The sequence below is a fragment of the Alosa alosa genome, chromosome 22, assembly GCF_017589495.1.
Source record: "Alosa alosa isolate M-15738 ecotype Scorff River chromosome 22, AALO_Geno_1.1, whole genome shotgun sequence".
Lineage (NCBI taxonomy): Eukaryota > Metazoa > Chordata > Actinopteri > Clupeiformes > Clupeidae > Alosa > Alosa alosa.
The window spans coordinates 23,642,133-23,714,221 of NC_063210.1; the positions used below are offsets into that span (position 1 = coordinate 23,642,133).

Genomic DNA, 72,089 nt, shown 5'->3' on the forward strand with positions numbered 1-72,089 from the left:
CTACACGCATCATTCTGTGTATCCCATATCAATTTCGTCCACAAAAGTATTGTGTTGTGTTACAGGCATTCCGTCCACGCAATAGTAACTTAACAACTTATGAAATGCATTCAGTGACATATGCTTTCATTGTGTGGTTCTGAAACGCATTCTACCAAGAGAGATATTTGAAAACTTCTTGTTGTTCTCTGTGGGTGTTTTTATTACTCAGTCCCAACCTCTCTGCACCCATGATTGATTTTGCCAATAGAGTACTGACAGCATTTGTAAAAAACTTTGGAGACTTATATGGTGAAGGGGAAATTGTTTTTACTATACATCAGGTGATACATCTAACTGATGTATACTGACAATTTGGTGCCCTTGACCGTGTCTCTTCGTTTCCCTATGAAAATTTTCTTGGAAAAATAAAAAAAATGTTGAGAAAGCCTCATCAACCATTACAACAAGTGGTCAAGAGACTGTCAGAGGTGCCTGATGCCTTGACTTCACCTCCAAGTGCGCAGCCCCTTTTGTTGTGTTTGTTTGTTGACTCACACCAGGATGGTCCATTGCCTCTGCAATTCAGCAATGCCAAACAGTACAGAAAGGCATTAACAAAAGACTTCTGTCTGTCAACAGACTGGGGACAACTGTATAGCGATAGGACAGGAGATTGCACTGGTCCAAAACATTGTGAAATCATCTGGTTCAGTTTTTATAGTCTACAGAACATTTAGCTACAGAGATTCACATTTCACTTATCCCTGCCCATCCGCTCACATAGGCTGTTTTCAGGTACACACACTAAAAGACAGTCTTGAAGTTGGGCACCTTGAGGATGTTCGAAGAAAATGTGTGCTTTTGCCAGACCAAGACTATTATGTTGCCATCCCTCTTCTTCACCAATCCTAATTCCTAACCCTCAACAACCCCCAATTCATAATCCTGAAAAAATCCTTAAAAAGAAAAAAAAACATATAGCCTATAAATATGCATCTATCTACAGTATGTATCTATCTATCTATCTGACAAAATGATGTGAATGCTCTGAGTAGTTAGAGTGCTTCAGCCGAGTAGCGTTGTCTACTCTTCCTGCGAAGTGCTTTATTTTTCTTTCATTTTTTTTGTCTTTTATGTAAAGGTAACTCTGGGGAGGGGGCATCTGCCTCGAGTCCGGCAAGCCTTTGAAGATAGTTAGGCTTAGGTAGCTAATAAGTTATGTTATGATTAGTTACAGGCAGTTTACCTATCACTTAACATAGTGATCACTTGCAGCATATACACCAATAGTGACTTTGGTGTGTAGATTAAGACAGATAGATAGATGCTTGTAATATAGGAAATTCTGGAAATATATTTCTAAGGGTTATTTTTCATACATTCAAAACTCATCAGAACTATTCTTCTATTTCAAGTGTTTCATTCATTCAGAAATATTATTCTTTTTTAAGTGTTTCATTCATTCACCTTATTATCAGATGGCACAGATGTGGAAGGTGGTGGAGTTCACGGACAAAGACGCTGCCGTAGTGCTATCCAGCTGGCTCGAGGAGGTTGGGGAAAGCTGAAGGTGTTACTGGCCTGGCTCCTATGACCACTGGCGGCTCCAAAAATCCGTTTTAAACCACCTTCCACCAGGTCAAAACTGGGATGTTTTTGATGACGTGAGGGTCTTGGTAGGCTGTGGTAAGGAAACATACTGCATTAAAACATTTCTTTAAGATTCAACTTGTTACATTGCACTAACACATGTCATTCACTTTCAGCAACATATGGTAAGGCCAAAGACTATTTGGATAAGTGTTTGCAACCTGACTGTGCAACTACAGACAGAAGGGGCACATTTATGTTGACCACTACAACATGACTCATTATGTCTATAACTCTATAAAACACTTTCATAAAGGAAGTACACCATCCAGCACATACACATGGAAACCGATATTTTAGGTACTTGGCCACAAACTCAAAACTCTCTGAAGCTCTGTTCTAGAATCTTTGCTCTGAACGCTGCGTTGCTAGGCAACATCAAATAAACTAAATGAGAGTCTTTTCGAGGTATTAAAAGTGTACGTGTGATTACGAATGGATGTGTGTGGTTTGCAATTAGAATAAACAAGAAATAACATTTCCAATAATTTCCCATGATAAATTACATAATATTTGCACCTTCCTTACTTGTGAAGCTCACACCGTAGGCTATTTCAAGTACACTAGTGAAATGTAATACAACGTTGCCACCTAGCGTTTAGATGTAGGCTATTTAACATTAACGTGACATTTCGTCAACTCCATGCTTTTAGGAAAACAATCTTTTTATCATAGTTCCCTCTTCAATGAGCGATTACCAGCTCGTTTCTGTAACAGAGATATCTGTTTATTGTCCCTACTTAGTACTTTACAACAAAACAACAAAGTAAAACCTAAATGCCCGTAAACATATGCATTTGCATACTTGTAACATTTTTAATAATACTCTCCCATCATGATATTTAACAATAATGAAAAAATTAATTTGAATACCGTCAATGTGAAAATAACTGTACTACGTCAGCAATAAATAGCTAATGTTGTCCTTACCATTTCAGTTCGTAAGTCCATACTATCCCATGGCTGAGCAAGGATTTCATGATTGGGCAATGTTGCCTGGAGACATTGAGCATACTTGGAAGGCATTGTGCTAGATGCACAACTGCAAATGTGGTGATAGTTACCAAATATGGGTGGGTGGTTTGCCAAATGCTGGAAACTTTTGGAATGTTTTCTTTTTTTTTAGCTTATGCACCCTCACATTGGAGTCCCGAGTTCAAATACAAAATTTGGTATCGATATGTGACAGTGTTCCAGAGATATGGATCTACTTCCTGTTCGAAGCTTCCCGCCCGATTTCATTTGGCTGTGACGGGCAAACGCTTTCGACAATCAAAAATCCTTCTGGTAACTTTTGTGAGGCTTGGTCCAACGATAATGTACGTCAAGTTTTGTGGCGTTCGAACCAAGTTTGTGACCTGTGAAAATTTAGTTTCGCTTTCTGTTCAATCCAATATGACGGACGAACGACACACCCACCTGACGTCATCTTCGCGAGCATCTTACACCGGTACTGACCGGACGTTTTAAAGTTGGAACGGTGTCTCTGTCTCAAATGGCCTAGGCGCTAGAGCTGACAAAAAATTAGGGAGACGGGAAAAATAATAAAACTTAAGAACAATAAGTGTGCTGCTTTGCAAGCACACTTAATAACAAATATTGATAACATTTTAGGATCAGCGCCATAGGATTCCCACGGTAGCCAGCGTCTGTGACGACACCTGAGCTTATAAAAATGGCGCCCATAGAGTCATAGAACGTACTTCAACATATCCAACGTATTTTCCAGCCAGTAATCCATCTAGTTAGGCCTACTTAAATTGTCTGGTATAAAGTTGTCAATCAAATTATCTAATCAACATGCATTCTCCACTAGTTACCATTTGTTGATGTTACCAGAGTTACCAGAACAGCGACAGTGGTCCGCTAGCCTCTTGCTATCTGGGCAGTGCCATTCATAGACAGTAAAAAAAATGGACGAACAGACTCCGTCGTTTTCAATGGGAGGGCACAGAGTCAAATTGAATGATTTTTCAGTTGGTCCCCCAAGTACTGCGCAGACTCGCACTTAACTTCATGACGTTAGCATCGAACTAAATATCATATGATAGATAGGCCAAAGATTGTTAAGGCGGAGCGATAGGCTACACAGAAATTCTTCTCACACTTCCTTTGCCTTCAAAGTCATCAAAGTTAAACATTTATTTAAGTATTATTATTAATATCATCCTCACAAGTGATATCAAGTCGTGTTAATGTTGAAACTACCACACATGATCATCTTCAAAAACAGTCATGGTTAAACAAACAAAAAAGTTATAGCCTACTTAAAGTTATAGCCACTGCTACCTAGCACTAGAAGCTAATCTTCACTTTTCTGACCTATGGTCAATCCATCGAAAACCTCAAATAATTATCGTGCCATTTTTCATTAGCTTTACTTGCCTCTATCCAATGCTTTACCTTAACATACATAGCTTTGTTCATGTTGTTCATACAGTTTCCGTGCTGGCCGGACTGAGCCAGAGACTTTCTAATGTAGAGACACAGCATTCAAAAAATACTCCATAGAATTGCGTGGGGCTTAGTTTGTCACGCCAATATGGCCGTTGTCTACGCATATCCCACCCCTTCCTCGGCAAAACGTTGACATGTAAATAGATTGAGCCAATCATATGGTGTGTTGTGAAGATATCGTGCCAATCATGTGTTGTGATCTCGCCGCTGGACCAAGATTGGTGTCGTGAAGCCTTGCGCACGCGCATTTTTGCCGAAATGGATGCCTGACGAGTGCCCAAAAAGCGTTGTCAAATGGCCGCCGAGTGGAGGGACTTGCCTATAAGGACTTTGACTGAGCTTCTTATCCAAACAATACGGTTATCTCCCTACGGTGCGTTAGCTTCCCCTACAACCGGACTCGCTAACTATACTTCTTACGGGAACCTCAACATTACATACGAGGTAGCTGAGCCTGTTTTGCCTTCTATATTGTTTATGTAGATAATACAGAAGCTACAATGTCGGCACAGGATATATGCTATATGAAGTTATGGCATTTAAAATAAATCCTAAAATGAATGGGCTTCTATGGGGGTTAGTAGAGAAGTGGTCCCTCCAGCCTCCATTGATTCTTCTACTTCCGGGAATTCGCCCCTTGGTGCCATGTAATATCAAGTGGACATTAGCAAAGATTAGCTAACTATGCTAGCTATCGAAAAGGCTGAGGGCGGGCGCTTGTCTGAGCTTGTGCGGCTGGTGCTACTGTAAACATGTAGGCTTATTTGCGTTTTCATGGGCGGGGATAGGGATCAGTCGATTGCCTCTACTTTCAACTTTAGCTTTTGCAGTGGGTCAATCCCCTGCTCTTGGAAGTCAGCGATTGTCCTTCCACTATTAAAGGTGATCCCACTATCCTACATAACTATTAGCCTATCTCCAGACTGTCTGCTAAAGAATTTGAATCCCTTGTAAATGAACAGCTTAAACAGTTTTTATTTGATAATGATATTTTACTGTAAGTTACAGTGGTGCAACCTTTTTGAAACAAGCCCACAGAGCTGTGTAGAAGATGAACAGGTGCCAGCGAAAGAGTAGTCTTCATGGTACAATTACCCATGTGACCGTGACCTTTGACCCCATGACTTAGAGTAGCCTACCTAATAGCTGATGTTTATGACAGTATGAATGATGAATGGAATACACAGGTTTTGGCTGATTTTATTTTGTCACAGCAGTAGTGGAGTCAAACAGAAAATGCATTTGGTAAGCTATATGTTGCATTGAATTAAAAAGCCATTCACAACAATGCCTTCAAAATGGACATAACAGACCCACTATATCTAAACTTGACTATTAGTCATTAAACATTTCTAAAAGGCAGTACTTCAGTAATACATGTGGAAGATTACACTTAATAGCATTATACTTGCTGTTAGGGGAAAAATTAAGGTAAATAGATACAAACCCAGAAAAAATGAGATACAAACTCAACTATTTTAAAGGCACTAAGGGTGACAGCCTGTGCTGCTGACAGCTTAGGAATAGTGTTGCCACTATTTACATTCCAAAGCTTTTAGTAATATATATATTTTTTACAAAGTTTTAAAACATTTGCAGGTTAAAAGACTCAAAGTAAAAGTATAACAGACTAAATACACCAGCTCCCTACGATCACCTAAATTCAGATCTTCAGAGGCAGTGATTGTGTTGAGAAGGAGAGAACAGAAGCCATCAGTGGTAGAGGAAGGATAGTGGAGAGGGCCGGACGTCAATCAGCTGGTGGATCAGCCGGTGGATTACCAAATAGACCAGGCGCAATTTCACCAAAATCAATGACGATCTCTTTGGAAGCTGGCAGAAAAACCCTGACACACAAACACACATGATACACATGCACACACACACACACACACAAATGGAAAAAAAGGGAAAATATTTTGTTTAAGAAAAAGTTTAAGTGAACTTTTCTCTTGTGATGCTTTGAATGAAATTCACCCAAACTTGAGTGAAACAAGAAGGGGGATCAAATTCACAGCGTTAACTATAACCTCCCCCAACAAGCACAGTTCAGTGAGTTTATCCCCATCTATCAGTCTTGGCACTTCTAGTAGAGCAGTTAACCCCATCTTTGCTCATTCTCCAGTCCTACTCACTCCTCTCCTTCCTTCAGCTTAGAAACCCATCTCCCACTAACATAATAACCCTTTTGTCATCTCGTGAAAATACTTTCCCTACACCTTTTAGGAAAATCTCTCCTCATGTTGATGAATACATGCTAGAGTTTGATGGAATCTGAATGGCCGTCAGCTTTTTATTTTAAAAGTGATCCCCAATGATATCGTTCTTCATATTGTTATTGTTATAATTTAGGTGTGGATGTTGTCGTCCATATTAGCCACAACAATACTTTTTTGCCGTTATAGTTGTAGGTATGGTTCTTGGTATGAACACACACACTACTGCATCACACAGTCCATCTCTCTCTCTCTCACACACACACACACACACACACTACTGCATCACACAGTCCATCTCTCTCACACACACAAACACACACACACACACATACACACACACATACACACTGTATGTTTGACTGGTGAGTACACACTGCAACACACTCACACATGAACACAGACAAAGAGCATACCTGTGTTCAAATAGCTACACAAAGCACAGTGTATAGTAAGGCTGCACACACACACACACACACACGGCCATATTTGTGAATGAACAATGCAGCAATGCCACATTTTTTTTTTGTCTGGCTGAGAGTTAACCTTAGAACAACCAGCTAGATGTACATGAAGCATGTCTGGCCCCCTCTCTTTCCCTCATGTCAATGGCAGAGTAGGTGCCAGATGAGGAGCTCTGGAGACTCACCTGTATGGGATTTCCGCCAAATCAAGCATTTTTTTGGAGGCTTTTGTAGTGTTCTCGCCTTTGTACTTGTCTGACAAATAAATCACATCCTTTATACCTGTAGGTAACAGAGGGAGGGAGAGAGGAATGGAGAAAGAAAGTCAACTACCTGTATGACAGGCTGAGCAGGAGCTGACCTGACATGTCCCTACACATAAAACATCAATAATACAATAATATAGTTAGAGAACCAACTGTCCCCCTACAAGCTCCTCCAACCCCAGCACGAATATTAGATTAACCAAACGTGACAGCCCAACGAATCCTTGCGATACTGGGTAGGAGGAGCTGGTAGGGGGACGGTTGGGAAGCTTTTAGCTTACCGCCCTTAGCTAATCCACTGTTTGTGATTTGGGGCTATAGCGTATACTGGGACAAGCTCTGTAGTGGTTGATCAATGAAAAATACTGTCTCGGCTTACAGTATTTGAGTAATGCAGAAAAAGACCCTGGGGTCAAATTTAGCTGGAGTTACACTTTAAAAGAGAAAAAAAAAGAGTGATTTTTCACATAGATCTCCGTTTCTCGAGGTCACCGAGTACTGTCGATACGGAAAAAAAAAACGTTTTACCTAGTTCAAGTTGAATTCCAACAGCTAAAGCGGCCAGGCAGCTACAGCGCTACACTCTGGGGGCGTGAACATGGGAGTGGGACTTATTCTCTCCAGTTATATAAAACCTCCATGCTTCAAGGTGTGAGTGAGGCTGTGAGATGAAAATAGATGGATGGAGTAAAGTATGGAATGAGGGAGAGAGAGAGAGATAGAATGAAGACAAACATGCACTCCTAAAAGTAATGTGTTGTCCCTATCTGCACACAGAGAGAAAAATGTTTGCAAATGAGGAGCGCACTTTGAGGGGCTGCATGTAGGGAAACAGGGAAGCTCTGCCTATCACTACAGCATGGGCGTAGGTTTAGGGTGGGACCCTAGGGACTAGTCCTTGTCAATATTTTGAGATGACAAAATTGCCCCCACCAATATTTTAGCGAACTCCTTTGTGCTATTTGGACTATTCCGACAGCCAGGACGACAGTAAAAGAAACACTGTCAATTAATTGGCTGAAACCAAAGGGAGTTTATCTGACACTGTATAGGCTAAGTTATCAGGGATGTCTACCAATACATACTGGTAACCCAAAAAAGGCCAGTGTAAAACATTTTAATATTCCCTTTAAAGCTGCAGTTGGCAAGATTTTTTTGATCATATTCACTGAAACCGACACTGTGCTCCGACAGAACAACATAAATCAGCCGGTTTTAGAAAAAAACCTGCACTTCTACCTCCACCTAGAGTCTGTTATTTGTTTTGCAAAAATCCACAGCTCCTGGTTCTTCTGGTCCAATCAGAGCAGGGCTATGTGATATCTGACTGTCAATCACAGTCTGGTGCAGTCTGGTGCGCACTGACGAGCACAAACTCGATGAGGGGGTGCTCGGTGGTAGTGGGGGAGGGGCATGAGAGTTGTAAACATTCAACATTTTGGCTAAGTTCCCTCAATCTGTCAGACTTGCCAACTGCAGCTTTAACTTTCAGCATGCATATTTTGCACGGAGAGTCACATTTTGCACAGAATAGAAGTCACAATGTCACTGACTGTTAATTGGGCTACCAATCTTGCAGTTGCAATGGATCCAAGACATTTTCCTATTTCTATATTCTGTTCATGTAGGCTAATGTATTTGTGAATGTAGCCTGCACAATGCTAAGAACTAAAAGATGAACTATGGTGCATTTCCATTAGCCGCGTGAGACCATCCTGATCTTGCGAGCTTCAGATTTCCAGTCGCAGATCAGTCTGGCATTACCCTGGAAATCCAGAGTTCTCACGAGAGCACAATTTGAATTGTGCCCGCAAGATACTCTGGCCACGAGCAATGATCCAAATTTCTTCTATCTCTCGAGCGAGAGGGACCAATCAAATCGGTGTAGGCGGGACAAAGGCGAGCTACACTGATGACTGACACTGATGAATTGTTGTGATTGGTCGTAGCGCTATCCAACTGCGTGCAGTGAGAGTTTCAAATGCATGCTTGGTGCCGCCCCTCGAATTGGGCCATTTTCATTACTCATGGCCAGACCCTTAATCTGAAAGATTCCAGGGTCTGGTTTACCAGGCTAGTCTGGCATCTCTCCGATAGAGAAAATTTGGAGCAGTTCACCAAACGAACATCCAATCAGCGTTGGTTTTGAGGCGGGTTTAGTTGTGACGAAACGAGAAGCTACTGTTCAATCTAAACAACATGGCGACGTCCACGGATGAGATGAGGATAGCTATCGCTGATGTTTTATCCGAATATTCGAGTATTCCTGGGGAAGCTACAGTAGGAAGCTAGGAGTCTCCACGGCCAAATACGAAGCAATCCATCTGGCGGAGTCAGGTTACATTTCCATACTCATAGAAATGAACATTGCGAGACACTTACAGTACGCTCCAGAATTATTAGTATAGTATATTATATAGTATATACTTTTTTGATCCCGTGAGGGAAATTTGGTCTCTGCATTTAACTCAATCGGTCAATTAGTGAAACACAAACAGCACACAGTGAACACACAGTGAGGTGAAGCACACACTAATCCCGGTGCAGTGAGCTGCCTGCTACAACGGCGGCGCTCGGGGAGCAGTGAGGGGTTAGGTGCCTTGCTCAAGGGCACTTCAGCCGCGGCCCACTGGTCGGTGCTCGAACCGGCAACCCTCCGGTTACAAGTCCAGAGTGCTAACCAGTGGGCCTCTGGCACCTCTGCTAAAGTTGACTAAAAACCGGTTTAAAAATTCTGTCGGTTATTTATTGTAATCTCACAATGAAAAAATAGAAAAATCCAACCTTGAACGGAAGCAAATTTATTTTGAGTAAAAGGAACATCTCATAAAGAAATAAATATTTTTAACAAAAACACGTTGCTCACAATTATTGGCACTCCTGCTTGTAATACCTTCATAAGCCTCCCTTTGCCAATGAAACAGCTTGTAATATTCTCCTATGACACCCCATAAAGTTGAAGAATACAAAGCAAGGGATTTAAGACCATTTATCTATACACAATTTCCCCAGATCGTCCAGATTCCTAGGTCCACACTTGTGCATTTTCCTCTTTGACTCACCCCACTGTTTTTCTATGTAGTTTAGAACAGGGGACTGAGATGGAAATGTCCGAAGCTTGATTTTTTGTTCAGCAAACCATATTTGTTTAGATCTGGACGTTTGTTTTGGTACCTTAGTTTGGTACCCAAGGCCGTAGCCATGATGTCAACATTGGGGGGGACCAAATTTGTGGTGCGGTGTGAATTTCAATAACAGAATTTCAATAAATTTGCTGCCATGCAAAAATATTATTAAAATCACAAACAAGTCATTAGTTAAGTCAGTCAATTAGGATATACCAAACTTTTGACGGACATAGGCACGGATGGATTATGAACCCCTGGGCATAGATGCAAAAAACCCACCCCAGTTAAGATAGGGGGCCCGGGGGCATACTTCCCCGGAAGACTTAAATAAAATGACCCTTTATATTATGACGACTTGTGAGTTTTGTGGAAATAGAAGAGAAGGGCGGAGAAGCAACTTCACACAGTCTTAGTCTTCAGGGCCCCCTGAGCTCTTGGGCCCAGAAGGTCCATTTAATCATCCATCCCTGGATATAGACCTGTGGTATGACTCCATTTGTCTCCAAAATGTATATTTTAAAAGAAAATACAAACTAGAGTATCTTTGATAACCTCTATATTACACTGAATGCTTACTCATAGGTTTGGACCTATAGCCCAATCATATTTTGTATTTTGATTTTATTATTCTGGCGGCTAATCACACAATTTTAAGGTAGTTTGAACGGGATGGGATTCAAGATAGGCTAGCCTACTAAGTCAGGTCCCTCTTCTGTCTGACTTACCTCAAGTTACCTTATGCATTATAGGCTGGTTTCTGATAGAAATTACGTTTTGTGTTAACATGTAGAAACACAGCCTTTATTTGGTGAATGGAGGTGGAAATTCCTTTCTTTGGTTATTGTCCGCGACTGTAGGCTATCACCGCCATTGTAAAAGTTTTTTCAACTTTTGTGCTGTCGCCACATTTGAGTGCTACGTTTTGCCTGCATGGATGCATCTAAATGTAACATGCAAGATGCAACAACCATTTCTAAGAGGCTTATAAACCGGTTCATTTCTGACATTACTACTAGCATATGAATGCATTATTTATGTTGTAAGACGTGAAAGAAATGAATGACACAGGCTCATGGCACAAATTCAAATACAAGGACACTACGTTTCACTTTCGCTATCATTGCGAGAAAATAGGCTACAATATGGAAAATGCTTCAAAGTTCCCTTTGAGTCTGATTCTGAATTGCTTCAAAAATGAATGGGGTTTCCTTAGACAGTGCTACACCTTTCCAACAAGTTTTGTGAGAATTGTACTGGTATCTTTTGCGATATTGTTGACAGCCTGCACCGCAGCAGGGTGCAGGAAGCTTTTGATAGCGCACGCATCAAACGCAAAACCTCCAGGACTCACAGTGTAGGCTACTCTCTCTGAAACCATCAACAGGTCACTAATTTGTGCGTTATTTACGTTTGATTGCATTTCAGATGGCGGGACTTGTTGGTTTCCTGTAATAGCCTATAGCCTTTTTTTTCTTTCTTTATTTTTCTATGTCCGAATATTGGGGGGGACATTTTGGTCACGTCCCCCCCAAAGTCTATGGTGACTACGGCCCTGGTTCCCAAGGCCTTTGGGAATAAAAACAGCCCCATAAGTGGTTCTTATGGATTTTTTCCTATCTTACCATCCTCCATACTGTACATGGGTAAGATAACCATGGGTCTTTGTCCAAGCATGTTCGTCACATTTCCAGATGATTAGAACCTTTTAATTATTGTTTTAACTGTAAATATAGGAATTTTCAACAAAGTACCTAGTTTTCATAGACATTCTCTGACTTATGTCAACACACTTTCTTTTTATTTAAATTTAGTATATTCTCTTTTCGATGTTGAAAAATGACTAGAGGATTTAGCCTCTGTGTGACTTTATTTTTATACCATAGTGAAAAAGAAAGTCATGAACTACTGCGGAAAGTTCACAGACACTCTGATTAACTTAAATAAATTGAAATTAGATATGAAAATGCTTCTGTTAGGTTTTGTATATAAGATTTTTTCAGGGGTGCCAATAATTGTGAGCAACATGCTTTCCTTAAAAATATTTATTTCTTTATAAGATTTTCCTTTTACTGAAAATAAATTTGCATCCCTTCAAGGTTGTATTTTTCCTATTTTTTTTTTTTTTTACAATAAATCACCGACAGATTATTTTTTATACTGGGTTTTTAGTCATCTTTAGCAGAGGTGCCAATAATTCTGGAGTACTGTATCTCTTCTATGATCTCACCCCAGAAAGATTTTCTTTGACTTGTTAGTTTTTTTGAACGTTTATTTTGATCTAATGACTAGTATCTAGTGTGTCTCCTGGATAACATAGGTACACCTGGTCATTTGAGACCTAAGTGCGTGGCCCCTGGTTGAATTGACATGGAATGAATCAGTTACTGATATATAGACACTTTACAAACGGATAACCCCGTCACTGTAACCAAAATTTATTTATTTGGTTATTTGCAAAGCTTATGTCAGTGAACTAGCATGTTGCTAACTCCCCACAGTAGGCTGCTTGAAACACTGACTATCAATACACAGGACGAGTTGACCAATCACAGTTCTTGTGGTCTGCGTTGCCTCGACGCAAAGTTACAATTTTTTGGAGGTGCACGTTGAGCTACGATGGAGGGGTCGGAAAGGGGTTTGCGACGACGCAGAGGGGTCTGCGGGGGTACGCCGTCGATTCAACGCAGAAGCAGAAAATAGCATTTACGGCTTCCACACACAGTTGCGTTCCGTCAACGCATGCCAGTGGGTGTTCCCGACGGTAGCTATGCAAATTACTTAAGGTATAACCGTAAATACGGTTAAGGTATAACCGTAAATTTCTCAACGCAAGCGACGGGAGCAACGCGACGCAATAGACCCACAATTCAGTTCAGCAACGGATGACGTAAGCCCATGTAAAGTGAACGGGATGCATCTCCAGCACTGCAACGCACGCAAGCCGTAAGTGAGGCCAGTACAGATTGAGTTTTTTCCTGTCCTTCATCCTTGCCTCATTTGCTCCACCCTTCCTCACCTGATTGGATGATGATCTTGGTACACTCATTGCAGGGGAACAGGGACACATAAATGGTGCAGCCCTTCACATCTGCCGAGGTTTTGTTCATGATGGCGTTCAGCTCAGCATGGCACACTGCAACCAAGGATGGAGAGGAACAGCCATCAGAGAAGGCAACAATTACATACACATCACTGAGTTACGTGTTGGAATGGTAGCTTTCTGATGAGCAGAGATGGAAACAACGGCGTTACTAACAGCGTTAGTTCAGTAATCTATCCAATTACTGTTTCCATCGTTACGACCCGTTAACATTACTGACAATAAAATGTGGCGGGTTACTAGCGTTACTATGTAGTTACTTCATTGAAGCTGCTTTCATCCAACCAGGCTCTCTCAGACACAGGAGCTGCAAAGTGTTTTGCAGTGGGCGAGACAACTGCAAAAGTGATGATGATTGGCTAAGGTGTAAGGAGTAAAATTTCATGGAAAGCCAACCAGAGGCAGAGTTGGGTCAATTTACCCATGTTTTCCTTTTAAAATGTTGTTCAGTAATGCACGGATCAGCACCTTTCAGGCGTTATTGACGTTATTAAAGGAACCATATATAAGAAATGTATTTCAATTAATCACAAAATGGCCCTAATATGTCACTAGACATTATGTTAGCCCTTATGTTGCAGCCCTTAACTGATGTTGTGTTTTGTCATGTCATGTTGTGTTTTGTCCTGATGCGCCACCCTCCACTTATCTACTAATCACAAAGTCATTAGTTTTTCAGCATCCGGGTTGGCCACCTCGAGTCAGGATGGAGGGGGAGGTGATACACAGCTCTAAAGTAATTTCAAAGTGATTGCAGTTCCAGTTTTGGCCACAATCTTACATATGTTTCCTTTAAGTTTGATGTACAAATTCAAATGTTGTCTTCCAGAACATTGTAATGCTGTTAGCCAATTCTAGGATTAGTACCAGTCACCCCTGTGGAAATACAGGTGTCTTTCATAGAAGTGCAATGTGTTTTGTTTGCCTTATCCTTTCTAATGTAAGTTGTATGTCCTGTCTGTGTTGTCTGTGTCTTGAATGGATCCTGAGTCTGGTAATAATGGTGATGATGATGATGATGATGAAAAAGTTTGAATTAAGATACGCTACCCACCATACAGATATTTATTTCCAAGTGGGTCCTCACTCTCTCGAGCCCAAGGCAGCGATCCATTGGGGCAGCCATTCGGCATCCTATTGTAGCCGATGCCCACAATCTTCTTATCCGGGTTCACAATGCAGGCCCCGACCTTGGACAGAAATAATGTCAACATGTCAGATGAGGTCAAGAAAAGGGATATTTCTGCAAGACAAAAAGCAGGGGCCACAAAGATGGTACTGTGAACTGAAGAATGTCATTGAACATCCCGGCTCGCCAGCAGAGGAGGCAACAACTATTTCAACGTAATATACCCATTTAGAAATCATTTGGATGGTTAAATGACCTGTTCCGGTGAAAATGGTGACTTTCCCCGCTGCCCCTAGCATCCCCAGGTGGAAAACCAACCTTGCAACATTGAGACTACCGTCCCGGAAAGAGAAGTGAGAAACAAGAAACTCGTTTTAAATCGTGTTTCTTACCTTGTAACATCCACATAGTTCTGCCAAACTTATGCTAACCATTTCGCTAGCTTGTAAACAAATCCATCGTTACCTTTTTCCACAGTTTGAAATAGCATAATGCACGATTTCTCCAGCAGAAGGGGAAATATAGCTAATCCTGCCTAGTTTTCCTTTAAGGTTGTCACGGGACGGGACCTTAGGGACTGTTCGTTATTTATAAATTTATTTTATAAATGAATTATTATTTTATACATTTATAAATTATATTATTTCTACCAATTGACCTTGTTCCTGCCCATCTCTAGCTTTGCTGTCTCCATCCTTTCTGTTTTCGTTGTTTGCAAAAAAAATATATAGTAGGCCCTGTTTATTGGTAACCAGCAACAAGTGCAATTTGTTAATCGCTGTCATTCTCTCTCCTGCCAACAAAAATGTGTTATGTTCCAAGTAGCAGTGCGTAATTCTGCTTCATAAAGTTGAACAAATACATTGGTCATATAAATAGTCAGTTTATGGTCTACAGTGTAGAGTTGGTAAGTTATGGTAGGCCAACTTGGAGTGAATATACAGGGGGAATTCTTTGTCTACTCGTAGCTGAGTGGCAGGTGCGCACGTAGACATAGCCTACGGCCGAACACTGCAAGCGCCAATGAATCGTGCTCTCACGACAACCACGTTGTTAACTTAAATAGGCCTAGATGCACTCTGAGTTCGCATTCAAGCAAGCAAAACGATGATTTGAATACATCTGTTTCACTGGAAGGGCAAGGGGTAACAACAGGACAACACAGAGACAGGCCAGAATGCAGGACTAATGTTATGAGAGTATTACAGTAAAATGGGATATTCTACGGCAGGGGACCCCAACCTTTTATGTACCATGGACCGGTTTGATTCCCATTTTTTTCAACGGACCGGGGTTGTCGGGGGTTCCATGTTCCAAATGTGTTGTGCATGCATTACTTGAAAAGAACTAGCTCCAGTTAACAGTGAAGGTAACAAACTCTTAAAAATGTGAAAAACGTGAACTTGAAGAAGTGAAAATTGAACAATATGAACTATGAAAATTTAACAACTTGAAGCTACATCTATCAAGTGTGAACATGCTTAACAAAATATGGGAACAAATGGAACTAAACGTGCATTACGAATATAATCAGTGGGAGCCCTGTGCTTGTTTCCCTGCAACAAGAAGGTTCCATCAGGGGGTGATGGAAGACAGTGACACCCTCAGTGTGTTTGAAATGTCCAGTCGATTGCGCAATTTGGTCTTAGTTGCAGTCATTGCAGAAAACCCGGCCTCGCATAGATACGTGGTGGGAAATGGTAGCAACCTTTTCAGCGCTTTTACGCTATCTCGGGATATTCTGCTTTGGTTTTGATCCAAAAACCCGCCAGAGAGGTTTCCTCATACACACTCTTAAGACCACCGTCATTTGCAATTTCGATCAACTGCTCTTCCTCCTGCGCTGACAAGTTATGACTATTCTGGATATTGACAAATGGGTTGGGGACCCACTCATTGGTTTGCCGTGGATCTTTGGAGGATGGGAAGTAGCCTAACGCTCAAACTCATTTGAAAGCGCAACAAGGTGATTGCGCACCAGCTGCAAGAGAAAGGGCCCTGCCTCAGTCTCTCCCAAAACCCCCACTACTGTTTGGAACATATCAAATACACCCCGTCCCCATTCGTCCCCACAAATCAAGCTTGGCTTTAAATGCAGCGACTTTATCTGCCAGTTTAAAGACAGTTGTCATTCTCCCCTGGAGTGACAGGTTGAGGTAATTAAGCAACCCGAATATGCCACACAGGTAAGCGAGTTTTGGCACCCAGTCCTCATCACTAAAATGTGCAGCGGTGACTTTTTTCTGTAAGAAATCTCTGCAGCGGCTCTCGAACACTCTGACCAGTGACCTGCTAAAGATGCTTGTTTTTTGTTGCTCATTCTAGCAGTTTAGCTAACTTTGTGTGACACTACCATACCAAGAACTGATCAAATGAAGTGAGCTGACCTGAGGCTGCGCAGCGCTGAAGGCAATATGTAAAGTGTTGAAGGCAGGACAGACAGACGTAAGAAATAAGACCTTGCAAAATGCAAACATGCGTGCAATCAAACAACTGCATATAGGCCTATGCCATGTAAAAACGCGACATTATTGCGAATTAAATAGAGTTTAGTTTGCATGCATTTTTTTAAACTCATGTCGTAGGCTACGGCCCGGTTAGGAATGTCCCACGGCCCGGTGGTTGGGGACCGCTGTTCTACGGGAAAATATTAAAACGGCAAGACAGCGGGGAAAAGTTAAAATGATAAACCCGGAAAACGTTGGCATGTTAGGTATTTTTCGGTCCCTGTGATTATTTGTGAAATTGTGCAAACGGCCTTTTCAAGTCATTTGAGAAGAAAAGAGTGTAGCAAGCTCCCAAATTGACGCTCGTCTGAGAAATTGAGTTTTGGATCATGTTCAGCTTCGGCAGCTTTACAACATAGACAGCTTTACAATGACTGAGGAAGCCTAGAGACGAGTCCATAGCAACAAGTTCATGTGTTGAATTTTTTATTACCCAGTGTGCTTTGTTGAATGGTCTCAGTGTTTTATTGTTTTATTTCATGTGAATACTTACTAGGAGTAACTTATTTCAATTAGGCTAATGCAGTTGCAGGAAGTGTGCATTTAGTTTCCATGCTTATTGTGTTTCCACAACAATGTTAGTGAGTAAATCTACTGAAATGGCCACCATCTTGGTGAAGTGGGATGTGTAAGATCAGAAAGCAGAGGTTGATGTTAGAACAGTAGTTGAAGTCGATGTATTTTCGTAGCACTTAAAGCGTGGGCGGAAGATATCAACAATTGGCCGGGGAGGGACATGCCTTTTTTGAAAATGCTACTGAAGGGTCGTTGTAATTTTTTTTGCAGGCAGGGTAGGGTCTTGCTACTTTTGATTGAAGCACTTAAAATCCTTCCGGTGGCCCCGTTTATAAATAACGAAAAGTCCCTTAGAGACTCAAGAGTCCCATCATGACATTCTAAAGTGCATCGTCACTCGTCAAAAGTCTATTCAAATTTAGTAGGATGTCCAGTTCAGATTGAGAGGGGTTTCGTTATCAAACGTGGAGCGCATGGCGCAACAAGGTGTTCCTAGGTTTTTTAATCAGTCATATGGGTGTGTTTGGGGCGTAACATCATTTTAAACCGATGAATAAAAAATAAGTGTGCAAAATACCGAATTCAACTTTGCGCTGCATTTGGAAAACGAGTTTTACGCAATGCGCCAGTGTGCAAAATACCGAATTCAACTTTGCGCGGGTGGAAAACGAGTTTTACGCAATGCGCCAGTGTGCAAAATACCGAATTCAACTTTGCGCGGGTGGAAAACGAGTTTTACGCAAAATACCGCGCAAAATACCGAATTCAACTTTGCGCGGGTGGAAAACGAGTTTTACGCAATGCGCCAGGCGTGCAAAATACCGACTTCAACTTTGCGCGGGTGGAAAACGAGTTTTTTACGCGAATGCCGCAAAATACCGAATTCAACTTTGCGCGGGTGGAAAACGAGTTTTACGCAATGCGCCAGTGTGCAAAATACCGAATTCAACTTTGCGCGGGTGGAAAACGAGTTTTACGCAATGCGCCAGTGTGCAAAATGCAGCCCCAAGACTTAGAGACTCCAATAAAAAGTCTTCAGCCCCATGCTAAAGTTGACTAAAAAGAGGAATTAAAAAATCTTAGTAAATTAATAATGTATCGTAAATAAATAAATGTTCTTCATTAAAATACAGGGTGCATAAGTATTCATACCCCTTTGTTAAATTCCCTTAGAAGCAGGCAGATTTTTATTTTTAAAGGCCAGTTATTTCATGGATCCAGGGTACTATACATCCTGAAAAAGTTCCCTTGGCCTTTGGAATTAAAATAATCCCACATCATCACATACCCTTCAACATACCTAGAGATTGGGATGGTTTTAGTTCAGATAGCCTAATAGCTGGTTTGATTTGCATTGAGAGATGATCTTATGGAAAGTACCCCATGCCAATCGTGAGATATGGTAAAGGGTATGTGATGACGTGGGGTTATTTTAATTCCAAAGGCTAATATAGTAATATTATATTATTACTAAGGAGATGGCAAAGAACAGACAGACAAAATTGAAAACTGAATCAGACCATGATTGGAAAAATATGTGTTTTAGTCCTAAACACTAACATAACACTAACCAAAGCATCCATATACACAGACACACACCACACACACACCACACACGCATGCACGCACGCAGAGAAATAATTGTGCAGTTTGAAAGGGGTGCAATAAAATCACCGACAACCAAAACCTAATCAATGTTGAAATGTAAACTATATGCAACATTTTAAGGTAAAGTAACTTAGTTTCTGACCATGGCAACGTGTCATCATAAAGATGCATTTTTAAAATATTGTGAACATACTCTGTCAATATGTATACTACTTCTAGTCTACTTTAGTTACTTATTTATTTCATTTCTCATCCTTTGTGGTAGTCATTTAGCCCTAGTGAAAAATACAGTACTGGTATATATATACAGTATATATCATATTTTTATTTGAATATGAGCGCTAAATTACTATATTCAGAACCTGTATAAAGAACCTGACAGAACCATGATGAGCCTTGCAGGCCCATTCCCTTTTCATGACATAAAGAGTAGAATGGTGGGGGAATTATTTGGACTTATAGGCAGTGATACCTTAGTGTTAGGGTCCGGGCTCCATTTTGCAGCGAGGACGGCCACAGCCATGAAATACGTATCGTTGTCCATCTTATTCTATATTTGTCAGGAAAGAGAGAAAAAAACAATACAGGAGTATTAGCATAAAAGCCAGCTGAACTTAGCCCCACCTACAACATTTGAGATCAGGAAGTTTGGTCCGGAATGGTTACATTGAGGAGCAACTATGCCCGAATCAGACCTTTTGGGATCCATCAAATTGAATGAGCGGGCTTTGTACAATGATGGACAGGTGAGCAACCGTGCCTATCTATCACGTAATCTGAGCATGATTCGGTTGATTTTGTTTGCAACTAAAATGCTGTCTCCAGAAGCTAGACTGATGGCTTCTAAGACCCCGTTTACACATAGGAAAAATGCATATATTTCCATGTGGTTTGCCCTTTGATTTACACGGAAACAAAGGTTTTTATCACTGAAAACAATTATTTCTGAAAACTCTGGCCAAAGTGGAAATGTGGGAAAACTTTTGCATGTAATCAGGAGAAAGCAGCGTTTCAGCATTGTGACATGTTGTTCCCTCGTTTGTTCGAAATCTCTGTTTGCTCGAGAGGTTTGCGACACCCTTCCCCAGCTGTTTTTAGCATTGGTATGAACGGAATTATTTTAAAAAACGGAGGGGAAATATCCATTTTTTCACACAGTGAAACACCTCAAAAGTTTCGGCCAGAGAAATTTTGCCTCGGGGGGAAGGACGGCCAAACCGCTTACCCTAGATGCACACAGTTGCATTGCGTTACTGAAGGCCAGTGGGTTTTCCCAAAGGTCAGGGGTGTGTACTATGTAAATGCCTTGAAGTATAACCGTAATTTGATTGGCTGGTGCCTTGAGTTGCTGCCTACTGGTGCAGCAAAAGTTGAACATTTCTCAACTTTTTATGGAGCCGATGGGAGCAACACAACGGAACCACAATTTACTTCGGCAACGTATGGCATAAACCCATATAAAGTTATGGCTTCTACACACAGTTGCGGTCCGTCAACGCATGCCAGTGGGTGTTCCCGATGGTAGCTATGCAAATGACTTACAGTACTGTATAACCATAATTTAATTGGTTGGTGCCGTCCGTCGATTGGCTTGATTTGGCCGCTGCCGTCGGTCGGTGCAGCATCAGCTGAACTTCTCAACGCGAGCGACGGGAGAAACGCAACGCAACGGACCCACAATTCAGTTTGGCAACGGAGCCAAATGTAAGCCCATGTAAGGTGAATAGAATGCGTCTCCAGCACTGCAACGCACGCAACTGTGTGTAGAAACTGTGTGTTACAGTGCTCGCAGACGTTTGCATTGAATGCAGTGCTGGAGACGCAACACAGAGTTTACTAAAAAGAAAGGTTTTAAACAACACTTTAGCAGCTGGTTTTTCCGCTTGCACCATTTTGCCAAAACCTCTTTTTTAGTAAACTCTGTACACAAACAATGTTCATGTGTAGAGACCCTGGTGAGCAAAGTTTCATGTTGAGTCGAGACTTCTTAGTTTTTAAAAAAATCCCATTCATAGTGTTTAGCACTCCCATTCAAAAGGCCCGAAAACGACAATACAGTCAATCCTAAAAGTACCGTTTCCGTCCAAATTATACTTTTAAACGAAAGTTTGACTCACAAAAAGACCCTAGGTTGCATTTTGGCAAGTTACACTTTAAGTGTTTTCATGATTGCCTGTAGGCAGTGTGTCGTGTGTGTTATTTCTTCCAAGGATAGGTATACACGGAGTAGAGAGATGAGAAGGGGGGGGGCAAGAGCAGAGGGGAGTGGGAGGAATGAGAGGATTGAGGGAGTGGGGGTCAAGTGTGTATGTGTACATGAATTACATGTATTATGTAGGTTGGTATAAGAAAGAAAAGTATTGATGTACTGGAGCGGCTTTTGTATATTCTTGCTGAGAATATTAACCATCTTTATTTAAGCCAGCCCAGGAAATTTCATTTAGTATTAACCAATATCAACTGAGATTTCCTGGGCTGGCTTAAACAGACACAGAGCATAAATGGATAAGACACACATACAAACAATAAGCATGTTATGTAAACCTTGATAGGCAGGACACACATACAGTGGGCATCGCTTTCAAATGACCACTTCATTCGCGTATTACGCGGCGTGAAGCTGCGTGAAGCTTTAGTACCACTTTCAGCCACTGTGCGTCGCTCTGCCACTGTACATCGCTCTGCCTGCCGTCCCTTACATAATTGTTGCCGAGAGTAATCCCAGCCTACGAATTCAATAACAAAATAAATCATGCATAATTAAACATTACCTCGATTTAGGCTACTTGGGTATGGCTTAAGGCTTGACTACACGGTGGTAACGAAAATCGAAATCGAAATTTGCTGTCTACATTATTGTCAGTGTTGGGGTTAACGCAACTACGCAAATCAAAACAGGTGGTGTGATAATTGAGCCAGTAGAGAAATAACTGTTTTAACTAACTGACTGACTGTTTTAACTAACTAACTGAATTAATCTGTAGCCTTGGGTAGGCTTCTGCAGAAAACAATGTTGTTGCCGATTTAATACTATCTGGCGACGTTTTTAACAGGCTACGCAATAGAGGCTTAGACAACTATGACCCACGCTTTGGTTTCAGAAATTAATTTGCCCTACTTCTTGACTGCAATGTAGTCAATTGACTGCTTGACATGTCATTTTTATTTTTCTGTACAATAAACAATTACATCTGCTTTATGCCGCAGAATTACATTCATATTTGGCTGACTGCAGACGCGCCACTTCCCTCCCCATATTCCAAGATTAAGATAGTATGAAGTGCTTTTTGTATAGGCTACTATCATAAAAAAATAGTTTAAACGAATAGCTATTTGCAATTTGACAAAACACTGGTCCTCATTTTGCGAATGCGAGGACGATATGAGCCTGTTGCATTTAATTAGATGTCCGAGTCATGCATAATGTTTGAAAACCACTGGCTCGTAATCACAATAATTTAACACACGACAGTTGGATAACCTACTTCATCATGTCCCCATGCCTACATTTTTGTGAGTAGCATAGAGATCGTTAAAAACAATAAAGTATGGCTCTCCGTTTGGGACATCGAAAACTTATATTTTTAATAGACTACCGTCGAAGATGCTGACTTGCAAAAGGGTCTCCACTATCATCAGTCATGCCCCTTGATCAAAGTGGGGAATGAAATAAAAGTTTGAGAACCACTGGCTTAACAAGTTACCTACAGTCCAGAACATAGAATCTGTTGCAATATTCTGATGATCGGGCGATGATATCGCAAATGTTTGTTTTCCAAAGTAAGAATTTCACTTCACCATGCACCTTCGACAATACCTGGCCTACCTGGTATCATTACAAACATTATTCGGTGTCCTAAAACTGGCATATGTTATGGCATTGTGTCATGTAAGTTCGTTGCAAAATCTAGAGAAATGTGTGAGGTGGTCAGCGGGGGACAATTGAGACACACATTGGATTGTGTTATTACTTGAACATTCCACACTATCCACAGCTGTGGTAGGCCTATCAGGGGCAGGAGGATTACTGTCAGCACAGGCTTTATATAAAATTCTTCAACAGAAGGCCTCGAATGTTGTCTTCTTTGTGGGAGCTTTGCTTCGGCTTCTGTAATTTCGCTTCATTGAAAATGAGGGCTTCCCTCAATGACCCTCCGAGAATAAATAAAGGTTGAATGAATGAATGAATGAATGCAGGCTTGCCCAAAATAAAGGCATGTGGTTTTCGCGAGCCTACAGTAAATAACAGACCCGCCAGAATGTGCGTTATGATGCTTTTTTACGAGCAAGATGTTTTTTGGTACCCTACGCACACTGCATGTTCTTAAATAACAATGATCATCAGTAATATTCGACCATTAATTTGGGTAAATGGGCAAGCGTGACCACCTTGATTGGCTGATTGGCTGGTGATTGTAACGCTGGCATGATTCCAAACACCTCCCTTACGATGATGAGTGACAGGTGACAGGTCTCAGAATGCGTCACTACACAAGGACGGAAGATGATGAATAACTGGGGCCGTAGGCTATTCACAAAGGCTTTTATCTTGCTACTAGGAGTAGGCTACTCCCTAAATCGCACTTAAAGATTTTAGATTGGAGTTTTCTCTTAAAAGTTATTCACAAAGCCTTTCAGACAACTCCTAAACTAGGAGTGAGTCTTCGTGGCTATGACAGTTTTCTGACGATTGTAACGCTGGAATTCCAAACACCTCTCTTCGATGATGACTGACAGGTGACAGGTCGGAGAATGCGCAGTGCTACACAAGTAGTGCGGAAGGACCTGGAAGATGATTAATAACTGAATAAAAAGGCCTAGCCTAAATGAATAAAGAGTAAGGCAAAACAAATAGCTTAGTAGCCTAATGAAACATAGGCCTATGGATTGATGCAGTAGCCTACCTTTGCAACATTATTAAATGAATCTGTCACCATATCCCTAGGCTACGTTTGCAAAGAGGAGAACATTTTAATTTGATTCACAATGAAACGTTACATTTCATTTACATGTTAACAATGAGTAGTTTTGGTTGTTGTTGGTGGCGCTATTGCATCCCTTTTATGAATGCAAAATTGTTCCCTCATGATTGGAAGCTCCTGTTAAGCATAGGCTATTTCAAAACATCACAAACGTAAAATGCCACAAAAAAAGCTGTTTATGAATAGGTCTTAGTGAGTTAGGAGTCCTCTCGACTTAAGCTGTCCCAGACTTAGGTGCTACTTTTAGGTCTAAAATGCTTTGTGAATTACTTTTTGTGAAAAAATTAGGAGTCCTAAAGTTAGGAGTGACACCTTTCCATTATTTTTTAGGAGTTGCTCCTAAATTCGCCAGTTAGAGCTACTTTTTTAGCCTTAAAATTCTTTGTGAATACAGCCCCTGAATAAAAATGCCTAGCCTAAATGAATCAAGGCAAAACAAATAGCCTAGTAGCCTAATGAAACATACGGATTGATGTAGTATCTTTGCCTACCTGATACTACGGGCGGTGGGGACAGACAGGTGTGAATGCTCTGCTCCACATGGTGGTAAGACGGGCGGTGGGGACAGACAGGTGTGAATGCTCTGCTCCACATGGTGGTAAGACGGGCGGTGGGGACAGACAGGTGTATGGAGGAAGAGGATCTTAGAGAGCGGGAGGGAGTGGGAACATGGAGGAGATCAGACAAATATGGAGGGGCGAGGTTGTGAATGGCCTTTAAATGAGGACTTTAAATTGGATGCGGAACTGAACCGGGAGCCAGTGGAGCTGATGGAGGACGGGAGTGATGTGGTGAATGGAGGGGGTTCGAGTTATGATGCGGGCAGCTGAATTCTGGACTAGTTGAAGTTTATGGAGGGATTTGTGGGGGAGGCCGAAAAGGAGAGAGTTGCAGTAATCAAGACAGGAAGTGACCTAGACTGTGGACAAGAATGGCAGCAGTGTGGGGGTTAGGAGGGGCGAGGCTATTGATATTACAAGAGGTGGAAGTAAGCAGACTGAGTGATATTATTGATGTGGGATTGAAAGGATAGTGTGCTGTCAAGGGGGAGGGTGAAACAGAGGAGTTATCAATAGAAAGAGAAAAGCTGTCTGTTTTGGATAGAGTGGACTTAGTACCCATGTTTTGTTAAACCAGGTTTTTATTTCAGAGAGGCAATCAGTAAGGGAGGTGGGTGGGAGAGTGGACGAAGGTTTGCTGGAGAGGTAGAGCTGGGTGTCATCTGCATAACAGTGGAAATTAATGTTGAATTTGCGAAAGATATTGCCGAGGGGAAGGAGGTAGATGATGAAGAGTAGGGGCCCCAGGACAGAGCCCTGGGGCACACCTGAAGTGACGGAAGAGGGGATGGATTTAAGGGACTTAAGTTGAATAAACTGAGTGCGGCCAGAGAGGTAGGATGTGAACCAGTTGAACGGAGTGTGGGTGATGCCAATGGAAGACAGCCTGTTGAGGAGGGTGGTGTGACAAATGGTATCAAAGGCTGCACTCAGGTCGAGGAGGATGAGGATGGTGAGGAGTCCAGAATCAGCTGCCATAAGGAGGTCATTGGTAATTTTAATAAGTGCTGTTTCAGTGCTGAGTGGGCGGAAACCGGACTGGAACTGTTCATACAGGTTATTATTGGATAAGTGAGAATGGAGTTGGGTGGCAACTGTTTTTTCAAGGATTTTGGAGATGAAGGGTAGATTGGATATAGGACGGAATCATAATAAAAAGAAAACATAAAACACAAGGTAAAATCATTTAAAAATAAAGAATAATTAGTAAGCAAAAACAAAGGCAAAAGTAGTAAAAATGTAATAAAAGACAAGGTAGAATAATTATCAAGGCAGATTAAGAATTTGTAACTCGGCACAGTTAGCAGAAAGCATCTGAGAACAGTTTGGTCTTAAAGTGGAAATGAAGCAGTGAGAACTGTGACCATTTTTTGGTTGCTTTTTCATTTTTGAAGATATATGGATTTTCATTAAACCCGAAATTCAAGTAGTTTCACTGGAAAATGACATGTCAACTAGAAATGCAATTCCAAGGAATTACCAGTGCATGAAAATGCTAAAGTTGTGATGTAAAATATCATGTGTAGTTAAAACAGATAATACAGAGATGGTTACTATGGTGATGCTAGGATAGACATGGTGGTTGCATAGCTTAATAAAAGTTGATAGTTTAAAAGTAGACTGTTTAAAAGCTGAATGTAGATAGTTTAAAAGTTGTTGATAGACAGTAGATAGTTTAAAAATTGTTGATAGACAGCTAGTTTAATAGATAGTTTAATGATAGTTTAAAAGTAGACCGTTTAAAAGTTGAATGAATGTTGATATTCAAATAGTTTAATGGCTGTGTATAGGTAGATATTTGACGATAACTGAAAGTTGGAATGGCTCTAATGTTTGCTAGCAGTTATGCTAAGATTTTTAATTATGCTAACCATGCTACTTAGCTAATGTTTTATAGCAGTGCTAGCAATGCTAACATGCTAACCATGCTACTTAGCTAACTTAACTAACGTTTTCTAGCAGTGCTAATGTTTTCTAACATGCTAACTATACTAACCATGTGACTTAGCTAACCTAGCTAATCATTTTTAGTTGTTATGCTAACTAGCATGCTAACATGCTAACTATGCTAACCATGTGACTTAGCTAACCTGGCTAATCATTTTTAGCAGTTTTGCTAAAAATGCTAACAATGTTAGCAATGCTAACCATGCTAACTAGCTACAGTGGGTAGGAGTCATAGTTGATGACAAGTGTTGACATAGTTGATGACAAGTTAAAAGTTGTTGATAGACAGCTAGTTTAATAGATAGTTTAATAATAGTTTAAAAGTAGACTGTTTAAAAGTTTAATGTAAAAAGTTCAGTAGTTTAATGGGTTACATTGTTTAACAGTGGATTATTGTAGTGAGGATTTTGAAACAGTTTTGGGCAGATGAAACAGTTGAATAGGATGTGTAGTCTTAATTGACCCAGATTGTATGCTTAAAGCCTGAGGCTGCAGGTGGCCTGAACACCTGCCATAGGATTCTAATTGCTTAATGGCCGTATTATGATGTCATAATCGGCAATGTTAAGTCTATGGGGATTTTAAAAAAGTTTTTCTTTAATAGTTTAAAAAGTATAAAAGTTTCAAAGTTGAAAAGACATAGCAACCCGGTCTGTTTGAAGATCTACGTTGAGTAGTATCGATGATTGCATTTGTTTCACTCAAGAAGTAGTGGAAACTATTTGCAGAGACTTGCGAACCTGGTGAGAACCTGTTGTGGGTACACTAGCCTACGTCTGACTTGTGTAGCCTACTGTAGGTCTGTGATTGTGACAGGCATGGTTTTGTGGGTAGACGTTGTTTATGGAGACTAGGCTAGTCGTCTGAGTTTTTATTTGTTTATGTAAGCTGACATAAAATAACAAGCTGTTTACTTTAAGTAAATAAATGCACGGATGTGCCGCTTGTAGCAACCATATATTTTAGGGTTCATGCTATGCTAGTTACAGTATGTGCTTGTTATGTTATGCTATGCTAGTACTGTATCGCAGCTTCTACCATGATAATACATTGCAGAACAACTGAGTATGGGTGTAAAAATTAGTGTAGTCTCAGGTGATCAGTGTAGTCCCCTATCCTACCGCCTCCGCACAACCTATCAAGAGTGTGTTAGTTGGTTAACTGCAGTTTATTGGGCGTTCCAGTGTTTCGGCTCGGATGTCCCTCAGCGACTGCATTGCGACCTCCAACGTCTCGCTCTAATGACAGCATTTGTCATGTAGGATTGGACGTGATATATCTGTTATTTTGGATGAGATGTCCCAGGTTAATTTCCTGGCAGCAGACACTCTCCATGTGTGCCATGTCAGTGAACATAGGGACACAAAACCCCCACATAAGCACCACCGCTTGTTTTCTGTGTGCTCAGATACACCTCTCTCTCGATCATCTATTTCTCCTCCATAGTCAGGCTCTGTGGGGGGCACTAAAACTCCTACTGCTCTTACTGGCTCAAAAGCATAGGCAATTGGATGCCTGTCCTCATTGGTGGGTCTATCCCATTCGTCCATATCCATTTTGTTGAGGCAGTAATCTAACTGTGAGGCTATAACAGCTGCGTAAACAGCATAGAATGTTGTACCAACCATTCTTGTGATGTCATCATTTTCTGAAAACAAAGATGGCGGCGCACAGCTGAAATTAATGCAACTTGTTTGTGCTTTATTCTGAATAACGGGTCATATTTCTGACTTTATTTGTATTTATGGTATATTTAAATATTTAACTAGTGCTTTAGACATCTGTTTTATTTGACTGTTTCATTTCCACTTTAAGTCTAGATTTAAAACTGGCTACAGTTGGGGCCTTTTTGATGTCATTCGAAAGTTGGTTCCACAGCTGAGCCGCATAGCAGCTAAAAGCTGCTTCACCATGTTTAGTTCTAACAGTAGGTTTTACTAGCAGGTTTTTCACCTGGGACCTGAGAGGACGAGAAGGTGTGTACTGCTGAAGCATGTCTGACAGGTATTTAGGTCCTGCTCCATTTACTGATTTATAAACAAGCAATAGTGCTTTAACGTCAATTCTGTGACTTACTGGAAGCCAGTGCAAGGACTTAAGAATTGGAGTAATGTGGTCAGTTCTTTTAGTTTTTGTTAGAATCCTAGCTGCTGCATTTTGTATCACCTGAAGCTGTTTAATAGTCTTTTTAGGAAGGCCTGTGAACTGTCCATTGCAGTAATCAACCCTGCTGGAGATAAATGCATGAATTAGTTTTTCTAAGTCATGTTTTGACATCAGCCCTCTGAGTTTGGCAATATTTTTGAGGTGGTAAAAAGCTGATTTAGTTATCGCTTTCATGTGGCTGTTGAAATTTAGATCACTGTCAATTAATACACCAAGATTTCTAATTGTATCCTTTGCCTTCAACCCTTTTGTGTCAAGGAGAGTGGCAACCCTAAGTCTTTCCTCCTTTTTACCAAATATAATTACATCCAGGTGTTGATTTGTTCTATACACTGACACATAGATTTAAGAGGACCATAGTCGTTTGGTGACAGAGCTAAGTAAATGTGTGTGTCATCTGCATAGCTATGATATGAAATCAAATTATTTTGAATGATTTGTCCAAGTGGGAGCATATAGAGGTTGAATAATAGTGGCCCCAAGATCGACCCCTGGGGAACAACAGGTCAAGGACGTTGGTGTTGAGGTACAGTTTCCGATGGCAACAAAGAAGCTCCTTTCTTGTAGATATGATTTTAGCCAGCTGATAACTATGCCTGTAAATCCATCCCAGTGTTCTAGTCTGTGTAGTAAAATATTGTGATCAACAGTGTCAAATGCTGCACTAAAGTCCAGTAGCACTACCTGAATCTGTGTTGAGGCGTATGTCATTGGAAACTTTAATGAGAGCTGTTTCAGTGCTGTGATTTTCCCGAAAACCAGACTGAAAGTAATCAAAATACCCATTTGATGTTAGGAAGGTGGTTCATTGATTAAAGACTACTTTTTCAATAATTTTGCCAATAAAAGGTAGATTGGATATGGGCCTGTAATTGTTTAGCATGGAGGCATCCAGGTTATTCTTTTTGAGAAGTGGCTTTACAACAGCTGTTTTCAGTGACATAGGAAAAGTGCCAGACAGCAGTGATACATTTACAATTTGAAGGACATCCGCCGCTATGAGGTGAAAAACGAAGAAAGAAATTGAAGAAATTGGTAGGCAGAGTGTCTCAGACACATGTGGAAGAGCTGAGATTCTGTACCGTTTTTTCAAGTGTTTCGTAGTCTATCAAGCTGAACTCTGACATCAAGTTTAGTTTCCCTCTGTTTGTTGCTGGAAGTTCAGGTTGTTGAATTTGTAATTGAGCAGATATGTTGAGTCTGATTTTGTCAATTTTACCTTTAAAAAAAGATGAAAACTCATTGCATTTATTAGTTAGAGAGGTTCAGTCGCTAATTGTGAGGGGGGATTTGTTAACTTATCAACAGTTGAAAATAGAATACGAGTGTTATTTGAAAATAGAATACGAGTGCTTGCTCAAAGAGAGCACTTGTCTGATCATTTATGATTCTCCTTTTTACCATCATAGCTGTGTTGTGAGCTGAGTTTGTGGGAACATAGACACATCAAAGAACACACAGAAATGATCAGATAAGGCCAGGTCTTTAACAGCTGTAGAGACATCGAGACCCTTTGTGATAACAAGGTCGAGGGTATGGCCGAGAGAGTGTGTTGGCCCCTGTACATGCTGTGTTAGGGAGAAAGTATCGATTAGTGCAATGAATTCCTTGGCATAATTGTTTTCAGGATTATCCACATGCAAGTTTAGATCCCCTGATATAATAAGACAGTCAAACTCTATGCAAACGACTGATAGCGGTTCACCTAGCTCTTCAAGAAAAACTTTTGCTGAATGTTTTGGAGGCTTGTAAATTGTCAGTAATAAAAATCTGAGGAGAAGACTTAATGCGTGCACACAGATATTCAAATGAAGTAAAGTCACCGAATGATGACTGATTGCACTGAAAAGACGTCTTGAAAAGTGTGGCTATCCCCCCACCTCTTTTATTTGCTCTGGTAGCACTCAAAAAACTGAAATTTGGGGGAGCTGATTCGATGAGAGTAGCAGCAGTGGCAATTCTAGACATTTTTAACAAGGGTGGCACTAGTGAGGCACTGATTAATTCAAGGGTGGCATGAGGCAAAACATCCAGATAAACAGAAACAGGCTCAAGATGTGAAATTAGCACAAATACATTAGGGAAACCAGATGCAAACACCATACTCATAAATTGAAGGACAAAAAAATACAAATACCTTACTCTCACATAAAATGTCTTGGTATTTGAATAAAATGTAATACAAACATATTAAAGTTAATTATCTAAGTTGTATGTCACTGGGCTATGCTGTTCTAAAACAAATTCCATCATGGGGACATTAAAATATAATGAATTTTATTATATTACTGTAAATGAAGATATACAAAATATACTCATCCAAGACATTTCCCCCACTCTATGGCCATCTATTTTTGTAGCTGTTACAATAATTTGACCTGCTTTTTTGTCTATTTGTTTATTTTCTCAAGAAACTTAAGGTTGGTATGAAGGAGTGTATTGTGTATGTGAGCAATTTTATCTTCCTGAATCTCAATATTATGATCACAACAAGTCTATTTTTAAACTACAAACCTATAAAGTATTTTGATACAAAATATGATTTTTTTCCATTTTTTTCCAACTAAATAAAATAAAAATGACAACATACTATTTTGTATTTTACATACATGTATCAGACATATTGTCTATCCCTGGCTGTTGGCTGCAGCAACTCAAGCTAGGTAGTACTGATTGTTTTGTGTTTATGTTAGTTTTGATCCAATTTGACAGCTTTGCTATGTTGCCCACCCAAAATTTCTACCAGCCCACCCAAATATAGTAGCCTAGTCTAGGTTAGAACCAGCCCTGCCCTGCATGGAGACATATTTTACGATAATAATGGAGACATAATGGACAATAATAATGGACAGCCCACATTCTGCCTTCAATCCAGCGAGACAAGTAAAATAAATGTTTTTTTTTTTTTTTTTGTCATCGTCATAGGCACGATATTTAGGCTACCTCTGTTAAGCCTACACAAAGTTGCGTATTAAGGAGTATTTCCTGATCGGGGAAACCTTTCGTTCCGCAGTTCAATTGTGCCGCAGGCCAATAAAGGCAAGCGTGTTTGCCACTTACATTTCTGACGTCTGACACTTCACACTGCTGCAGGTCCCGCCTTACACCATGTTAATGGACAATCGTAGACTAGGATTTGGGGTGGCCAATCGAATCTCAAGGGTGGCCTGTGCCACCCCTCTGGCTCCGCCCCTGAGTAGCAGCACTGTTTGCTTGATCTAACCATGTCTCTGTTAAAAGTAAAAAGGTTGTGTGTGCTAATTAGATCATTAATTAAGAATGATTTGTTTGAAAGAGATCTGATATTTAGGAGTGCTAGTAAGTGTTGGGGAAATATGATCCATGGGGGAAATCTGAGATTGATGTGGTACGGGTAGGAGATTGGACTGGTTTACCCTATAAGCTCGATGCATTTGTGTTCTATTTCTTGTCAATACAGGAATAGAGAATGTCATGGGCTTACTAGGTCCCGGCATTTTCTCAAAACTACTGTCAGTACCATTTATATTGCAGGGACCCTGAGAATATAATGCAATACAGTCATCATATAATTGTCCCCTGCTGCTGCCATCTGTATTTTCCACTGCACATTCCATGCTACAGTATATTCCGGCTGAGAAAATGAACTAAGAGGTTGCTGCTGCTTAAGAGATCCTTCTAAACGGGGAGGGGGAGGGCGAGGGGGTGGAGGTGCCCTTTGCTTCTTTGGTGCTAAAGATCTCGGGCTAGTAAAACTCTTCATGGCTACTGGTAACAGTCTCTCCATTCTTGCAGGGAACATCATGTGCTTGGGTGGGGATGGTGATGGGTATTCAGGGGATCCTGTGGAGTTTGAGTGGGTGGTAGGATGACGGGGTGGGGATGGTGATGGGAGATTAGGGGGGTTTGTGTGGCCTGGGGAGTTTGATTAGGTGGGGACCTGATTGGGTGTGGGTGGTGATGGGAAATCAAGGTATCTCCTCATGCTCATCACATCCATTTGTTTGCTGAGATTCCAGGGAGTTTGACGCCAGTGATTGACTTTGAGTCATTTTAGCAGCACCCATCTTATCTTGTCCAGTGGACACCCAGTTAGATTGAACCCACCCATGTGTCTCTGCGAACAATGGTTCTCGAGATATAAGAAACCGAATGGAATTGGGCAAACAAGCTGTCAATCAGGCACCCCAGCATTGACAATAACTCGAGCATACAGCAAGCCTCGAAGACAAGACCCAGATATCCTGTTAGCTTAGAAGCACATGATTCCACAGACATGCGATTTCACCGTAAGAGTCCCACAGAACGCCCCTCAAACGTCATTCAATGAGGAAAATGGTTTCGTAGCTACATTTTGAGGGGAAATGCACTAATGCCTACTGATAATATAAGTCTTACTACACAAGAATCCCATTGAGTAGAAGCATAATCTTGGTGTCAAATGAAAGCTAACATTCTGGAGATTCTAGTTTTATCTGTATTTGCATGGCAGTGACTGTCATAGAATCAAAGAAAAATGTTTACTTTACACATGAATCTGCTACCGTGGCCGTTTTCTAAAAATGACACTGAGCTAAAGATAAATTTGTGAAAAATCCATATTTTACTCTATAGTCATCTACTTTGAGTTACAGCTTCACAAGACCTGGCTTCAGGCCTCAATTGTGTTTCAAGGCCACTTCAAGTGACCTAGAGGGCCCAAATCTGTATGTTACCGGCTCAAAGAAAAAAACAACATTCAAGCCTACAGTATGTATCTCATTGCCAGTACATCACACAGTCACACTCTCTGTTTCTGTGGATTCTATTGGGTCTAAGCTTTTGAGGATGGGCCAAAGTATGTGGGAGTAAGTGGGAGTCCCTCCTAAGTAGATGATGTGCAATGTCGGGCAAAACACTCAAAATGGGGCTGAAATGTATGAGTTTAAATGGCTATCAGGGCCATGATGAGGGTTCATGATGATGAACTGGCATGAAGGGTAACACTTTATTTTAAGGTTCACATGTTAGCCACCAATACATACCTAATTAATACCTGTATTAGTGACTTGTAAGGCATGTGTTAGGCAACATTAACCATTTGTTAGGTGTGTATTCACACATTTCTTGTTCATGACGAATTAGGCCTTTAGTAAGCCTTGATCTCTACATACTACTACTTGGGATTTATTCAGACAGTATACAAGTAGGTTATGCATATTCTATTTTGGTACTTACTACTAATTAGTATGTAGAGATCAAGGCTTACAAGATCATTATTAAGATTATATCAATAATAAAGGCCTAATTCGTCATGAACAAGAAATGTGTGAATACACACCTAACAAATGGTTAATGTTGCCTAACACATGCCTTACAAGTCACTAATACAGGTATTAATTAGGTATGTATTGGTGGCTAACATGTGAACCTTAAAATAAAGTGTTACCGCATTAAGAAATGAAATTTCTGGACCTGAAATTAAAGAAGCAATTGATGGCTTTCCAAAAGGCAAAGCCCCAGGAATGGATGCCAATTATTGATTGCCAATTGAGTTTTATTCAAATGTTCAATGTATCAAACTATTATAAATGTAATACCAAAACCAGGTAAATGTAATATTCCTTCATATTTCAGACTTACTATATAAGTTTGATAAATTCTGATAAAAAAATCATTACAAAGGGCCTAAATCACAGAATAGATAAAGTACTCCTATCTATTATCCATTACAACCAAACAGGATTTATACAAGGTAAGAATTTAAAAACAAATGTTAGAACATGTGTATCATTATTATAAATGTAATACCAAAACCAGGTAAATGTAATATTCCTTCATATTTCAGACTTACTATATAAGTTTGATTATGTTATTATATGTTAGAACATGTGTATCACTATTATAAATGTAATACCAAAACCAGGTAAATGTAATATTCCTTCATATTTCAGACTTACTATATAAGTTTGATAAATTCTGATAAAAAAATCATTACAAAGGGCCTAAATCACAGAATAGATAAAGTACTCCTATCTATTATCCATTACAACCAAACAGGATTTATACAAGGTAAGAATTTAAAAACAAATGTTAGAACATGTGTATCAATAACACAATTTGCTAAAAAAAGATAACCTAACATTAATGGCTGTAGATGCTGAAAAGGCATTTGGTCGTCTTGAATGGAGTTATATAAGTATAAGTTATATACTCTTTTGATCCCGTGAGGGAAAGGTCTCTGCATTTATCCCAATCCGTGAATTAGTGAAACACACACAGCACACAGTGTACACACAGTGAGGTGAAGCACACACTAATCCCGGCGCAGTGAGCTGCCTGCATCAACAGCGGCGCTCGGGGAGCAGTGAGGGGTTAGGTGCCTTGCTCAAGGGCACTTCAGCCGTGCCTACTGGTCGGGGTTCGAACTGGCAACCCTCCGGTTACAGGTCCGAAGTGCTAACCAGTAGGCCACGGCTGCCCGTTACCTATCACTAACCCTGTTTGCTAAATGAGCTTGTATGCAGACGACCTTATGTTGTATCTAACTAGAGTTGAAACATCAATCCCGTGTGTTGAGTATCATCTAGCAATTTTCTATGTGATGGGAATGTTGGAAAATGAATGTTCTATAGAATGTCTGGATTCATTGAATTCAACATACAATTTTAGAAACTTTAAAGGGCAAATGTCAGGTTAGCAAAAATGTAATTAATATTAATTAGTATGTAGATAAAGAAATGAAGATATGCATATTGTTTTTAATTATTACTCTAAATGCACTATGATATTTACAGCTAACAGTTCAAAACACACATTAGATGACATAAGAGGGAGTCCTGCTAAGAAAGTAGGGTTTTGAGGCAGAGGTCAAAAAATATTTTGTATTAATCTTAATTACAAATTTAGCCTGATAATATTGTTCTATATTACATTTCCCCCTCTTTAATTGTTCCGGAACAGAATCTTATTTTAGAATGTTGAAAAACCCACACCTTTAGGCCCTGTGCCCACCCATCACAATTTTTTTCTAAATGCATGATTGAAATTGATCCACAGACACCTCACACACATCTGGTCATGCCACTGTAATTAGAGTGAATGCATGCGGAAATAAACTGTACCTGTTTATCCTGTTGTGTGACCTAATTTCCTTTTTTTTAAGTTTCATTAGGCCCTTTCACACTGGCGAAATCGCCGCGATTTTATGTACCAGAATCGCGGAACGACTGTCCCTTTCACATAGACCGAGGCGGAACGGCGGGACAAAGTGTCTCGCCAAATTTACTACCAAGCCCCCTAGACATTTTGCCGAGTTTTTTCGTTCCGGCACCAGTGTGAATGGGTCAAGGCGGAAAGGGGAATCTGGGCGGGCATTTCGAATCTATGTCCAGCCCACCACAGGAGATTGGAAATAAATCTAACTGATCAAAAGCAGCAATAGCAGAGACGGCACATTATGTCAATCTATAAATTCACAAAGTCTCCAGTCATTCAATGCCTGCTAGAGTTGACTGTAGCTTGGAATGCAATCAGTTGCCATAATAGGCTATCCTAAAATCCAGCGAAAAAACAAAGCATGAACTCATGAGCGTCTGTCTGCCCTATATGTATATCCTCTGATTGTAATGCTTACAGATATCTAGGCGATATGTGTAACATTTGTTTTGTATTTGGCCTGTTATAAAATCATGTAGACCTATTGAACAATTTAAACACATTAGGAACCGCAAAGTTGGAGACATGCATAAAGACATTGCTGCAAAATTAAAACCAGATTATTATGGCTAACTGTACAGGGGCATGCTTTACACCTTTGTGTTCGGTAAGGTCTGCTGTTTATTCTGATATATGGTTTGTCATGTGTTGAGGTAAAGTTCGCGAAGTATTCCACCAAGATGAATGGGTATGGAGACGGGCGCAAAAATATGATTAAATTAAAGTTACTTTTCTCGCGAACCGTTTACCACAACAACTAACATCGTTTAAAAGCTGAGAAAAAGCTCTTTCGTGTGATAGTGATGTCTGTGATAATAGGCTACTTCGCAAGTAGTTCAGCAAATTTGGGTGGGACAGAATACCTATACAGAGCAGCAGCCCTGGCCATATCGGCTCTGGCTCACATGCTTTAAATGCATTATCGCTTCACTACCCAACACGCGAACAAGAAAGAAAAGAAAAAAGAAACCAATGTGCTTATGTCGCGATTTCCGATAGGCCCAGGCCTAGAGAAAAGACAGCTATGGTAACCTAACAATTAGGATCAATCCGAACTGCGATGTTCCAAACAGAGTGACAGGATGCAATACCTAATAATCTCACTGACTTCGGCATAACTGCTAACAAGGCCTACTGTTAAACACCTGAAAATATTAAGCTGCTGTTTTCTTTTCATGATGAGCACTAGGCCTACGCTTAAATGATTTATGACTGAATGGAACGTTGCGTTTTTAAGCGCCAGAACTGCTTATCACGTCGTGTGACAAAGTTTACACCAATCATTATCTTCTAATGTATCCTTATGTTGAGATGTCCATTCTCTTTGCCCTATGCTATCATTTGTGCGCGAAGCATGTTTAAATTAAGGCAATACACAAGCTATTTTTTATTGTTGTAATATTGAATGATTTCATGAATAAATTGTACGCACAGTGAGTACAGGATTACGGCTGGCGGCGCCACTGACCAAGGCCACAGTAGCCTGTGAACCTCTGATTTTCAAAGGGGAATCACGGCGAACGCAAGGGCAACTTTTCTCTTCAATTTCCCTTCCAAATTACTTTTTATTGTCTGAAGACATCTATCGCAAGAATCTAGCATTCTAACAGCAACAGCAAAGCAAATGCAAGCTAACCAAAGTGCAGTCGGTTCTCCCACCATGGTTTTTGAAATCACACACCTGCACCTGCTATCTGAAGCCCCACGCACGCATAATAAGGCCTACGACTATCACTCTACACGCCCCCTGTTGCACGTCACAATTTAATTTACTATAGCTGATCCTGCCTCCTGGCTCCCCAAAATGCCGCATCATGTGAACAGATCAGCAGGCCGGCAAATTTTCACCTTGCGTTCAGACACAAAAACGACGGCAAAAAGACGTCTCCTCTTCTCGCAAATTTAGCTGGATCTCTGTGTGAAAAGGCCTATTTTCAAACTAACATTTATAGTTAACAATCTGTAGTAGCAATATGCCAGTGTATGTGATATGACACTGCTAGAGTAGTTTCACATTTTGGTTTAACCAAAATTACAATCAAAGCACCAAGCATCAAGATGTCAGTATACAGGTGCATCTAAAAAAATGAAATATAGTGGAAAGTCTATACCCTGCCAGGACTAATTTAAAGACCGCGATCCAGAAATTCCAGAGGTAAAGGCACAGGAAACCATTGCTTGTAATAGACTATAACTAATTAGCTGATTAGAGCTCTGTTTTATTTCAGTATTATAAATTCTTTATTCTAATATTTTGAGATACTCGATTTTTGATTCCCATGAGCTGTAAAACTGTAATCATTAAGATCAGAATAATCAAGATTAAAACAAAGACTGGGCTTAAAATATTTCATGTTATGTGTAATAAATCTAGATTATATTAAAGTTTCACGGAGAAAGCTGAAATATTCCATGATAGTCAATATTTTTGAGATGCACCTGTAAATATATATGGTACACTAATTTATCACCAACTAAACACTAAACAATAGAAAACCAACTGTTTGATAATGATCACAATAATGACAATAAATATAAAAATAAAATCATGAAAGCAAAAATATATGCTGAAAATGTCACCGGGCCTACCTCACTCTCAGTGACTCCTCTTATCTTAGCATCACTCCATTAGTGTCCTCACTGCAAAGAGGACACTAATAACCTTGTATTGAATCAGCATGATGAGAGGGTGTGTCCTAGACTGCAGGAAGGAACCTCCTCCATGTTATGAGTTTATGGTTGGATTTTATTTCATACACACCTTAGTGTACAGACATGTACAGTACCCTCCAGAATTATTGGCACCTTGGATAAAGTTGACTAAAAATAGGTATAAAAATAATCTTTTGATGATTCATTGTACTATCACAATGAAAACAATTAGGAAAAATCCACCCTTGAACGGAAGAAATTTATTCTGAGAAAAAGGAAAAATCTCATAAAGAAATAAATATTTTTTTTTAACAAAAACACATTGCTCACAATTATTGGCACCCCTAGAAAAAATGTTATATACAAAACCTAACAGAAGCATTTTTCTTATCTAATTTCAACTTATTTAAGTTATTCAGAATGTCTGTGAACTTTCAGAAGTAGTTCATGACATTCTTGTACACTAAGGTATGAAAATAGTGACACAGAGGCTAAATCCTCTAGTCATTTTTCAACACCAGAAAGACAAGAGAATACACCAAATTTAAAAAAGGAAAGTGTGTTGACATTTGTAAGTCAGGGAATGTCCATACAAACTAGCGGTAGGTACTTTGTTGAAAATGCCTTACAGTTAAAACAATGATTAAATGGGCTTTCTCTGTTGCTGGCCCAAACTTATGGAATCCCCTTCCACCCCACATTAAGCCCTCAACCACCCTTGCCAGTTTTAAGTGTAATTTAAAAACTTACACTGTGTGCTGTGTGTGTTTCACTAATTCACGGATTGGGATAAATGCAGAGACCAAATTTCCCTCACGGGATCAGTATATATACTTATACATTGCAATGTGGAGCTCTAACAGTGTATCTGGAACACATAGCAATTGAAATTTCATGGTGTTATAGGCAAGGTGGAAACAGTCACGCAAGTTTTATGGCAATCGTCCAAAGATTTTGCCGAGATAGTACTTCACTCAGGGGCGGAGCCAGAGGGGTGGCTCCGGGTGGCACAGGCCACCCTTGAGATTTGATTGGCCACCCCAGGTGCCACCCCAAATCCTAGTCTACGATTGGCCATTTACATGGTGTAAGGTGGGACCTTTCAAAGTCAAAGTCTTCTTTATTGTCAATTTCTTCACATACCCAGACATACAAAGAGATCAAAATTACGTTTCTCACTATCCCACGGTGAAGACAAGACATAATTTCAAACACGCTTGCCTTTTTTGGCCAGCGGCACAATTGAACTGCGGAATGAAAGGTTTCCCCAATCAGGAAATACTCCTTAATTCGTAACTTTGTGTAGGCTTAACAGAGGTAGCTTAAATATCGTGCCTATGGCGATGACAGCCTTAAAAAAAAAAAAACATTTATTTCACTTGTCTCGCTGGATTAAAGGCAGAATGTGGGCTGTTATGCAAATAGATGAATGAGGGTCGGGAGATTCCGTTAACAAAAACCTAAAGTTTTGCTAACATTTTCTCCATTATTATCGTAAAATATGTCTCCATGCAGGCAGGGCCGTTTCAAGGAATTTGGGGGCCCCAAGCAAAATGGACATGGAGGCCCCCCCCCACCGCACGCAAAGCCTACAGGAACCACCGCATAGCCATACAGTTCAGTTTAAGTTCACCCACAGTTTATTTTGACAGTGCAATACTGCAGTTGCATATATATATATATATATATATACTATACTGTGCATTAGTTTTGAACATTTGCAAAAACACCACCGTACCATAAAATCCAATATAAATTTAAACAAGTGCACAATAACTAAATCCAACATACTTAAACACACACACACACACACTCACATTAACATTTTTCAGTTCTCACAAAGTGAGAAAATAAAACCCTGCCATCTTATGCAGAAAAAGGATGCATTGTTCAAACTATAAAGAGTGCAGGTTGTATAGCAATTTAAAAATCCAACATAAATACAAGTACACACACACACACATAAGATTAACCTTTCAGGCCATCTTCATCAGTGGAGGTATCCTTAGGAAGAGCCTGAGGGCTGAGAAATTTAAGCAAAGCACCTTGAGGGAGAAAGAAAAGATATGTTAGCATTTCCATATTTTGATATTTAGAAGGGATGCAGCTGCTTTCACAACTACCAATGCTTACTGTAAAAACATCCCAAGCTAATGTTATACATTGACCTAGGCCTACTTGTAGCTCAACATAGCATTTAAGCATTCTGCTGTTTGAGAATTAGACAGACACACCTGATGCTTTAAAGACAGTAAACAGCTGGCGTGCATGAATACTACTAGACATGAATGTTCCAGTCTGCTTTGATGCACGGAATTTATCGTGTGGTTTTCCTAACCCCCATTTGGTAAATAGATTATCACGGTCGAATAGTTAGTATAGCAGAGAAGCTATGCCACTTTCATCAAAACCTATTACAAAGCTATAGCAATGTTATGTCATTAAATACGATAAACAGTGATTCTGGAACAGATCTGCGTCTTCCTTATCCCGTTAATAAACATATTACAGTATGTAACCATATTCCGTCCGTTCGAAAAAAAAAGTTGCGCTAACTGTTCTAGTTTGTTACAAGCAGCATGGGCCATCAGGCAGGTAGTTAACATAAACATTTTTTGCTTGGCTAGCCTTCCTACTGCGACATTACACCATTTGTACAAGACAAGTAGAGCTATTTTAGCCAGTGTAATTTATCACTTACCACTATCTTGTTTTTTCTTCTCATCCTCTTCCTTTCTCTTCTGGCCTCCAGACGCATAACTCCGCTTCATTATGACTGCAGAGGTTTTATATTTTCGCGGCAGCAGTAGAGACCACAAACCTGGCTGGCTGGCTGCTGTCAGTGACTACTGAGAGGGGCCCCTTTGAGGGGGATCCCGATATTGCCAGTAACAGTGTCGTTGCACTTTACTGCATTGACTACACTGTAAAAAATGGCTGTGAAATCTAGTTATTTACTGTGGATTTCACAGTATTACTGTATATGATTTTTACAGTAGACTGTTGTAAAATGTACAGTAAACCTGTGTCCACATGACAAAATCACAGTAGTCTGAGTGTTACCGTAGAAATCACAGTGGTCAAAGCATTACTATAAAAAAATCACAAGATAGCCACTGTAGTACTGTAAATACTAAAGTACACTACTGTATTTTCCTTCTTTATCTTATCTTACACTCTTAAAAACATATTGGTTAAAAATAACTTTAGCCCCAAACATAGCAACATGTAGCACTTTTAGCCATAACTAGTTAGCTCTGTGTCCTAATTGAAAGTCCCCTTAGTGCAGATTAAAGAATCCTGTAAGCATTAACATTAATATCTAAAAAAAAAAAAAAAAATAGTTGAGCTGCCTATGTTGACCAGTTTGTCATGCAGAGAAACTTAGCTTGTCAGAGGTCTGTTTGTATAATACAGCTGTATTCATAAATCCAGTGGTGGACATTACTTGAGTACATTTACTCAATTACTGTACTTTCTGTCGCTTTCTCTAAGGTGCTCTGTGTGAATGAGTGTCATGGTGGTAGTGCAATGGTGATAGTGGTCATGGTGATAGTGCAAATGAGTAAGTCAACAGTGCAACAATGCAGAAATAAAGTAAAGTAAAGTCTATATATCTATATATTTAACTATTTAAGAAAATGTATAAGTGTGGCCACAGTTCAGCTGTGGCATGGAGGGGGGGTTATGCATATGTGCTAATGTGCTAATATAGCACGCAAACAGTGAGGCATAAAGACAGTGGTACAAGTGGCTAGTGGACAGACAGTACCAAACATGGAGGGGGTGAAGAGGCAGACAGACTATGCAGAGAAGTCTATCTCTCCTCTTCCCTTAAGTGAGGCATTGAACAGTTCAATGGCCCTGGGGACAAATGACTTTCTCAGTCTGTCAGTTGTGCAAGGCAGTGAGCGAAGTCTCCAGCTGATCAGGCTTCTGCTTAACAATAGTGCTGTGGAGTGGGTGACACTCATTGTCCAAGATGTTGATCAGTTTGTTCAGGGTCCTTTTGTCAGATAGTGAAGTGATGCACTCCAGTTCAGCTCCCACCACAGAGCCAGCTTTCCTTACCAGCCTGTCAATTCGCCCAACATCCTTCTTCCTTGTGCTTCCTCCCCAGCATACTACTGCATAGAAGAGGACGCTGGCAACAACAGACTGGTAGAACATCCTGAGGAGCTTACTGCACACATTGAAGGACCGCAGCCTCCTCAGGAAGTACAGCCTGCTCTGCCCTTTCTTGTAGAGTGCATCAGTGTTGGCTGACCAGTCCAGTTTATTGTCCAGGTGGAGACCCTGATACTTGTAGGTGCTAACCACCTCCACATTGACCCCATCAATGTGGACTGGTAGCAGAGTGGGCTTAGACCTGCGGAAATCCACCACCATCTCCTTGGTCTTTGAAGTGTTAAGTTGAAGATGATTGAGTTTGCACCATTGCACAAAGTCCTCCACCAGGCTCCTGTACTCCCCACAATTGCAGTGTCATCAGAAAACTTCTGCATGTGGCATGACTCGGTGTTGTAGCAGAAGTCAGATGTGTACAGGGTGAACAGGACTGGAGAGAGCACAGTTCCCTGTGGCGCTCCGGTGCTGCAGATCACAGTGTCAGAGAGACAGTTCTTCAGTCTGACGAACTGTGGTCACTCGGTCAGGTAATCTGTAATCCAGGTTACCAGGTGAGCGTCCACACCCATCTTCAAGAGCTTGTCTCCCAATCTGAGGGGCTGGATGGTGTTAAAAGCACTTGAGAAATCAAAGAACATGATTCTCACAGCACTTTTCCCCTTGTCCAGGTGGGAATGTGTCCTGTGTAGAAGATAAGTGATGGCATCGTCCACGCCCACTTTCTCCTGGTAAGCAAACTGTAACGGGTCTAGTGCATGGCGAACCTGGGGCCTGAGCATGCCTAAGACCAACCGCTCCATTGTCTTCATCACATGTGATGTAAGAGCGATAGGTCTGTAGTCATTAAGCTCACTAGGGTGTGGCTTCTTAGGGACAGGGGTGAGACATGATGTCTTCCACAGTGTTGGAACTTGTCCAAGGCGTAGGCTCAAATTGAAGATGTGCTTCAGTGGCTCCCCCAGTTCAGCAGCACAGGCCTTGAGTAGCCTTGGGCACAGTCTGTCAGGCCCAGCTGCTTTATTGCTGCACAATTTCTTAAGTTGGACTGTCACTTGATCTTTTTTAATGGTGAGGGGTGTAAGGGGAGGGGAGGGGGAGGGGTGCATCTGGGATCTGTGTGTCTGATGGCTGTTGACTGAGGTCGTTGTCACCTCATTGTTCATGATCGCCATGTGGAGGAGGGGTGCAAAATCCAGTGATGGTGGGGGGGTAATGATAGCCTGTGATGATGGAGGTGAGTGTTGCTGGTATTGAGGGGTGTGTGGGGTGGGGGCTGGGGATGGTGGACAGACCACCGCCATTGGAGCTGGAGCAGGGCAGGCAAACCTGTTGTAGAAGTGGTTCAACTGGTTCGCCCTGTCCAGGTCCCCCTCCACAGAGCTGCTGTTCTTCTTAAGGCCAGTGATAACCTTCATGCAGTCCCATGTCTCCTTCAAGTTGTTTTCCTGCAGCTTCTGTTCCACCTTCTTTCTGTAATCCTCCTTAGCTTCCTTCAGCTTGAATTTGAGCTCCCCTTGCACGCACCTCAGCTCTGCCATGTCCCCCTCTCTGAACGCCATCTTTTTCCTGTTGAGAAGGGTCTTGACAGTGCTGGTTATCCAAGGCTTGTTGTTGGGAAAGCAGCGTACAGTTCTGGTGGGAACAACAATGTCCATGCAGAAGTTCAGGTAGTCAGTTGTGCACTGTGTGACCTCCTCCAAGTCCTCTCCATTCTGTATCACACTCCAGTCAGTACACTCGAAGCAGTCTCTCAGAGCCTCATCCACTTCGGGTGTCCACTTCCTGAAGGTGCGTGTGGGAACTGGTAGCCTCTGTACTTTGGGCTTGTACATTGGCTGGAGATGAATGAGGTTGTGGTCTGACTTTCCCAGTGGGGGGAGGGGGTTTGCACTGTATGCATCCCTCACGTTTGCATACATGAGGTCTATTGTCCTGTTTTTCCTTGTAGGGCAGTCAACATACTGGTAAAAAATTGTGAGTGTGGAATCCAGTGTTATGTGATTGAAGTCGCCAGAGATCACAAAAAAGGCGTCAGTGTGTTGGGTTTGAAGCCTTGCGATTGTGGAGTGGATGACGTCACACGCTGTATCCGGAAGAGCTCGAGGTGGAACGTAAACACAGACAGCAATTGCGTGCGAGAACTCCCCTCGGCATGTAGTAATGGACGGAGACTAACCGCTAATAACTCCACATCCTTACAGCATACAGTCTCCTTTACTGTTACATGTCCGGGATTGCACCATCTATTGTTAATGTACAGCACCAGTCCGCCTCCCTTCTTTTTGCCAGAAAGTTTACAGTCTCTGTCCAAACGAGCTACACTGAAGCCAGGCAGCTCAACATTAGAAGTGGGGATATGGCTTGTTAGCCACGTCTCCGTAAAGCATAACAAACTACATTCCCTGTACAACTTCTGGTTGATTTGAGTATTTCAATTTTGTTTTACTTTTACTCCAGTACATTTCAAGGCCAAATATCTTACTTTTTACTCCACTACATTTTTTGACAGCTGAAGTACAGCTGAAGTTCCTTTTGGAAAAAACACTGTCCAAATACATGTGTACTGTACTTACATGTATATTTTCTATTAAGCTCATTGCACTTCTAATGGAGGGTGATGTGGTACAACATAATGACTGAGCTAGGCTTAAGGCTAACAACAGTAGAATGCAATAGGTGCAGTGATGGCTCATGATGCAATACAAGGAACAATCATAGCCAGAATTTTGTTAAAAGAAGACAAAAGGTCAAAGTCTGGTCACTTGTGATAGAAATGTTGTAACTTCAGGCTTAGGCCTACTCATTAAAATCAACAGAGACCCCACTACCTGTATATTGTAACCCAAAACTTAAAGACGTGTCAGGATAGGCTACACAGTGCAGCTACTGGCCATTTTGGTGCCCTAACTGGTGAAATACAGTATTAACCTAAGTATGTCATCATATGGCCAACTATAAAGATGTAATCCGCCTGTTCCCTGGGATGGGTAGTATTTCTGAAACATGTAATATGTGTTTCAAATGCAAAATAGTATTTTGTCATTTGTATTTTATTGGGTTGAAGGAAAGGGCTCTGTATTTTGTATCAAAAAACTTTTATTGGTGTGTATTTTTGTATTTTAAAAATACTGCAAAATGCTATATGTGAAAACACAAAAAAAAAATACTACACACAGGTGTAATGAATAATTGGTAATTAGGCAACAATGGTTTATGTTTATCACAATCAGCTAATGTGAGAACAGCTGTGTTCAACAACACTTACAGCTTTTCAGTATTGCTGAAGCATCAGCTCTGGTCTGAAGCACTGGTGTGAAGTGGTACGCAAGTAAAGATGAGCAAGTTTACCTGTGCAAGTTCACATAAGGACACTGACAAAGGCAACCATGTCCCATTGTCTCCATGCCAATCTTTAACAGAAAAATGTCAGACATCTCAACCACAATGACATCAATAGATGGTAAGGTGTTGAGTGTGTTTGAATTCCCTTCCTTGTAGCATCCTTTTCTGCATTCCACAGTGGGGAGAAGTTCACCTTGTTTAATTAAATAACAATTCTATTTCCTTATTAGCTGCATACTTGAGGTTGGAGATATTAAGGCACGTCAAGTCTCTCACATACTGGAACTTCAAGATACATAGCCGTATGATTGTGGAGTGGATGACGTCACACGCTGTATCCGGAAGAGCTCGAGGTGGAACGTAAACACAGACAGCAATTGCGTGCGAGAACTCCCTCGGCATGTAGTACGGACGGAGACTAACCGCTAATAACTCCACATCCTTACAGCATACAGTCTCCTTTACTGTTACATGTCCGGGATTGCACCATCTATTGTTAATGTACAGCACCAGTCCGCCTCCCTTCTTTTTGCCAGAAAGTTTACAGTCTCTGTCCAAACGAGCTACACTGAAGCCAGGCAGCTCAACATTAGAAGTGGGGATATGGCTTGTTAGCCACGTCTCCGTAAAGCATAACAAACTACATTCCCTGTACAACTTCTGGTTGATTTGAGTATTTCAATTTTGTTTTACTTTTACTCCAGTACATTTCAAGGCCAAATATCTTACTTTTTACTCCACTACATTTTTTGACAGCTGAAGTACAGCTGAAGTTCCTTTTGGAAAAAACACTGTCCAAATACATGTGTACTGTACTTACATGTATATTTTCTATTAAGCTCATTGCACTTCTAATGGAGGGTGATGTGGTACAACATAATGACTGAGCTAGGCTTAAGGCTAACAACAGTAGAATGCAATAGGTGCAGTGATGGCTCATGATGCAATACAAGGAACAATCATAGCCAGAATTTTGTTAAAAGAAGACAAAAGGTCAAAGTCTGGTCACTTGTGATAGAAATGTTGTAACTTCAGGCTTAGGCCTACTCATTAAAATCAACAGAGACCCCACTACCTGTATATTGTAACCCAAAACTTAAAGACGTGTCAGGATAGGCTACACAGTGCAGCTACTGGCCATTTTGGTGCCCTAACTGGTGAAATACAGTATTAACCTAAGTATGTCATCATATGGCCAACTATAAAGATGTAATCCGCCTGTTCCCTGGGATGGGTAGTATTTCTGAAACATGTAATATGTGTTTCAAATGCAAAATAGTATTTTGTCATTTGTATTTTATTGGGTTGAAGGAAAGGGCTCTGTATTTTGTATCAAAATACTTTATTGGTGTGTATTTTTGTATTTTAAAAATACTGCAAAATGCTATATGTGAAAAACACAAAAAAAGTAAATACTACACACAGGTGTAATGAATAATTGGTAATTAGGCAACAATGGTTTATGTTTATCACAATCAGCTAATGTGAGAACAGCTGTGTTCAACAACACTTACAGCTTTTCAGTATTGCTGAAGCATCAGCTCTGGTCTGAAGCACTGGTGTGAAGTGGTACGCAAGTAAAGATGAGCAAGTTTACCTGTGCAAGTTCACATAAGGACACTGACAAAGGCAACCATGTCCCATTGTCTCCATGCCAATCTTTAACAGAAAAATGTCAGACATCTCAACCACAATGACATCAATAGATGGTAAGGTGTTGAGTGTGTTTGGATTCCCTTCCTTGTAGCATCCTTTTCTGCATTCCACAGTGGGGAGAAGTTCACCTTGTTTAATTAAATAACAATTCTATTTCCTTATTAGCTGCATACTTGAGGTTGGAGATATTAAGGCACGTCAAGTCTCTCACATACTGGAACTTCAAGATACATAGCCGTATGATTTTCTTATTCAGTTCTGCACTGGACTTGAATTACGAATTCCGGCACAGATACACAATTACGATTTTGGCCTATTGATTATAATGTGTTTAATTGAAAGCTCTGTCAGTCATTTGGATAAGCATCAGCTAGATGACTAAATGTAAATGTAAATTCTTGAATTATTCTTAATTCTGATCACACTACATGAACTTGCATACGGTATACGACAGGGGCCAAATTGTATTGTTTTTTACTATATAGTTTTAATAGGCTAAATGTTTGGGATAGAAAAAGCTTTTTTGCAGTGCTTCCATACTTCCTTGAAAAAAGTATTTTGAGTATTTTCTAAATACAAAAATACAGTATTTTATTTTGATACATAATATGGTTAGGCCTACTGTATTTTGTAGTTTATTTTGATACATTAAGAATGAGGGTATTAGGTATTTTATTTAGAAATACATCCTGATGTATTTTTGCCCATCCCTGTCTGTTCCCAGCATTAGCACAACACTTTGCGATGATTAGCTTGTCACCTGTGACGATATATGCTAGGCCTAAGTGACTGACCTATCTGGGTGTGTTTGGAGATGCCTGACGAAATCAGACATTGTTGAATAGGCATAATTACAGTGCATGAAAATGCACTGTTCTGTTATCCGAAGTCTTCTTCTTCTTCTTCTTCTTGTTCTTACAGTGCATTTCTGTACTGTTCTTCCTAGGCAACTTCTTCTTATTATTATTCCGCTTACCACTTTTTCCGTACGCTATTTCTCTTGAACAGTTTAACTTAGAAACTTCATTAAAACTTTGTTCCGTAGGTCTTGGTAAACAACTTTGAAACTTTTATACTTTTTAAACTATTAAAAAAAACTTTTAAAAATCCCATAGACTTAACATTGCCGACAGACATCATAATAATGGCGTTAAGCAATTAGAATCCTATGGCAGGTGTTCAGGCCACCTGCAGCCTCAGGCTTTAAGCATACAATCTGGGTCAATTAAGACTACACATCCTATTCAACTGTTTCCTCTGCCCAAAACTGTTTCAAAATAAAAGTCCTCACTACAATAATCCACTGTTAAACAATGTAACCCATTAAACTACTGAACTTTTTACATTCAACTTTTAAACGGTCTACTTTTAAACTACCTATTAAACTAGCTGTCTATCAACAACTTTTAAACTATCTACATTCAACTTTTAAACTTTTAAACTATATACATTGACTAGCTGTCTATCAACAACTTTTAACTTGTCATCAACTATGTCAACACTTTTCATCAACTATGACTCCTACCCACTGTAGCTAGTTAGCATGGTTAGCAAAAAGTTAGCATGTTAAGATTGCTAACATATTTAACATTTTAACAAAACTGCTAAAAATGATTAGCTAGGTTAGCTAAGTCACATGGTTAGCATAGTTAGCATGCTAGCATGTTAGCATGTTATTTAGCATTTTTAGCAAAACTGCTAAAAATGATTAGCTCGGTTAGCTAAGTAACATGGTTAGCATAGTTAGCATGCTAGCATGTTAGCATACAAGTTAGCATAGTTAGCATAACTGCTAAAAATGATTAGCTAAGTTAGCTAAGTAACATGGTTAATATAGTTAGCATGCTAACATTGTTAGCATGTTAATTAGCATAGTTAGCATAACTACTAAAATGATAAGCTTGGTTAGCTAAGTCACATGGTTAACATAGTTAGCATTGCTAGCATAGTTAGCATGTTTAGCAAAACTGCTAGAAAATGTTAGTTAAGTTAGCTAAGTAGCATGGTTAGCAGGTAAGCATTGCTAGCACTGCTATAAAACATAGCAAACTAAGTAGCATGGTTACCAGAATTAAAAATCTTAGCATAACTGCTAGTAAACATTAGAGCCATTCCAATTTTCAGTTATCACCATTAAACTATTTGAATATCAACATTCATTAAACTGCTAGAAAACGTTAGCTAAGTAGCATGGTTAGTAGGTTAGCATTGCTAGCACTGCTATAAAACATTAGCTAAGTAGCATGGTTAGCATAGTTAAAAATCTTAGCATAACTGCTAGCAAACATTAGAGCCATTCCAACTTTCAGTTATTGTCAAATATCTACCTATACACAGCCATTAAACTATTTGAATATCAACATTCATTCAACTTCCAGTCTGTCAACAACTTTTAAACTATTCACCTTCAACTTTTAAACGGTCTACTTTTAAACTATCATTAAACTATCTATTAAACTAGCTGTCTATCAACAACTTTTAAACTATCTACATTCAGCTTTTAAACAGTCTAATTTTAAACTATCAACTTTTATGAAGCTATGCAACCACCATGTCTATCCTAGCATCACCGTAGTAACCATCTCTGTATTATCTGTTTTAACTATACATGATATTTTACATCACAACTTTAGCATTTTCATGCACTGGTAATTCCTTGGAATTGCATTTCTAGTTACAGTGCATGAACATGCACTGTACTGTTCTTCCTAGGCTTCTTATTACAGTGCATGAAAATGCACTGTACTGTTCTTCCAAGGCATTTTATTATAGTGCATGAAAATGCACTATACTGTTCTTCCAAAATTTCTTATTACAGTGCATGAAAATGCACTGTACTGTTCTTCCTAGGCTTCTTATTAGAGTGCATGAAAATGCACTCTATTGTTATCCGAATTATTCTTAATTACAGTGCATGAAAATGCACTGTACTGTTCTTCCTAGGCTTCTTATTACAGTGCATGAAAATGCACTGTACTGTTCTTCCTAGGCTTCTTATACTTATGATTCTTATTCTTCTTCTAACGCACTTAATGCAGCTTCAACCGTTTAACATAGAAACTTCATTCAAACTATGTTACGTAGGTCTTACTTAGGACATGGGTGCTATGTATTTTTCAGCTTTGTAACTTTTATACTTTTTAAACTATTAATTAAAAACTAATCAAAATGTCCCCATTGACTTAACATTATGATTATGACATCACAATACGGCCGTTAGATTAGAATCCTATGGCAGGTGTTTGGGCCACCTGGATCAACTGCCAGTCTCAGGCTTTAACCCTCTAGGCGCCACAGTCGACTATAGTCGACAAGATGCGGTACTGAATAAAACGGCCGATTTAGTCAAATAGGGTGTCATATTTCGTTCGACTTCCACTCCACTAGATGGCAGACATGTCATACGTCATCCCCGAAGTCGAAAAAGGGCACGCTTTAAACAAAACTTTCTAGCTACAAGCGCATTGAATCAGTGTGAAATACCGAGCTAGTGTGCGTGTGGAGCCACTTTGTCAGAGCGATATTGTCAACGCCAGCGCGAGTATTTGCATTAGATTATCGCCTAAATGGCATGAAAAAAGTTTACCTGAAATGAAGTGTTGGGTCTTCTATTCAAGGACCCTGATTCTGAAGGGGAATATCTGCCTTCAGAAAAAATGACGGTGATTCGCTTAGTGAGGCTTCAGATGCGCCCCCGCCTTGCAATGATGCAGCTGGACAAAGTGAGAGTTTACTCCATAGTTTAGCTTACACCAAGCACAAACGTTGAATCGTTTGCCCAATGTCACTGGTGGGAATAATGTTTCACCGGTTCAAGTGTTCATCGGGAAGTTAGCAGGGTAATAGTGGTGTGGCGACGAGGCTGGAGGTAGCATAATGGAGGTAGCATAATGTCCATAGCTAGCTTCTGTCTTATGAACGTGCCTGTCCACAATCGCGGCGACAGTAACGTGGTGGAGCCTTTGTCTAATGCCACTGGGTATGTTAGACAAGGTCGAAGTGCTCATAGGACAGTTAGGGGAACGTAGTGGCAGTGTGGGGAGTAGCAATGAGAATGACAGTAGGTCTAGTCCGAAGCTGCGCAAATTCTCCACAGCTGCCAGGGCAGATCTGGCCATGCTGCTCGTGATGGTGGAGGTGGTGACACGCCTCTCCCTCTCCCCACACACACACACACACACACATTAGGTCATGCATAGTCTATCACAAGATGATGGGAATGCCGGCCCTGTATGGATAGGGATATTCATTATCATTATCTCTACAGCAAAAGGCCTGCTACATAAAAAAAAAAATGTCAGCCATTTAGTAATGATTTACACTGTTGATTTGCTATCTACTTCCCTGATCATTTAGGACATACAGTACACTATGTGTTCCTTTTTGTGTGTTCATGTCCTTGTGATGTGTGTGTCTTTGTCAGCTAAGAAAAAAAACAAAAAAACATCAACAAAATCAACAAAAAGAAAAAAAATACTAACATTGTCTCTTGTCTTGTCTCATCATCTCACTCCTGATCTGTGCCTTGCCGTGGCAAATGAGCTTTTGAACTAAACAGGTCTTGTCTACTTGTGTTTGTGTGTCATCTGAATAATATATATGTGCCCCATACATGGAATCAGAGTGCCTACTGTATGTAGTAAATGGAAAATCTCTACAGCAAAAGGCAGTCTACCGCTACATGCATTTGGTTTGTTTCTGCCATTTATTAGTAATGATTTACACAGTTTGTTCACTACTTACTATTTACCTGAGCATTCAGTATTGTGCAATATAGCATACAGAAGGTGAGGGACATTTTGGGGAAAGAAGTGGTGCATTTTATCATTCAAACATGCTACTTTTCATGAAAATTTATAATCCAAGATGGCCGCCACCATATGACGTCATAATATGCAAATTAGATATAAAACATTTAATCTCTACATACACTTTGGGTCATCCTTAATATTTCTCTAATTTACAGAAAGTCTCTATCTCTTATCACTTTTAAGATATAGCCTTTGAAATGAAGATGTCAAAATTGATCGCTTCGAAAAAAAAAAAACCTTAAAGGGTTAAGCATACAAACTGGCCCTATTAAGACTACACATCCTGTTCAACTGCTTCCTCTGCCAAAACTGTTTCAAAAATAAAAAGTCCTCACTACAATTTTTCACTGTTAAACAATTTAACCCTTTAAACTACTGAACTTTTTTAACTGTTCAGCCATTGTAACTGTTACTTGTCATCAACTATGACTCCTACCCACTGTAGCTAGTTAGCATGGTTTAGATGTTAGCATTGCTAACATTATTAGCATTGATAAGATTTAAACAAAAAACTGCTAAAAATGATTAGCTAAGTTAGCTAAGTAACATGGTTAGCATAGTTAGCATGTTAGCATGCTAGTTAAGATTTTTTAACAAAACTGCTAAAAATGATTAGCTAAGTTAGCTAAGTCACATGGTTAGCATAGTTAAGATGCTAGTTAAGATTTTTAACAAAACTGCTAAAAATGATTAGCTAAGTTAGCTAAGTCACATGGTTAGCATAGTTAGCATGCTAGTTAGCATTTTTAGAAAAACTGCTAAAAATGATTAGCTAAGTTATCTAAGTAACATGGTTAGTATAGTTAGCATGTTAGTTAGCATAGTTAGCATAACTGCTAAAAATGATTAACTAAGTTAGCTAAGTAACATGGATTGGATGCTACCATTTAGTTAGCATTTTTAGCAAAAGTGCTAAAAAATGATTAGCTAAGTTAGCTAAGTCACATGGTTAGCATACTTAACATTTTAACATTGTTAGCATGCTAGTTAGATAGTAATTTGGTTAGCATTATTATCTTTGTTAACATAGTTAAAGATAACTGCTAGCAAACATTAGAGCCATTCCAAGTGTCAGTTATCGCCAACTATCTACCTAAATAATTTAACCATTTAAACTATCCACTTTTTTAACTGTTCAGTCATTCCAACTATATTAAACCTCATCTACCTAGCAACCAATATAGTTTGTTTTACTCTGTATGATATTTTACATCATATTTTTGCATTTTCATGCAGAGTATTTCCTTCAGGAAATGCTTTTCTAGTTACAGTGCATGAAAAATGCACTGTACTGTTCTTCCTAGGCTTTTTTTATTAGAGTGCATGAAAATGCACTCTATTGTTATCCTAATTATTTTATAATTACAGTGCATGAAAATGCACTGTACTGTTCTTCCTAGGCTTCTTATTATTCTTCTTCTTCTAACGCTTTTAATGCAGCTTCAACCGCTTAACGAGAAACTTCATTCAAACTATGTTACATAGGTCTTACTTTAGGACATGGGTGCTATGTATTTTTTCAGCTTTGTAACTTTTATACTTTTTAAACTATTAATTAAAAACTGTTCAAAATTTCCCCATAGACTTAACATGGGCTGATGACATCACAATAGAGCCAAGTAAGCAATTAGGAATCCTATGGCAGGTGTTCGGGCCACCTGGACCAACTGCCAGTCTCAGGCTTTAAGCATACAAACTGGCCTCTATTAAGACTACACATCCTGTTTAACTGCTTCCTCTGCCAAAACTGTTTCAAAAATAAAAGTCCTCACTATAATATTTTACTGTTAAACAAATTAACCCTTTAAACTACTGAACTTTTTAACTGTTCAGCCATTGTAACTGTTACTTGTCATCAACTATGACTCCTACCCACTGTAGCTAGTTAGCTAAGTTAGCTGGCAACATGGTTAAGATAGTTAGCATGTTAAGATGTTAGCATGCTAGATTAAGCACAAGATGTTAGATACGCATAAAGATGTTAGCATGAAGATTTTTAAAAAACTGCTAAAATGATTAGCTAAGCTAGCTAAGTCACATGGTTAAGATAGTTAGCATGCTAGCATGTTAACATGCTACAAGATTTTTACAAAACTGCTAAAAATGATTAGCTAAGTTAGCTAAGTAACATGGTTAAGATAGTTAGCATGCTAGCATGTTAGCATGCTAATTTAAATTTTAGCAAAACTGCTTAAAATGATTAGCTAAGTCACTAAGTAACATGGTTAAGATAGTTAAGATGCTAATTAAAGATAGTTAGCATAACTACTAAAAATAATTAGATAAGTTAGCTAAGTCACATGGTTAGCATAGTTAACATTTTAACATTGTTAGCATGCTAGTTAGCATAGTAACTTGGTTAACATTATTATCTTTGTTAACATAGGTAGCATAACTGCTAGCAAACATTAGAGCCATTCCAAGTGTCAGTTATCGTCAACTATCTACCTAAATAATTTAACCATTTAAAGTATCCACTTATTTAACCGTTCAACCATTCCAACTATATTAAACCTTATCTACCAAGTAAATCATTTACCTATATAAACTATCCACCTATTTAACTGTTCAGTCATTCCAACTATATTAAACCTCATCTACCTAGCAAACCAATATAGTTTGTTTTTACTCTGTATGATATTTGACATCATATTTTTTGCATTTTCATGCACTGTATTTCCTTCAGGAAATGCTTTTCTAGTATAGAAACTTCATTCAAACTATGTTACGTAGGTCTTACTTAGGACATGGGTGCTATGTATTTTTCAGCTTTGTAACTTTTATACTTTTAAACTATTAATTAAAAACTGTTCAAAAATTTCCCCATAGACTTAACATGGGCTGATGACATCACAATAGAGCCAAGTAAGCAATTAGAATCCTATGGCAGGTGTTCGGGCCACCTGTCCCAACTGCCATTCTCAGGCTTTTAAGCATACAAACTGGCCCTATTAAGACTACACACCCTATTCAACTGCTTCCTCTGCCAAAAACTGTTTCAGAATAAAAGTCCTCACTACAATATTTCACTGTTAAACAATTTAACCTTTTAAACTACTGAACCTTTTAACTGTTCAGCCATTGTAATCGTTACTTGTCATCAACTATGACCTCTACCCACTGGAGCTAGTTAGCTAAGTTAGCTAAGTCACATGGTTAAGATAAGCAAGATGCAAGATGCTAAGCACCATTTTTAAAGAAAACTGCTTAAAATGATTAGCTAGCTAGCTAAGTCACATGGTTAAAGATAGTTAGATGCTAGCATGCTAGTTACCATTTTAGCAAACTGCTTTAAAAAACTACTTAGCTAAGTCACATAGCAAGATAGTTAAGATGCTAAGCTAACACGCTAAGATGCTAAAGATTTTTAGCAAAACTACTTAAAATGATTAGTTAAGTCAGCTAAGTAACATGGTTAGCATAGATAGTTAAGATAGCAAGACGCTAAGTTTTAGATAATCATAAAAATGATTAGCTGCTAGTTAAGTCACATGGTTAAGATACTTAAGATTTTAACATTGTTAAGACGCTAGTTAGCATAGTAAGAATGGTTAACATTATTATCTTTGTTAATATAGTTAGCATAACTGCTAAAGCAAACATTAGAGCCATTCCAAGAGTCAGTTATTGTCAACTATTCACCTAAATAATTTAACCATTTAAACTATCCACTTATTTAAATGCTCAATCATTCCAACTATATTAAACCTTATCTACCAAGTAAATTATTTTACCTATATAAACTATCCACCTATTTAACTGTTGAGTCATTCCAACTATATTAAACCTCATCTACCTAGCAAACCAATATAGTTTGTTTTTACTCTGTATGATATTTGACATCATATTTTTTGCATTTTCATGCACTGTATTTCCTTCAGGAAAATGCTTTTCTAGTTATTCTTCTTCTCTTCTAACGCTTTTGTGTGCTTAATACAGCTTCAACCGCTTAACTTAGAACTTCATTCAAACTGCTATGAGGGTCTTACTTATGTGACTTCAGCTATGTATTTTTCAACTTTGTAACTTTTATACTTTTTAAACTATTAATTAAAACTACTAAAATGTCCCCATTGACTTAACATTAGATTATGACATCACAATAGCAATTAGAATCCTGTGCCAGGTGTTCAGGCCACCTGGGAGCCACTGTCTCAGGCTTTTTGCATACAATATGGCTGTATTAAGACTGCAGATCCTGTTCAACTGCTTCCTGTGCCCACAACTGTTTCAAATTAAAAGTCCTTTAAACTATCCAACTTTTAAACTGTTCAACTGTTATCAACTGTTCAACTGTTGTAACTGTCAGTCAACTATGACTCCCATCAGCTGTATCCTCTGCCTTCAACTGTTTCATAATCATTCTATTAAGACTACACATTCTGTTCAACTGTTTCCTCTCTCCACAACTGTTTCAAAATAAAAGTCCTCGCTACAATAATTCCCTATTAAATAACTTAACCTTTTAAACTATCCACCTATTTAACTGTTCAGTCATTCCAACTATATTAAACCTCATCTACCTAGTTCAGTCATTCCAACAATATTAAACATCATCTACCTAGCAAATAATTTAACCTTTTAAACCATCCACCTATTTAACTGTTCAGTCATTCCAACAATATTAAACCTCATCTACCTAGTTCAGTCATTCCAACTATATTAAACATCATCTACCTAGCAAATAGTTTAACCTTTTAAACTATCCACCTATTTAACTGTTCAGTCATTCCAACTATATTAAACCTCATCTACCTAGCAAATAATTAAACCTTTTAAACCATCCACCTATTTAACTGTTCAGTCATTCCAACTATATTAAACCTCATCTACCTAGTAAATAATTTAACCTTTTAAACTATCCACTTATTTAACTGTTCAGTCATTCCAACTATATTAAACCTCATCTACCTAGTAAATAATTTAACCTTTTAAACTATCCACTTATTTAACTGTTCAGTCATTCCAACTATATTAAACCTCATCTATCCTAGCAAAATAATTTAACCTTTTAAAACCTCATCTACCTCATAACTGCTAAAATGATTATCTAAGTTAGCTAAGTCATGGTTACCATAGTTAGCATGTTAGCATTGTTAGCATTTTTTCCAAAACTGCTAGAAAACATGAGCTAAAGTTAACTAAGTAACTTGGTCAAACATTAGAGCCATTCCAACTGCTCTATTATAGAAATAACTATTCTACCTATATAGAGCCTTTAAACCATTTTGTCTATCAACACACATTAAACTATCAGTCTGTCAACAACTTTTAAACTATCTACATATAACTTTTAAACTTTCAACATTCATTAAACTATCTGTCTATTAAACTATCTACATTCAACTTTTAAACTGTCTACGTCTAAACTATCAACTTTTATTAAGCTATGCTATGTCTGTCCTAGCTTCATTTTTTCATGCACTCGTAATTCCTGGAATTACATTCTCTAGTTACAGTGCATGAAAAATGCACTGTACTGTTCTCCCTAGGCTTCTTCTTATTCTTCTTCTAACACGTTTAATGCAGCTTCAACCGTTTAACGAGAAACTTCATTCAAACTTATGTTACGTGGGTCTTACTTAGGACATGGGGTGCTATGTATTTTTCAGCTTTGTAACTTTTATACTTTTAAACTATTAATTAAAACTGTTCAAAATTTCCCCATAGACTTAACATGGGCTGATGACATCACAATAGAGCCAAGTAGCAATTAGAATCCTATGGCAGGTGTTCAGGGCCACCTGTCCCAACTGCCATTCTCAGGCTTTTAAGCATACAAACTGGCCCTATTAAGACTACACATCCTGTTCAACTGCTTCCTCTGCCAAAAACTGTTTCAAAATAAAAGTCCTCACTACAATATTTCACTGTTAAACAATTTAACCCTTTAAACTACTGAACTTTTTAACTGTTCAGCCATTGTAACTGTTACTTATCATCAACTATGACTCCTACCCACTGTAGCTAGTTAGCATGGTTAACATAGTTCACATGTTACATTGCTAACATTGTTAGCATTGTTAAGAAAACTGCTAAAAATGATTAGCTAAGTAACATGGTTAGCATAGTTAGCATGCTAAGATGCTAGTTAGCATTTTAGCAAAACTGCTAAAAATGATTAGCTAAGATAGCTAAGTAACATGGTTAGCATAGTTAAGATGTTAGTTAGCATTTTTTAGCAAAACTGTTAAAAATGATTAGCTATGTTAGCTAAGTATTATGGTTAGCATGTTAGCATGCTAGTTAGCATTTTAACAAAACTGCTAAAAATGATTAGCTAAATAACGTGGTTAGCATAGTTAGCATGTTAGCATGCTAGTTAGCATAGTAACTTGGTTAACATTATTATCTTTGTTAACATAGTTAACATAACTGCTAGCAAACATTAGAGCCATTCCAACTGTTAGTTATCGTCAACTATCTACCTAAATAATTTAACCATTTAAACTATCCACCTATTTAACTGTTCAGTAATTCCAACTATATTAAACCTCATCTACTTAGCAACCAATATAGTTTGTTTTACTCTGTATGATATTTTACATCATATTTTTGCATTTTCATGCACTGTATTTCCTTCAGGAAATGCTTTTCTAGTTCTTCTTCTTCTTCTTCTAACGCACTTAATGCAGCTTCAACCGTTTAACGTAGAAACTTCATTCAAAACTATGTTACGGGTCTTACTTGGGACATGGGTGCTATGTATTTTCATAGCTTTGTAACTTTTATACTTTTTTAACTATTAATTAAAAAACTAATCAAAATTTCCCCATTGACTTAACATTATGATTATGACATCACAATACGGCCATTTAAGCAATTAGAATCCTATGGCAGGTGTTCGGACCACCTGGACCAACTGCCAGTCTCAGGCTTTTAAGCATACAAACTGGCCCCTATTAAGACTGCATCCTGTTCAACTGCTTCCTCTGCCAAAAACTGTTTCAAAATAAAAGTCCTCACTATAATATTTTACTGTTAAACAATTTAACCCTTTAAACTACTGAACTTTTTAACTGTTTAGCCATTGTAACTGTCACATGGTTAGCATAGTTAGCATGCTAGCATGTTAGCATGCTAGTTAGCATTTTAAGCAAAACTGCTAAAAATGATTAGCTAACTTAGCTAAGTCACATGGTTAGCATAGCAGACACTTCTGACTGCCAAGACGAATGTAGAGTCGACTTGGCTATTTGAAAAATCCTGGCTAGGGCCATTTATGTTATGTCTAATTTTTGTTTAATCAACCTCATAGGATTAATTAATTAAACATAAAATCCACATTTACAATAGCAGACATCTGGCGCAACACAGAGGGTTAGCCTACTATATTTCCTATTGTTGTGGTTTCATCTCTCAAGAAAGGAAACCATTTAGACAAGGATCCAGGAACTTCAAAAGAACCCCCATTCTACCCAACCCAACCGAACCCTACCCACATCAATAAGCTGTGATCATTTATCGTCCAGATTCCTAGGTCCACACTTGTGCATTCTTCTCTTTGACTCACCCCACTATTTTTTCTATGGAGTTTAGATCAGGGGACTGAGATGGCAATGGCCGAAACTTGATTTTGTGTTCAGTAAACCATATTTGTTTTGATCTGGACGATTGTTTTGGTTCATTGACCTGATGAATGATTCAATCATGACCCACTTTTAGTGTTTTGTCAGAGATCACAGATTTCCTTTGAAAATGTTCAGGTTTTCTTGTTGTTCAGGATACCATGCACCTTAATTAGATTCCCAAGAAGTCCAGCAGCCATGGGGTCAGACCTGGTTTTGTCGGTTAAAGTTTTTTTTGCAGAATCTTGTAGACTAGGTGTACCTCTTTTAAGATTTAGGGGTGCCCAGTGATATCCCTTTGGGCAATTTTGTATATTAACCCTTTCTTGTTAAATGTGTTGAATACAAGGCGAGACACTACAGGTGAATAGGGTAAAACAAAAAATAGCAGATATCACTATGAAACTTCCCCAGTTGATTATTTACATTAATATGGAAAAAAAAGGTATTACAAGTTATCTGTAATTTAATATTTAAATATGCAAGTTAGATATACCTCTAATTTCCAAGAGGATTACTCATATTAAATGCAAATCAACTCAAAGAATATGTCCAGTGACATGTCCAGATTCCTAGGTCCACACTTGTGCATTCTTCTTTTGACTCCACCCCCACTATTTTTTTCTATGGAGTTAACAAAGCGCCAATGCAGTGTCAATGATCTCACATAAAGTTCAATAGCCTATCCACAAAATGCATGGTCCAAAAATAAATAATATATGCCTATGCAATATTAAACCATAGAGAGGGCTGGAATATAAAAGGTATCATGATCATATTGCCAACAGACATAGAACCATCGATTTGTTTATTTTATTTATATTTATTTATAACATATTTTATAACTTAAACCAAAACACTTTCCACAATATTCTATTTTTTTTAGATGCATCTGTTTATCCCAAGAGTATGGCCATATTTACCATAGAGGACACTGAGGTCATGTCCTTGGTATTTCTTTCATTTCATTTTCATTTACTAAGTAAAAATAGCCAACGAGACACGTAGTTGCAGACATTCCTGACTGCCAAGACAGAATGTAGAGTCGACTTGGCTATTTGAAAAATCCTGGCTAGGGCCTTTTATGTTATGTCTAATATTTGTTTAATCAACCTCATAGGATTAATTAATTAAACATCCACATTTACAATAGCAGACATCTGGCGCAACACAGAGGGTTAGCCTACTATATTTATTAATATTGTGGTTTCTCTCAAGAAAAGAAACCATTTAGACAAGGATCCAGGAACTTCAAAAGAACCCCATTCTACCCAAACCCAACCCAACCCTACCCACATCAATAAGCTGTGATCATTTACAAAAAAAAAAAGAAAACACATTGGACTTTCTTTGTCTGCCTGGTTTGAATGGAGGTGAGAGTCAGAGTTGCAGTTGGACTACCCTCCTGCAGGGGAGGGCAGGTGTCACATCCACAAATCATTATGGTTGGATTGATGACTGTGTGTGTATGCAAATGCAACAATGCATAAACACATATACAGTACCTCCAGAATTGTTGGCACCTCATGCTAAAGTTGATTAACTTATTTATTTGAAAAAAAAAAATAGGAAAATCCAAACTTGAAGGGAAGCAAATTTATTTTGAGAAAAAGGAAAATCACATAAATCACATAATAAAACCACGTTGCTTACAATTATTGGCACCCCTGCTTACAATACCTTCTTAAGCCTCCCCTTTGCAAAACAAAACCCAGCTTGTAATATTCAGCTATGACACCCCATAAAAGTCGGAGAATACAAAGCAAGAGATTTAAGACCGCTAGATCTTTACAAAATCTCCCCAGATCGTCCCAGGATTCCTAGGTCCACACTTGTGCATTCTTCTCTTTGACTCACCCCACTATTTTTCTATGGAGTTTAGATCAGGGGACTGAGATGGCAATGGCCTAAACTTGATTTTGTGTTCAGTAAACCATATTTGTTTTGATCCCTGACGATTGTTTTGGTTCATTGACCTGATGAATGATTCAATCATGACCAACTTTTAGTGTTTGTCAGAGATCGACAGATTTCCTTTGAAAATGTTCAGGTTTTCTTGTTGTTCAGGATACCATGCACCTTAATTAGATTCCCAAGAAGTCCAGCAGCCATGGGGGTCAGACCTGGTTTTGTGGGTTAAAGTTTTTTTTTTTTTTTTGCAGAATCTTTAATAGACTAGGTGTACCTCTTTAAGATTTAGGGGGTGCCCAGTGATATCCCTTGGGCAATTTTGTATATTAACCCCTTTCTTGTTCAATGTGTTGAATACAAAGGCAGACACTACAGGTGAATAGGGTAAAAAAAAAAAAAAATAGCAGATATCACTATGAAACTTCCCCAGTTGATTACTTACATTAATATGGAAAAAAAGTGTATTACAAGTTATCTGTAATTTAATATTTAAATATGCAAATTAGGATATACCTCTAATTTCAAGAGGATTACTCATATTAAATGCAAATCAACTCAAAGAAAATGTCCAGTGACATGTCCAGATTCCTAGGTCACACTTGTGCATTCTTCTCTTTGACTCACCCCACTATTTTTTCTATGGAGTTAACAACTAATGCAGTGTCAATGAGATCTCACATAAAGTTCAATAGCCTATCCACAAATGCATGGTCCAAAATAAATAATATATGCCTATGCAATATTAAACCATAGAGAGGCTGGAATATAAAAGGTATCATGATCATATTGCCAACAGTGACATAGAACCATCATTTGTTTATTTTATTTATATTTATTTATAACATATTTTATAACTTAAACCAAAACACTTTTCCACAATATTCTATTTTTAGATGCATCTGTTTATCTCAAGAGTATGGCCATATTTACCATAGAGGACACTGAGGTCATGTCCTTGGTATTTCTTTTCATTTCATTTCATTTACTAAGTAAAATAGCCAACGAGACACGTAGTTGCAGACATCTTCTCTGACTGCCAAGACTAATGTAGAGTCGATTTGGCTATTTGAAAATCCTGGCTAGGGCCATTTATGTTATGTCTAATATTTGTTTAATCAACCTCATAGGATTAATTAATTAAACATAAAATCCACATTTACAATAGCAGACATCTGGCTAACACAGAGGGTTAGCCTCATTATATTTATTATTGTTGTGGTTTCATCTCTCAAGAAAGGAAACCATTTAGACAAGGATCCAGGAACTTCAAAAGAACCCCCATTCTACCCAACCCAACCCAACCCTACCCACATCAATAAGCTGTGATCATTTACAATGCAAAAAAGAAAACACATTGGACTTTCTTGTCTGCCTGGTTTGAATGAGGGTGAGAGTCAGAGTTGCAGTTGACTCACCCCTCCCTGCAGGGAGGGGCAGGTGTCACATTCCCACAAATCATTATGGTTGATTGATGAGACTGTGTGTGTGTATGCAAATGCAACAATGCATAAACACATATACAGTACCTCCAGAATTGGTCATCGTCCAGATTCCTAGGTCCACACTTGTGCATTCTTCTCTTTGACTCACCCCACTATTTTTTCTATGGAGTTTAGATCAGGGGACTGAGATGGCAATGGCCGAAACTTGATTTTGTGTTCAGTAAACCATATTTGTTTTGATCTGGACGATTGTTTTGGTTCATTGACCTGATGAATGATTCAATCATGACCCACTTTTAGTGTTTTGTCAGAGATCGACAGATTTCCTTTGAAAATGTTCAGGTTTTTCTTGTTGTTCAGGATACCATGCACCTTAATTAGATTCCCAAGAAGTCCAGCAGCCATGGGGTCAGACCTGGTTTTGTCGGTTAAAGTTTTTTTTTTTTTTTGCAGAATCTTGTAGACTAGGTGTACCTCTTTAAGATTTAGGGGGGTGCCCAGTGATATCCCTTGGGCAATTTTGTATATTAACCCTTTCTTGTTAAATGTGTTGAATACAAGGCGAGACACTACAGGTGAATAGGGTAAAACAAAAAATAGCAGATATCACTATGAAACTTCCCCAGTTGATTATTTACATTAATATGGAAAAAAAGTGTATTACAAGTTATCTGTAATTTAATATTTAAATATGCAAGTTAGGATATACCTCTAATTTCAAGAGGATTACTCATATTAAATGCAAATCAACTCAAAGAATATGTCCAGTGACATGTCCAGATTCCTAGGTCCACACTTGTGCATTCTTCTCTTTGACTCACCCCACTATTTTTTCTATGGAGTTAACAAACGCAATGCAGTGTCACGCATCTCACATAAAGTTCAATAGCCTATCCACAAATGCATGGTCCAAAATAAATAATATATGCCTATGCAATATTAAACCATAGAGAGGGCTGGAATATAAAAGGTATCATGATCATATTGCCAACAGTGACATAGAACCATCGATTTGTTTATTTTATTTATATTTATTTATAACATATTTTATAACTTAAACCAAAACACTTTTCCACAATATTCTATTTTTTTAGATGCATCTGTTTATCTCAAGAGTATGGCCATATTTACCATAGAGGACACTGAGGTCATGTCCTTGGTATTTCTTTCATTTCATTTCATTTACTAAGTAAAAATAGCCAACGAGACCAATGGTTGCAGACACTTCTGACTGCCAAGGCGAATGTAGAGTCGAGCTTGGCTATTTTGAAAAAATCCTGGCTAGGGCCTTTTATGTTATGTCTAATATTTGTTTAATCAACCTCATAGGATTAATTAATTAAACATAAAATCCACATTTACAATAGCAGACATCTGGCGCAACACAGAGGGTTAGCCTACTATATTTACTATTGTTGTGGTTTCCTCTCTCAAGAAAGGAAACCATTTAGACAAGGATCCAGGAACTTCAAAAGAACCCCCATTCTACCCAACCCAACCCAACCCTACCCACATCAATAAGCTGTGATCATTTACAATGCAAAAAAGAAAACACATTGGACTTTCTTGTCTGCCTGGTTTGAATGAGGGTGAGAGTCAGAGTTGCAGTTGGACTACCCTCTCCCTGCAGGGGAGGGGCAGGTGTCACATTCCCACAAATCATTATGGTTGGATTGATGAGACTGTGTGTGTATGCAAATGCAACAATGCATAAACACATATACAGTACCCTCCAGAATTGTTGGCACCTCATGCTAAAGTTGATTAACTTATTTATTTGAAAAAAAAATAGGAAAAATCCAAACTTGAAAGGGAAGCAAATTTATTTTGAGAAAAAGGAAAATCACATAAATCACATAATAAAACCACGTTGCTTACAATTATTGGCACCCCTGCTTACAATACCTTCTTAAGCCTCCCTTTGCAAAAACAAAAACCCAGCTTGTAATATTCAGCTATGACACCCCATAAAGTTCGGAGAATACAAAGCAAGAGATTTAAGACCGTTAGTCTTTTTACAAAATCTCCCAGATCGTCCAGATTCCTAGGTCCACACTTGTGCATTCTTCTCTTTGACTCACCCCACTATTTTTCTATGGAGTTTAGATCGGGGGGACTGAGATGGCAATGGCGAAACTTGATTTTGTGTTCAGTAAACCATATTTGTTTTGATCTGGACGTTGTTTTGGTTCATTGACCTGATGAATGATTCAATCATGACCAACTTTTTTAGTGTTTTGTCAGAGATCACAGATTTCCTTTGAAAATGTTCAGGTTTTTCTTGTTGTTCAGGATACCATGCACCTTAATTAGATTCCCAAGAAGTCCAGCAGCCATGGGGTCAGACCTGGTTTTGTCGGTTAAAGTTTTTTTTTTTTTTGCAGAATCTTGTAGACTAGGTGTACCTCTTTAAGATTTAGGGGGGTGCCCAGTGATATCCCTTGGGCAATTTTGTATATTAACCCTTTCTTGTTCAATGTGTTGAATACAAGGCGAGACACTACAGGTGAATAGGGTAAAAAAAAAAATAGCAGATATCACTATGAAACTTCCCCAGTTGATTACTTACATTAATATGGAAAAAAAGTGTATTACAAGTTATCTGTAATTTAATATTTAAATATGCAAATTAGGATATACCTCTAATTTCAAGAGGATTACTCATATTAAATGCAAATCAACTCAAAGAAAATGTAGTAAAATACATTGTTCTGTGTGATAGTTTTTCAGACTGTACTTCATGCATTCAAATTTGGACAATTTAACTCTTTATATGGTAAAAGCCGGGAATTGAACCCCAAATCTTCAGGCTATTGCATGCTAGCCCAACTCCTTATCCACTAAACTACCCTCTGCCAAGTATAATTAAAACAATCAATTAATTAATATAATATAGATATGCATATTTACTATGAACAAACCATTAATAACTGTGTACACATGCTTTACAGATGAGAATTAATGTAGGAATAATGCTTTATGAACGAGGAACAAAGCAATTAATAACAGTTTACAAATGCTTAATAAATGCTTAACAGTGTGTAGTAAAATAATACAGAAATGTTTGCATGGTTTCCAGGTGCTTTTAACTTAATGCTTCATAAATGAGTAATTGTGTGTAGTTATTCTGAAGTGTTACCACAAAATCTACTACTCCCCATGAAAATGGTTAGTAAAGGAATCAGGAAAAACTTACTGTGTGCCTTGCTGTGGCTTGTTCTCACTGGATTTTCAATATAGAGCTCTCTTTGTCTCTTGGCTTTTTATATCTCTATGATCTCTCTACTGTGTGTGTGTGTGTGTATGTGTATAAAGAGAGGTATTTGACAGGGAACAAGGAACAGGGACCACTGCTACTTTGCATTGGCGTAATTGCGTTTGGAAAAGGTGATGTGTAGCCTGGCCTAGGGTATGTGGGGCCAAATGAAACAATGTTGTAGCCTAAAAGTAATGGTATCACCAGTTGATGACACCCAACCAGGTGATCCCAGTTACACCACCACAACACATAGTCAATTTTATAAGAAAATTACAATCTTTATTTCTTACAAGTGAAATGTAGTTCAAATTTAAGCGGGGCAGGCGAACATGCTTACAGGGGTAAAGTTACCTAGGGTTAGTGAATGAAGGCCATTCTTGTTCAAACCTACCCCTATACAGGCAGGGCAAAACACACCATTCATAAACACGGCACACAAGGAACATACATGTCACATAACCTAAAACATGTCATGGATTAAAGCTCGATCAGAGGATCGACACCCATCGATCGATATGGCGAGTTCAAGTACACCAAATGCTTCTGCTTCACAAGAATAGGTGCTAGTGCTATTGATGTTAAGTTGAATTATATATTATTAAATGAATTATCAATTACATCGTCTGATTTAGCCTTAATCCATGACGTGTTTCCGGTTGGAAAAATTACACCAAGAGCATATAAGTTTTGAAAGCGAGAGCAGGCAGAAGACAGAGCCAGTGAGCGGCCCGATGCGAACGTTATTTCTGTGCTCTCAATCATAATTGTTACAGTTGTGATAACAGTTTTATTCACAACAAGATTATGTTTCACCCCTCAGTTTCTGTATTTACGCTCTTGATCCCTGAAACTGCTCAATTTTATTCTTTATGTGCTCGCATAGGCAGCTATCTGACTTCAGATTTTTGCCCGTTAACCGCGCTAACTAACATTAGCACAGTAAACGAAAAGTGAATGGGAATTGCTAGTGATGTTTGTTAGCTAGGTAGCAGCTAAGGACTTTGGTTAAACTTCTATGTTGTTGCAAACTAACCTGAAATAACATAAAGCAACTGTGTGGTAGTCTACAAGTTCTAGCAAAAACAGTGTTTCCCCTAGAATATTTTCCAGCTGCGGTGCTGTTGATCGTAAGAGGCACCCCCCTCCCGCGCGCAAAAAAAATACTTCTTAAATGGTGACTTCTGGTGGTTTTTGTCGAAAGAAATGAAACCATAAAATGGACTGTTCAGAAAGACCAATGTTATGTAATTTATCAAGGAGAATATAGTGATCAATGAGATCAAACGCTTCGGTAAGATCTATAAATATTGCTCCAGTGGACATATTATTGTCCAAAGAAGATGTAACATCATTAACAAATTTAGTGAGAGCAGTAATGGTGGAATAATTGGGCCTAAAACCTGATTGGTTTGGAGAAAGTATAGAAAACTCATTAAGAAACACATTTAATTTTAAAAAGCAACCTGGTCAGTCGCTAACAACTAAGTGCACCTACAGCTCTATTAACACACCCAAAAGGGTAGAGGCTTGCGGTAGGCTTTCATAACTTTTTTTACCGTTTACTCGTGCACAGCCTATGACGATGTGAACTAGTGACAGCTGTTGTCACGGTAAACTTAAGCTCCTATCTGTAAACAGTGTAGACTAGGCCTACTTGCTGTCGCTTAATTTTCTGTAATAAATGCAGCCTGTAGCCTAGGCTAATTCAGCAAACCCAGACCAGCTGTGGCATCAGTTTCGGTTTTAAAACACAGCAGTGTAGCGTGAGAGGGAGAATGCCTGTTGCGGGCTTTTTAATTTACAGCATATGACATACGAGCTCCCATTGTGAGCGCACTTGACCAGCGGCATCTTTAGTAGGCGTAGCGTTCCCCCCCCTCCCCCAGCAATCAGTGCAAATAAGCAACGTTATATACAACAATTCAGCAAGATAGATTTGGCCAAAGGTGGACCCCTTTTGCGGTCGTGGGTCGTGGCAGCCGTGGGCCCGGAGCGACTGCACCCCCGCTCCCTCCGCTAATGAGGCTAGCCTAGGCCATGGAGTGGAGTCTCCGTTGTGTGTGTGTGAGAGTGGAGCAAGGAGAGGCTGTGTGAGTTTTATGCTGCTGCATGTAGCCTAACTAACGAAAGAAGATCTAAGTGAAACTAGATGTACCGCAGAGCGGTACAAAATATGACCGCCGCCCAGTCCAGCACATTTTTTCCACAAAAATAAATCACGCTGGAAGGCCTATATGATTCTAACTGTCTCACTAAATTGCATTATCCACACTCAATTCTCACTGATATCTGCTAGACAACAAGTACCAAAACATGATTAGTTCATAGATTTCACATGTAAAATTCATTTTATACAACCCCACCTCCATCTTGCCTGTTCATAATTCTGAGAAATTCTTGAATTGTGTGCATGTGTGCATGTACATGTTTATGTTATGTGTGTGTGTGTGTGTGTGTGTGTGTGTGTGCTTGTGTGTGTGCCTGCGTATGTGCCTGTGCATGCAAGCGTACATATGTCTACTGTGTGAGTATGTGTCATGCATTATGATTACTGTGAATGTATGTGTGTGTGTGTGTATCTGTTTGTGCACATGTGTGCACATGAAATGGGTTAACATGACCCCTGGAGACAAACATAAGGAAAAAAAAATGGTCATCCTAGTCCCTACAGTTCTCAAGATATTCACAGAGAACTGTGTCTGCCCTCCCTCCTTTCGGGGGCCCAGTCCAGCGGGGGCTACAGATCAAAGCGAAAAACGGGTTCCATGCTATCCATGTGGGGTTACATGCCCACCAAGTTTTATGTGCCCGGTCTTTCAGTGTCCCGGAATCCTTGTTGGTGTACGTCACTAAATGTACACATACATTATTTTATTGTAAGGCCCCCATGAACGAAAGTACACAAAACTTGGCATGCATTCGGAGGGTGTCATAATGATCCTACACTTTTAATTTCGTGCAGTTTTGCCCTTGTCAGCCAGAGATATTGTGATGAAAACACCTAATTTTTTTTGCTTTTAATTTTTTAACTATGTGGTGCTATACATGAAATAAGTGGTAATGGGATGGGTTGACATGCCCCTTAAGACCAACATACATGAAAAGGTGGACCTCCTAGGCCCAACGGTTCTCAGATATTCACAGAAAACTGTCTCCGGCCACCTACAGGCCAGTTGGTGTATAGTAACATAAATTAATTTATTGTGGCCCCCATGAACGGAATTCCACGAAACTTGGCGTGCATACAAAGGGTGTCATAATGATCCTACACTTCAATTTTGTGCAGTTTTGACTATGTTAGGTCACAGATACCTGCGATTACAACACCTAATTTTACTTTTTGTGTTTAACTAGGTGGCTATACATGAAATGAGTGGTTATGGAATGGGTTGACATGGCCCCTTGAGATCAACATACAAAAAAAATGGTCCTCTTAAACCCTACGGTTCTCGAGATATTCACAGAAAACTGTGTCTGCCCTACCCTCCTTTTCGGGGTCCAGTCCAGCCAGGGGGCTACAGATCAAAACGAAAAACGATGGTTCCATGCTATCCATGTGGGGTTACATGCCCACCAAGTTTCGTGTACCCCAGTCTTTTCAGTGTCCTGGAATCCTTGATGGAAATTTGGGCATCGCGAAAAAGAAAAAAAAAAAAAGAAAAAAAAAAAAATCTGACTAAACCTATATGACCGCCGGCGCAGTAAGCGGGTCATAATAACAACAAAATAGAAACATAATAGCCTGTATGGTGGTCAGATTTTATTTGAGGGGGCACCGCCCCCTTATGCCCCCCTGACCATCCCCCCTTGCATCCAAGAGGGACTGAAGGAACAAGGAGGTAGAGAACAACATCCATCACTTTTGGTAGTTTGCATGGGTGGAGGGTGCCCTAGCATTGCTTATAGTCTCCCGAACAGACTGATTTAACTCTTGAGGCAGGGACTGAGGAGGGGAACAAGGTGCAGAAGAGAGCCGGGAACCAATGTCTTGCCGGCCACCGTGGAGCCACTAATAGAAATCTGTAGGACCCCAGATTCTGTCCAATACCTGTGGAATCAAAGGTATTGGAGGGAAGGCGTATAACAATCCTTCCGGCCACTCGTGAGAGTGCATCCAGCCCCAGTGGGCTGCACGAATGACTCAGGGACAACCACATCTGACAATGGGTCGTCTCTCTCGATGCAAACTTGTGACTACCTCTGGGTGCAGTCTCCACTCTCCTGGAAGAGGCCCAATCCTGGAGAGGAGATCCGCTGCTTGGTTCAGCACACTGGGGATAAAAAAAAAACGCTCTTAGCAAGGCCAGGCATGGAAAGACCTTGAGGCAACACTAAGATCTTGTGCCCCCCAGGTGATTGACGTGGTAGATAGCAGTAAAGCTGTCTGTCCGTACAAGTCAAGTCACGTCAAGTCACGTTTATTTATAAATCACTTTAAAAACAACAACAGCTGACCAAAGTGCTGGACAGGCAAGTTAGTACAACAAGAAGTGATGATAACAATATTTACAGGCAAACAAACAAATAAATACATAAGACAATCAGACTGTGTTAAACGCCAGGGCATAAAATGGGTTTTTAGGTGAGATTTAAAACACTCAAAAGGAGGGAGCCAGGGCGTATATGTTGGGGCAGCTTCGTTCCAGAGCTTTGGTGCAATCACCGCAAAAGCCCGGTCCCCTCTGCTCTTTAGCCTAGAACGAGGCACAACCAGCTGGAGTTGGTCAGCAGACCTAGAAGCCTAAAAGGACAATTCCTGCCTTAGATTCAAGTAATATTTTTTCAAGTTAACCTGGAAGCCAAGAGACCGAATGTGATGGTGAATACCCTTGGAGACAAGGAGAGGCCAAATGGCAGGACCTGAAATTGGTGTGCCTGCCCTTGGAGGGCAAAATGGAGGAATGGCCGATGTTCCCGACAAATTTGGACATGGAGGTAGGCATCTTTTAAGTAGATCATGGTGAACCACTCGCCTGGCAAGATTTTCATGTGAATTTTCAAGCGGCGGAGGTTTAAAATGTGGTGCAGTCTTTTTTTCAGGACAAGGAAATACATTGAATAATTTGCTGGTGCACACTTTGGCTATGGCGTCTTTCTGAAGCAGTGTTGCCACTTCTTCCGCTAAAGTGTTTGTCTGAACTGGGTCCTCTACTGTGTAAGATGGAACCCAGAAAAAGGTGGAGGTCGCTGCCAAAACTGGAGTCTGTAACCCCTTGCAATTGTCTCCAGTACCCAAGGTTCTGAATTATCTTTCTCCCAACTGACCAGGCATAGCTGGGAGTAAGCCTCAGCGACTGCCCCAGAAATCCTATGTATGGCCCCCTCGGGTTTTTGGACCCCTGAGGCGGCGTCCACTTTGGGCCACCCGACTTGCCACTGACTGGGGTAGACATTGCCCTTGGTAATGTACAGTCTGGACAGGGCCTTGCCTGTTGGCTCTCTGGTGTATGTAACCCGACCAGGGCT

General features: G+C 39.5%; 1 protein-coding gene across 1 annotated transcript; it reads right to left on the minus strand.

Moving 5' to 3' along the window:
- Nucleotides 1-5,273: 5,273 nt before the first annotated feature.
- LOC125287610 (deoxycytidylate deaminase-like) lies at nucleotides 5,274-38,474 on the minus strand. Its single transcript, XM_048233532.1, has 6 exons — nucleotides 38,444-38,474; nucleotides 19,496-19,573; nucleotides 14,318-14,453; nucleotides 13,180-13,296; nucleotides 6,955-7,051; nucleotides 5,274-5,936 (listed from the first exon to the last, which is right to left on the minus strand). Exons 2-6 carry the CDS (start codon nucleotides 19,565-19,567, stop codon nucleotides 5,840-5,842), a joined length of 519 nt encoding a protein of 172 aa, XP_048089489.1. The 5' UTR covers nucleotides 19,568-19,573; nucleotides 38,444-38,474; the 3' UTR covers nucleotides 5,274-5,839.
- Between the last annotated feature and the right edge of the window lie 33,615 nt (nucleotides 38,475-72,089).

Coding starts and splice junctions, on each gene's coding strand:
- LOC125287610 (XM_048233532.1), bottom strand. CDS start 19,567: ATGGACAACGATACGTATTTCATGGCTGTGGCCGTCCTCGCTGCAAAA. Junction 14,454..19,495: donor GCCCGGACCCTAACACTAAG/GTATCACTGCCT, acceptor TTTCTGTCCAAG/GTCGGGGCCTGCATTGTGAA. Junction 7,052..13,179: donor CAAGATCATCATCCAATCAG/GTGAGGAAGGGT, acceptor TGTTACCTACAG/GTATAAAGGATGTGATTTAT.